At 38.5% G+C, this 72,089-nt stretch overlaps 1 protein-coding gene across 1 annotated transcript; it reads right to left on the bottom strand.

Moving 5' to 3' along the window:
- Positions 1-38,443: 38,443 nt before the first annotated feature.
- Positions 38,444-63,161, bottom strand: LOC5575097 (uncharacterized protein DDB_G0283357). Its single transcript, XM_021850893.1, has 3 exons — positions 63,156-63,161; positions 48,575-48,866; positions 38,444-39,346 (listed from the first exon to the last, which is right to left on the bottom strand). Exons 1-3 carry the CDS (start codon positions 63,159-63,161, stop codon positions 38,994-38,996), a joined length of 651 nt encoding a protein of 216 aa, XP_021706585.1. The 3' UTR covers positions 38,444-38,993.
- Positions 63,162-72,089: the final 8,928 nt, after the last annotated feature.

The raw sequence follows: 72,089 nt of genomic DNA, 5'->3' as shown, positions 1-72,089 counted from the left end.
TGTGACCTGTTTTTTTCCCAAGACGGTGGCCAAAGGGGTTGAGTGCAGTGTTACGTTTCTCATTTGCGTTCAATGACGTTTTATGCTTTGAATTATATTATTATCAAGGGATTGCTAAGAGGATCTTTTTCTGTTGCCTCTTACAAAACAATAGCGGAGCTCACCCATACGAATGTGCACATCAACAAAATAGTTGGTGCAAATGTGGGGAAATGAACCACGGCACACAAATTCAACGCATTACTTGCGTTTCATTCTGAAGAAATTGATTCACACTTCCCTTATTTTGTCTGTTATCTATGTTTCGATTATCCGAAGAAAAATTTGCTTTTCCGCAGCTCATTACCATCATCAGCTTCAGCGGATTTCGTTGTGCTTCATGCGTTTTGTACTGTTTTCTCTCGTAGGAAAAGGTAAACATCCGAAAAATATAGGTGTGTGAGTGGAATTTGATTATGGAGTATAAATTATGCTCCCGATAAGGAGGCACAGCTCAAGCTGTCAAATTCCATAGTGAAAAAATAGGACGTCATCCCTCTGATTATTATAGAAGCAAAATGCTGAGTTTTAGAACCATTCATCCTACGAGAATGAATGGCGTGAATTTTAAGATGGTTTCCACACTTGCATAAAATTACACTGCCAGTAAAATAATTTACGGTCCGATTGTACCAGGGGGGTGGCAAGAGCCAATAATAACCAACCCAACATCAATTCAACATGGCGTCCAGTGTTCTTGTTTTGATTATTTTGGGATGGACAAAACAAAGTTTTTATGGGTAGGAGACATCAGTTATACCTCGCAGATGTGTAAAACAATGAACAAAATGATGAACTAATAAAAAGCGTATTGAAATACGACGATTTTATGCGATATGTTTAATTGCCAGAATCTAGCACTAGCAGCGTATGAGCCGTATACTCGAAAATCAGGAGCAAGGTTAGGGGTAAACCAACCAGAAAGTGGGTACCAAAACGCGAAGTACCAAAACGATGTGAGGAAGAGCCGAAATGTATGCAGGATGACAGTCGTGTCAGTCCCTTGGATTGTACGAGCTCTGATGCCCAACACGAGAGCTGTTCCACAATTTGACAATTTTGAAGCAGCTTATGCACTTGTTTATTCTGGCTGTAAAGAAATGCAAGCATGTGAGCGGTGCGCGTGGGTGTAGAGTTACCTTTTGGCAGCCAGATTAACAAGCATCTAAAGAAGAGGAACACTGTTTGATTTTTTTTAAAGTACAGTGATACCTCCATGAGTTGATGTTCCATGACTCGATATCGACTCATGGAACCATACTAAAAACAAAATTCCGTGGTTACTATGATGGTCCCGAGAAGTACCTTTCCAAAGGATTGCTGTTCCATGACTCGATATTTCCATGAGTCGATGGTCCCTTCAATATCGACTCATGGAGGTTTCACTGTAGCTTATAAAATAGTTCTAAGTTAATAGCTTTGGAACTGCTCATTGAACACTAAGCTGAGAAGCATGCTCTGTCTGGATGTAATGGCAATAATTGGCACTAATCACTTCTAAACTCGGAAAACAGCAATATAAACTGTAATTTTCTATCATGTTTTTTTAGATTTGATGCACATATTTTTATTTTTCCAAGGAGATTTTCTAATACATTAGTACTTATTATCAGTTTTGGAAAATATTTATGTTTTTAATGCTGAATTTTATTTTTATTGTACTTTAAAGATTTTTTCAGCAAACATATTTGTTTTAAATGCCATATTGTATTTTTTATTGCTTATTTATACTCAAATTTCTTGTTTAGATCTATTTCATAGACTGTTGTTTGGATACAAAAGTGATTATTATTCTTTTCCTAGGGCATGATTATATTTTTCCCGTTACCTTTTTACTGCAGTTGCATCACCACAGTTTGATTCGAGTCCGGAGGAAAAGTGAGATTTCCCGAAGAATTCTCAAACAGATGATGAGTAACGTTGCGATGTGTCGTTTTGTTAACCAATGAAAAATCATTGTGAGAATTTTTACTTGGATGATTGTGTGTGCAAGAAGTGTTTTTCGGGTAGATCGTGTCTGATTTATGAATGCTGCTTTGGAGAGGTCGCGTCCGGAGTTTGCACGCAGCGGGGTGACGACTACGACGAAGACGATGTTTATTCTGTCATCTCTGCCGCGGGTAATCGGGCGCTATTTCGTTGATCAGTTGGAAGTTTAAGGTGGTGAGGGCGGATGATGAGACTCATTTTCCGCTTCGGTTTTTGAGTGGCGGCTATTTTTGGGGGGCTGACTACCTGGTGGCGATCATTGGAATATGAAACGGATGATGTTGATGCTATAAATAAACTGTGAAGAATCAAGAGGAGACGTTTTTTTTTGCAATCAATAATTTTTGCTTGTGTTAATAATCTTCTGAACAAGGTGCTAAATATAACCTTCTACGCACCTGCGAAATATTTTTGGAGTGGTAATTAAGCGTCATTAAAAAAAGATATATAAAGAGGTATATTCTATTTGCGTCACTTTGGATTCTGTTTATCACAATTTTTTTTTAATTCTTTTGAACTTTATAACTTACTATAAAGCTTTAGAAATTATGACCAATTAATTATACCCTGGCTAGTACGATTGATCTCGAAATTTATATATTCTTCTGTAAACTTCAGTTGTTGTGTGATTTTGTTAAATGTTCTCTTGGCAAATATACTTAAACCTCTTCAAGTAGGCAAAGCCGATCACCTCCCAGAATCGGGCATTGATAGAAAACGAAGACATCATGTGTCACCACCTAAAAACATACAAAAGTGTTTTGTTAATATCTCTATGATTACCCTTCAACTGATACTCTCTAAGGCGCATATACGTACATTGGAGATATTCTGATTTGTTTACTAAATATTTACTTGGAGTTATAACATCTTTCATAAATTTAAATCGCAATATTTTTTCAACTGTGAAAATACCTTTAATGTCGTTCTGTCAAGATTGCATGCCAGATATAATAGGGCGATATTCGAAGCTAAAATGGCAATAGATGGCTCTTTTTCATTAGTAGTAAAAACAAAATCCTGAAGCAAAGAAAACACCACGGAAAATGAACTGTCATGTATTCACATCACGCTTGATTTCTAATCACACTTTTTCGATCCATTTTCTTAATTGCAAGTAATTTGCGTTTTTCATTATTGTCCATGCGTTTTGACAGTTCTTGACTACCATTCTTCCATGCGCTTGTGTTGGAAGTTTGAGAAATTTGAGAATCCAGCGTAGCGTGATCAATGAGTGGAATACAAACATCAGTGTCGGCGCTTGGCGGCCAGTGAGAGAAACTGAATGTTTGGAAGGTTATTGTCTGTTCTTTTTGTCGCTGGCGCCAACTGTTGGCGTTCAAGAACGATGTAAACCGTCGTTACTCTATTAATCAACGCGCATTCATAAAAAAGTATCCATCCAGTGTGACCTTGAAATTTTAAAACTATGATCTTTCTTAACTCTCTAATACCCAAATTTTTATTTTCGATCTAAATATCATTTTTCGTTATCTAAAATCGTTCTAAACACGTTTTGGGCAATGATTTATTTTTATTTGCAAATTTGTGAATTTTGATTTTTGATTTTTATAATTATTATTTTTGAACATCCCTATCTTTTTTCTATTTTTCTTAAAGCCTCTTCTGGTTACTGATTTTTGACAATAATGAATTTTTTTTTAATACTTTTTAAAATATTGAATTTTAATTTTTTTTTTCTGGAGGTATTTTTATTTTCTGTGTAATTAACGGAAAAACAGGTTTGAAATTATTTTGATACCACCAAGCTCTTCTTCTGTGATAGATTGATCGTAGAAAAATATAAAAGGTTCGATTTTTTATATTACTCGTTAAATCAGGCCTGCCCAACCTTTTTGAATGGCGGGCCAAACCGCAGGAATAATTTTGTGTCGCGGGCCACATTTTTGAACGCACAAATATTATCGTACTCCGAATTCTGTCAGAATCTGACCTTGGAATGTGCTAAAATCTTGATTCCGCTTTTACGAAAATTTTGGACAGAATGTTCAAGATTTTACAATTTACGTGCCTAGGATTCCTTCTGAAATTATTTGCCACAAATTATTTCAAAAGAAATCTGCTCATAATATCATTATGAATTCGTTTAGTTTTCTGGAAAAATGCTACATTTCGTTATGTTGCAAGTTTCAAATACAGTCAACTCCCCCTAACTCGATATTGAAGGGACCATCGAGATAGGGAGGTATTGAGTTACAGAACATAAAACCAGTGCAACTGCGATCCAAGGGACCATCGAGTTAGCCATGAAAACCACTACACTTTTTTATATTAAACTTTGGGAGGGATTATTAGAGTATGTTTAAAACTACAAATGAACTTTAACACTTCACTTTTTGCAAAAAAAAAAAAATAAAATACTAAAATCACTAAGGTGAGCAAATACCTTTAAACTCTAATATGTGTTGCTTATCTTGACAGATAGGCCTATTTCGTCTGCGACTTACAGACTTCTTCAGTCGAGCACTCGACACTGAAGAAGTCTGTAAGTCGCAGACGAAATAGGCCTATCTGTCAAGATAAGCAACACATATTAGAGTTTAAAGGTATTTGCTCACCTTAGTGATTTTAGTATTTTATTTTTTTTTGCAAAAAGTGAAGTGTTAAAGTTCATTCATGAAAACCAATTTCTACTATGGTTCTCTAACTCGATATCGAGATACGGAATATCGAGTAAGGGAGAGTTAACTGTAAAAAAAAACAAGTGCTGGCACCCACCGCTCGTGACTATATACTGCATTTTGTTTTTTGAAAAATTTAATCATGATTAGAAAAATGTTTTAGGTGATAATTTGATACTGCTGATATGGGGTAGCATTAATAACACATGTAAACAACGTTCGGTAATATTGGAAATGTGATTACTTACTTAAATCATGGCCCCTAAAGCCGAACTTGAGGGCTATACTCTTACGAGTCATCTACTTTTTGAGTTATATTAAAAATAAGAACACTCTGAACCGCTGAATTCGCCTAAAGGTAGGCAAGTTCCTAGGAAAATTCTGCGATCATAATAGTAGTTCGTTAATGTTGTTTAATTGAAAAAAACTTATGAGAGATTTGACAACGGAATCGGATTTTTTAGTAACAACCGCATTTTTCTTGTTCATGCCATTTGCAGATCTCATGTTAGACATGAATCTTCGGTATGGTCATCCAGAATGAAAGAAATCATTGTTTTGAAAAGTTGAAAAATTTACGTATGAATTAAACACAATTTTCGCAAAAACCTTAATATTTTTAGCTTATAAATATTAGAGAGAGAAGCACCATTCATGCTTTAAAAACGTTCCATCAATGAATGTTGATTCGAATTTTTTACAAAATGAGTCATCCCGATCCATGTTACTCCGGATTACGATTGAAAACTCTGGCTATGGAATCCTGGTAAAAATTCTGTGTGAATGCATCCATGAAAGTCGTGTCCAGAATTTTTAAAAGTCAAGGATGAATTTCGAATGAATTAATGTCGAAGGAAGTCATGGAAGAAATATTGTTGTAACACCCAGAATTTGAGATTTAGAATATGAATCATTCATAAAATTCAGAATCTAAGAAGGTAAAAAAAAACAAAATTTGAAGAATTACTATGCTAAAATTTAAGGTTGAAACTTAATTGATAATTAAGTAGGCTTAGAATGTTCTAATTTTGGGTTGGTTGAATATTCAACGGGCCAAATATGAGAAGAATCCTTGAACCGCACAAAATGAGGTTGCGGGTCGGATGCGGCCGTACGTTGGGCAGCCCTGCGTTAAATGAACCCCAGGCATTTGTAGGTTATAAAGAAATACAATTTTTCAAACAATTTTCAAAAATTCAAAAGTCATAAAAAACTCTACTTATATGCATGTTATGAGCCAAGGTTAAAGCCAATAATAAAATCATTTTGATTTCCGAGCTACGAAAAAATACACAAAACTCCAAAGTGTACCCCGTCTAAAGGCAGGGTTGGATTTTAGAGGGTTAAGGTTCTTCTTCTTTCTGGCGTTACGTCCCCACTGGGAAAGAGCCTGCTTCTCAGCTTAGTGTTCTTATGAGCACTTCCACAGTTATTAACTGAGAGCTTACTATGCCAATGCCACTTTTTGCATGCGTATATCGTGTGGCAGGTACGATGATACTTTATGCCCTGGGAAGTAGAGAACCTTTCCAACCCGAAAAGATCTTCGACCGGGGCTGCTTGGGCACGTCAGGAGTTAATCATCAATATTAACCTCCTTTTCCCGAGCGAGTAGTGTTTGATCCTTCGACCTTGACGCTTGTTCCTGCGGGGGCGGGCGATGAGGGTAGGATCTAATTTGTCGCGCGTCGTTCGTTCAGAGAAATGAAAAAGCGTCGCAGATCGTTTGTAGTGTTTGATCTATTGATCGCGTCGCTTGCTCCTGCGTGGGCGAATGACGAGCACTTGTTCGGCGTACAATACGATTATCGGATTATTTTGCGAATCCGGTTAGGCGTGATTATATCATGGATCGCATCACCAAACACTGGTGACTCCCAGATCTCTACCCTAACCCAATATCCTTTCCATGACAACCGTGGAGATGCAGAGGTGATCTCGGTCTCTAGTAACAACGGTAGTCACACTAACATTCCTTCCCTTCCCCGATGACCGTAAGGACGTGGCCGGCGCCGTTATTGACTTTTAAATTTGAGCTCTCGATTTGTGCACATTGAAGAATGGTAAGCTAATCCCAAGCCCCATTCATTAATTCCCTGTGCAACTTCGATTGTTCTGGTTAATCACGGAGTAGCAACTACGAATTGTACGGTCATCTATGCTTATGCTTATGCTTATGCTTATGCTTATGCTTAATATTAACCTCCTTTTCCCGAGCAGCCTAGATAGCCGCGTAGTGTCGGTAGCGGTTGTTTCAACTGGCTAAGAATTAACACTACGGACTGCCTGTTCCGGTGGTAAAAGTCCACCTCACAGGTGACCCCTAATTTATGATGTGATGCGTACCGTGCCTAAGAATGAATGGTTAGGGGGGTCTAAATAAAACCTAACCGCAAACGGAGCCTGTGGGGTACCAGGGCGCCCTCCACAGTATTGAGTCCTTCCTGTGCTACCCGGAGCAATGGTGCAGGTGACCTTGTGTTTCTCCGAGATAATCGGCTGCCCTTCTTCAGTCTCTATCTTGAGGCTTAATAAGGGTGGGATTATGAATATGTTGACATTTAATTTAAATTATCACCTATATGGATTCGCATTATGCGTTTTACACAGTGTATTCTGTGCTCTTTCGCCTTTGGCGACTTTAAATAGATACCGATCTGGTTTTTTCGTTGCTGGTCTTTTTCGTGCTGAGATTGCAAAAAGCTCAATCCTGCCTAGTTTGGGTAGTGGCTACGGTTAGGTTAGCTCAGATCAATCTTCAGCATAAAAGAACAGCAACGATCAATCTTTGCAGACTCATGCAAAATGGTGCAGCCCAAGTGGCGCTAGTTCAAGAACCCTACACTCGTAGAGGGAACTTCTATCTAGGTAACCTTGTGGACCCAGTTTTTGCTACTTATAGCAAGCTTGAAATGACAAACTCGCGCTCCATGCCCCGCGCATGCGTGCTCGTTAATAAAGCAATCGTTGCTACACTCATTTCTGAGTTAACTACCAGAGATGTATGTGCTGTCACAATCGATGTTTCTGTTGGTGACCACAACAGGAAATACGTCTATTGTTCGGTATATTTACCACATGATGAACCATCCCCAACGGATGACTTCAAACGAGTTGTCGTACACTGCGTAACAAAAGGCCTTCCGCTGATTGTGGGCAGTGATGCCAATGCTCATCACATCATCTGGGGCAGCTCGGATATCAATTTGAGAGGCTCCAGTCTTTTTTTTTTTTTTTTTTTCTTTCTTCTAAGCAATGGGGGGATAATCTGCTCAACAGACTCCGGACCGAGGTCCGGGAGTGTGGGGTTGGGGACCATTTACTACGTACAAGCAGTAAACAGGACTACACCCCCGACCCACTAAACCATTTCCATTGCCGCCAAACCCTTCGTCTCTCCGGGACCACCAAGAAGGCATTGCTTCGGAGAGGGGCTATTGCACATCGCATCCTCCAGGTTAGCTGCGTAGCCATGCAGCAACGAACATCGATGACACGCTTATGGGGGTCCACCAAGGTAGCATGCTGGCGCATTGCCAGCTTCCCGGGTGGTCCTCACCTCCCGTTGTCCGCTGAAGGCGGGCAGGGTCGACCACTAAGCCCGCGCCCAGCTGCACCGCAGGTATCAAGAACTGATACTGCGGGCTTCGCAATTTGACCTACTGAAGGCTCAGGCCCTATCAGCTAGCACGAGCTGGGATTGCTGACGAAGGGGCCTCCACCTGCCCCGAACAACCAGAGGCTCGTACCCACCCAGTAGACCGGCGCCACGACAGCAGCGCTACCAGGATGTTCTCCCCGCGGCCACTTAATCGCTGTAAGGGTCGATTTCGACCGTAGGGCACCGGTATGACCTACGTAGCCGACTGCGAACCCTTGGACCACCTGTTGATTAGCGTCTGCACTAGTCACTCCTCGAGTCCACACGCCACCTCCTTTGGAGTTCCGAGACGATGTGGGTGATAGCCGATGAAACGGCATTCCAGCCAAACTCGTCTGCACACATCCTCTGGACCAAATTGTCCGGAGTCGTGTCCCGACCGCATGTGGCAAACATGCGGTCACGCATTGTGCGGAAACGCGGGCACACGAACAAAACGTGTTCCGCCGTTTCCTCTAAACCTGCACAAACTGGACATTCGGGAGAACCCGCATGACCGAAACGGTGTAGATATTGTCTAAAGCATCCATGACCCGAAAGGACCTGTGTTAGGTGGAATGTTAGTTCCCCATGGCGCCTATTGACCCAGATATCTAACCTCGGAATCAACCTGTGAGTCCACACTCCCTTGGTGGAACTGTCCCACGCACGCTGCCATTTGACCATGGAGGCCAGTCTGGCAGTCCTGCGTATGCCTCTTGTGCCGCGCATTTCGAAGCACTCTATGTCTTCCATGATAAGGATACCAATAGGCATCATACCGGTGATGACACAAAGTGCATCGTGTGACACGGTACGGTACGCGCTCGCAACCCTCAGGCACATTAGCCTATAAGTACTCTCTAGCTTGCTACGGTAGCTATCGGTACTCAAAGCCGTGCCCCAAGCCGGGCCACCATACCTCAGTATGGACGAGGCGACACTGGCCAGAAGCTTACGCTTGCTGGCGTACACCGCAGAGCTATTGGACATCATCCGGGACAGTGCCACAATAGCTGTGGAGGCTCTCTTGCAGGCATAATCGACATGGCTACCGAAGGTAAGCTTGTCGTCGATCATCACCCCCAAGTGTTTGACGGAGCGCTTCGAAGTGATTGTGCAGTCGCCTACACTGATCACCGCTTGCTGCGCCGACTTTCGGTTGTTGACAACAACAGCCTCCGTTTTGTGGTGAGCCAGTTCCAGTTTCCTGGAGCTCATCCACTCCTCCACAATTGCGATCGAGTGGGCTGCAGTCAATTCCACTTCTTCGATCGATTCACCGTAGACCTCCAGCGTAATATCGTCGGCAAAGCCAACGATGACCACACCCGCCGGGAATTTTAATCTCAACACCTCGTCGTACATGACATTCCATAACACCGGACCCAGGATGGAACCTTGCGGGACTCCTGAGGTTATGTGAAAGCACTTCCGACCCACCTCCGTGTCATAGACTAATACCCGATTCTGGAAGTAACTTCCGAGAATCTTGTACAGGTACTCGGGTATCCCCAGACGCAGGAGCGCATCAGCAATAGCCGCCCAACTGGCACTATTAAATGCATTCCTTACATCCAAAGTCACTACTGCGCAGTAGCGAATACCCCTCCTCTTACGCTGGAGTGCTATCTCAGCGGTTTTCTTAACCGCCAGAATAGCGTCTACAGTGGACCTCCCTTTCCGGAAGCCGAACTGGTTGCCTGAGAGACCATTTACACCCTCGGTGTACCTCGACAGTCTGTTGAGGATGATCTTCTCGAGCACTTTCCCCACCGTGTCAATCAAGCAAATTGGTCTATACGCCGACGGGTCACCGGGTGGTTTCCCCGCCTTTGGCAATAGTACCAGGCTCTGCCTCTTCCACGCATCTGGAAATACTCCCTCGTCCAGGCATATCTGCATAGCAGATCTGAACATACCGGGAGCCTCCAAGATTGCGACTTTGAGGGCAAGGTTTGGAACTCCGTCCGGACCTGGTGCCTTCCCCATGCTTAGGGATTTTGCAATCCCTACAAGTTCCTCATCAGTTACTCTATCCTCATCACCAGCCCCAATCCCCGGCTGTCCTACAAAAGGAGGCCATGGGCTAGGGTTGTGGCGCGGGAAGAGCCCCTCGATGATCCCCTCCAGCATCTGTGGAGACTGCTCCGTAGGAGCAATTGCACCTCTTGTCTTCGCCATTACGATCCTGTAGGCATCACCCCACGGGTTCGCGTTGGCATTCTGACAGAGTCCCTCGAAGCAGGCCTTTTTGCTTGCCCTTATCTCAGACTTCAGCGCGACTTTGGCAGCGGTGAACACCGCCCGTCGTTCTTCACGCTCCTGCTCGGTACGTGCTCGCTGCATCCGTCTCCTGGCCCGTAGGCAGGCACGGCGCAGGTTCGCAATAGCTTGAGTCCACCAGTATGTCGGTGGTCTCCCATTCCTAGGGTGGACTTTTCTAGGCATGGTCGCATCGCATGCACGCGTAAGCACCGCTACCAGTTCGTCCCCGCTTAGGCCGAGTAGGTTACGCTCACGGCGGAGCGCCTCCCTAAGTACTTCATCATTGAAGTACGATGTCTTCCACCTACGAGGGCTTGGCCTTGACCTAGCCGCTTCCTCAACCCGCTGCCTGCTGTTGTTGTAGTCGATACTGTAGCGAACCGCCAGGTGGTCGCTGTGAGTGTAGCCATCGTCTACCCTCCAGTTCGAACTACTCGTTAGGCCAGGACTACAAAAAGTAACGTCGATAATCGACTCCGCTCCGTTACGGCTGAAGGTACTTTTGGCACCAACATTAGCCAGATCGACATCTAGCACGGCCAGTGCCTCTAGCAGGATTTGACCTCGCTGGTTCGTGTTACGGCTTCCCCATTCCACGGCCCAGGCATTGAAGTCACCCGCTATTACAACTGGCCTTCGCCCTGTCAGCGCGGTCGTCATACAGTCCAGCATCTGCGTGAACCGCTCGGTCGACCAACTCGGAGGCGCATAGCAGCTACAGAAGAGGACCCCGTTTACTTTGGCGATCACGAAGCCCTCGTAGGTAGTAGACACCAACTGCTGGACAGGGTATTTACCCGTTGTCCATATCGCCGCCATTTTTCCGGATCCATCCACGACCCAGTTGCCGTTGCCGGCGGGTACTCGGTATGGGTCCGATATGATGGCGATGTCCGTCCCCCACTCAGCAACTGACTGGTACAGCAGTTGCTGAGCTGCGTCACAGTGGTTCAGGTTCAGCTGCGTTACCTGCACTGTGATTTTTCGTTGATGGCTCGTTTGAAGGTCGGGCACCTTGAGCCTCCCGTTGGGTGATTGTTGTTCACGGACTTGCCGGAACAAATCAAGCACTTGGGAGGGTTCTTGCAGCCTAGTGCCTTATGACCTTCCTCACCACAACGCCTGCACAACTTAGTCCTATCAGGGCCTTTACAGCCCCAGGACTTGTGTCCAGGTTCCCTGCACCTAAAGCAGATCACTGGTTGCTCATGTATGTTCAGTGAACATACTGACCAACCAACCTTGATCTTACCTACCTTAGCGGACTTATTTGCGTCTGCCACAGGTAGGTGTACTAAGGCCACCTGAGTACCTGCCGGACCTTTCCGTAGCTGAACGGCGGTGGTGGGCACCTGCACTTCGCACTGTTGCCGCAGTGCCGTGACGAGCTCTTCTGCGTTAGTGATCTCGTCAAGGTTCATCACCTTCAGAGTCACTGACTGCGTCAGAGCCCTCACTTCAACACCAGCGCCAAGGACCTCTTCCGCCAAACTTTTGTAGGCGGCGCCCTTGCGCTCCTTGTCGCGCTTAAGCTCGAGGATCATTTCACCTGTACGAGTGCGTCTGACACTGCGTACGTCGGCTCCTAGATCCGCAAGCTTCGCGTCACTGCGCATCGCCTTCAGGACTTCCGAGTACTTGGACTCTTCCGTCTTGATGATGATCGCATCACCCTTTTCGCGCTTGGCACCTACCCTCCTACCTTTCTTAGGTCTGGTATCCCTGCGCTCCTGTTTCTCCTGTTTCTTCTTCTTCTTCTTCCTCACTACGGTTGTCCAGGGGGCGTCCCCCCCCTGCTCCGCCCTGACCTGTGGTGATGGAGGACCTCTCAAAGGTCGCAACCCCCTGTTCCCATCACTCCGTGAGGGGCCAGCCTTTTCGGGCCCACCCTTCTCGGCTTTCCGGGACGCCTGGCTGGGGTCCGATTTTCCGGCACTTCTGCCGGTTTTCGGGGTCAGTATCCGCCTGGCCTTACGAGCGCCGCCGGGTAGCTCCTCCCCTGACGGCTGCCTCGCGCGCTTCTGCGATTGCTTGCTGTAAGCATTCGCTTCCACGCTTTTGGGGCTGGCCGCGAAAACGAAGGGTTCCGTCTGGGTAGACTTCGGCACCTTCAGTTCCACGGGTTCTGCCGCAGCCACAGTCACCATGGGTTCAGCATGGTTCTGCTTGGCCGCCAACATTGACTTACGAAGTCTAAGCAAGGCCTGCTTGAGGTCCTTGCTGATGTTAGACTTCGAGGACGCAAAGTCAATTATGGAGTCGAGCTGCTGTGCAGCCACTTCCATCGCAGAGAGCCCATCTCTACTTTTATTGATGGCCCTCATCAACCACGCTCCATCCATAACTTCACCCGATGCGTTAGCCGGGGATGAAATATAAGAGGCTCCAGTCTGATGGAATACTTAAGTAGTACAGACCTTGGATTACTTAACATAGGCAATCGCCCAACCTTCATGGTTTCTAATAGAGAAGAAGTGTTAGACATAACGCTCTGCTCGAATAGAATCAGTCACGAGTTGACGAATTGGCATGTATCAGATGAGGAATCATTATCTGATCATCGCTACATCTTCTTTGAACATTCAAATGTAACTGCGCAGACTTTGCGTTTTAGGAATCCCCGGTCAACAAACTGGGAACTCTACATTGAATTGGTTGCGACCAAATTTCATGGATATTCTCCGTCCATTGAAAATCCAAGTGATCTGGATGATGCCGTTGATACTACAACATCCTACATTATGGAAGCTTTTGAAGAAGCATGTCCTCTGCGGTCTGTAAAGACTACAAGAGGGACCCCATGGTGGAATTCCGATCTGACTAGACTCAGGAAACAATGTAGAAGGAGTTGGAACAGACGCCGTTCAGCTGGATCAGAGTCGTTCAAGTCGGCTCGCAAGGCTTACAAGAAGGCTCTTCGTTCTGCTGAACGATCTGGCTGGAAAAACCTTTGTTTCCAGTTTGAGTGAAGTCAGTCGGCTGAACAAAATCCTTGCAAAATCTAAGGATTTCCAAGTGAACGAAATTCGCTTACCTAATGGTGACTTTACTTCTTCCGATGAAGAAGTTTTAGAATGTCTATTCAATACACACTTCCCCTGATGTGTGGACATAGCATCTATGGATGAACCAAATGTCTTTTCATGTAGTTACGAGTCTCTGGCCTCGGCTCGCAGTATCGTAACTACTGAATCGATTCAATGGGCACTTAATAGTTTTGCTCCTTTCAAATCTCCAGGAGCGGATGGGATTTATCCTGTTCTGCTCCAAAAAGGATTTGAGTCTATCAAACATGTTTTGAAAAAGCTACTTGTAAGCAGTTTTGCTACCGGGTACATTCCCAAATCCTGGCGTGATATTACTGTAAAGTTTATCCCAAAAGGAGGACGTGCGTCGTATGAGGAAGCGAAGAGTTTTAGACCAATCAGTCTGTCCTCCTTTCTTCTGAAATGTCTGGAACGCATTATCGATCATCACATCCGTGATGTTTATTTGGCAAACATGCCTCTTCATGTGAATCAACATGCTTACCAATCTGGAAAGTCCACTGTGACTCTTTTACACAAAGTTGTATACGATATCGAGAAAGCATTCGCTCAGAAGCAATCGTGCTTGGGTGTTTTCTTGAATATTGAGGGTGCCTTTGATAACGTGTCTTTCGATGCCATATTGGAAGCCGCACGAAACCATGGGCTACCTACAATGATTACCAATTGGATTCATCAAATGCTCAAAAACCGACATCTCTTCTCGACATTGCGTCAAGCAGCGATTCGAAAATTGAGTGTTTGCGGATGCCCCCAAGGGGGAGTCTTGTCACCACTTTTGTGGAATCTCGTAGCAGATACGCTATTGAGGCAACTCAATAATTGCGGTTTTCCAACTTATGGATTTGCCGACGACTATCTAGCTCTGAAGGTAGAGCTGGTGCAGGAGTATATTCTCGTGAGCTAAGGCTGAATCAGTTTTACTCACTTGGTAGAAACTGCACCGTTTTTCAGGCGGAAATATTTGCTCTTATGTGTGGAGTGCAATCAGCACTTCAACAGCGCGTAATGGGTAAAGTCATATACTTCTGTTCAGATAGTCAGGCTGCTATAAAAGCTCTCGCTTCGGCCAACTCAAGGTCGAAGCTTGTTATCGCATGTCGAACTCAAATTGAGGAACTGAATTCAGTCAACTCTGTAAACCTTGTATGGGTACCTGGCCATTCTTCCATCGCTGGAAATGAATTGGCTGATGAGCTAGCTCGCGATGGAGCATCGCATGACTTCATTGGCCCTGAGCCGGCTATTCCAATTTCGAAGTGCTGGGTGAAGCTTCAGATAAACTCTTGGGCGGCAACTCAGCACAAGCAATATTGGAATAATTTGGAGTCGTGTCGTCAAACAAAATTGTACATTACTGAGCCATCTCCAAAGGTGGCGAAGTATTTAACAAATCTGTCAAAGCAGAATTGCAGTCTCTTGGTCAGAGCGTTGACAGGCCACTGCCGACTCAACTATCACATGGCAAATATTCAGCGTGCTGACTCATTTGTGTGTGATAGATGTGACTCCGATTATGGAACTTCGTATCACCTGATATGTAACTGTCCAGTTTTTGCGCAAATGCGTTTCCAATTACTTGGTAAACACTTATTAAGTGAAACTGAATTCAGAAGCCTGAATCTTCAGGACATTCTGTTATTCTTAAACCGCTGTGGTAATGAGCTATAGGCTCTCTTTACGCTCTTGCGTTTTGCAGTGCCCTTTTTAGGGCGCTGCTCGAACCCATTGTGGTATGGAGCTACATGCTCTCAATTCGCTTATGCGATCTTCCCTCTTCAAGGGACCCCACTCCTATTTCCTCCCATCTTTCCCTTCCCTTTCCTCTCCCATCGGGTAGATGATGAAATAGGCTCAAATATGGCGATGGCACAAATCTCCCAACTGGTGGGGAACGTGCCTTTGGAGCCGGCCTTCTGATACCTGATACCTGATACTGTTTTATTGCTTTAGGCAGTTTTTAAGGGGACACGGGAGACCGTGTTATTTTCCCTATCTTTCGTCTCACTCTAACAATAATCATCAAAACTTTGTGGAAGCAAATCTCGAGTTTTAGTGCACCGATGAAGCTGAAAATTTATCGGGTTGTGCATTACATATATAGAATCATAGTGATACATTTTTGCATCGATATATGAAGTGGTTCTTGGGATTTGCTTCTTGAAATGGATAGGGTTATTACGATGACGTCCCGTGCGGCCTTAAGCAAACTTCCAAGAGCAGAGAGAATTCGTGTACGCACAGCACGAGGGTGCGATGCGCACTGATTTCACCATGTTTTATTTTTATCGATATATGATGTAAAAAGAAAGCTCTCTGCAAAATTTCAGTGAAAAATCTCTGTTTTTCGATTTCTGACATTTTTTTAGCTGACTGATTTTTTCGGTAGTTCAAAAACTCAGTTATTTTTACCGAACAGATTGAGTGTGTAACCTTGTCGAGTTTACTTCGCTGTGCATTCGGTCAATGGATACAGGAAAGCAAGTGGATGTCATCTATACGGATTTCAAATCAGCATTTGATCGTGTGAATCATGCTATTCCTCTTCGAAAGCTTCAGAAGTTGGGAATGTCGCCAGGACTCGTTAGATGGTTCAAATCGTATCTTTCCGGCCGATCTATGAAAGAACGGATTGGGGTAGCTCATTCGGATTCTTTTGTTATTCCTTCAGGAGTGCCTCAAGGAAGCAATCTAGGACCTCTCTTGTTCTCTCTGTTTATCAACGATGTTGTCTTCATTGTACCTCGTGGAGAACGAGTCCTCTATGCAGATGACGTGAAGATTTTCATGGTGGTCAATAGTGCTGAAGATTGTTTGGCACCGACCTTAAATTCTTTCGAATGCTGGAAATGCTCTGCCCAAGGAAATGCAACTCAATCACTTTTAGCAAAAAACATAATCCAATCCTTTTCGATTATTCGTTGTCTGGTCAAATATTGGAACGTAAAAACGAAGTTATGGATCTTGGATAAGGAGCTGACATTCAGGCCGCACTATAAGGACGTTCGTTATAGAGCAAACAAGCAGCTTGGTTTTATGTTTATGATCGCAGAAGGTTTCTCTGATCCTTTGTGCTTCAAATCATTATACTGTGCCTTAGTTCGCTCAATTTTGGAAGCTGCTGTAGTAGTTTGATGCCCGTACAATAGAGTTTGGATCGATCGTTTCGAGACTGTGCAACGTAAGTTCGTGCGACTGGCTCTCAGGAATCTTCCGTGGCGAGAAAGAATTCATCTTCCTCCATATGAGCACCGATGTATGCTGCTTGGATTGGATACTTTGGAAAGTAGGAGAGTTTCAATGCAATCAAGTTTTATAGGCAAGATCTTCAAAGGCGAAATTGATGCTCCAGCTTTACTCCACGAGCTGCGTATATATGTCCTAGAACGCCTTTTGAGACGACGCAACTTTCTCAGTATGGATGCCAGTTCGCTCTGTGCCGTAGTACAGGACAGTCGATGTTCTACATCTAGAGACTGTGAGTTGGACTATTTTCGCTTTTCGTTCGTCGCCTAGATCTTGAAGGGCGAACCGACTTTGACAAAGTAGTGAAGTTTGAAGAGTTCTCGGATTAAACGACAAAAAAAGTGTTTTTTGACTGCAAATTGCATTAAAAGTGAATAATATACATCCTACCCACGTGTTCGACATCGCGTCAGAAAATATCCATTGTTCAGTCGAACAATAGTGAGCAATACGCGAGTTATTTTCATATTATCCCATCATCGTTTCTCGTCCGATACGTACAACCACATTCAACGCAACAACCGTTGTTAGCAGCTTGACGATGGCCTCAGGGTCGTCTCAGGCGATCGGCGGGGACCCGTTTCCCCTTGACATGGAAACGTGGTTTCAAACAGTGTTGTGAAAAACTCATTTTCTCACAACTCACGCTTGAGATTTTACATGTGTGAGTTGTCAATCATGCAACTCAGTAGTCAAAAAATCATGGATGAGTTGACTCACCTTTTTGAATCATTGTTCCGTATTTCCACAGTTTACTTACACATGGCAGTAATTTCTTGTTAGTCTGGTTAAATTATAGTAATCCTTTCTAACGTTAACAACAACATTCGGGTTTCACGAGTTTTTGCCGGGTTTTGCGACTGAATTATTTTTTACGGTTTGAGTTGATTGAGTTGATTTTGCATCAAAATCTCAAGCGTGAGATTTGCGAAGCAGATCTGTAATGAATTTGTTCTCACGGGAGAGCGTATTGATTGAGATTTGAGTGTGAGTCTATCAACACTGGTTTCAAACATAGTTGACGGCAGCTTTGCGGGTCGAAGACAACCGGAGTGGATGGATCCGATCAACGGGGAGCTGTCTATTCTCTTGATGAAACCGGCTACCGAGAAAGATGTGCTACCTGATGATCTGTTTGTGATTCAGAAGTCCATTGATGCAGCTGTTGGTGCGATCGAAGATGCCCGTCCAGAAGCGAGAGGAGCCCGATATGTGCTGAAAGTTCGTCAGAAGCGACAAATCGACAAACTGATGAGACTGCGTGAATTAATTGATGGTACCCCTATTAAAATCGATTTCCACGAGATTCTCAACGTGAGAAAATGCATCGTAAGATGTCAGTATGGACTGCAAATTGCAGACAACGAAATGGTTTCACAACTTAGCGCTCAGCGTGTCATCGAAGTACGGCGTTTTACCAGGAAAGACCCCAAAGACAGATCGAAGACTATACCAACGAACACGATGGTATTGACACTCCAAGGAACGACAGTTCCAGAGTTTCTCTACTTTGGGTATGTAAGGGTAAAACACGCCCCTACTACCCTTCCCCATTACAATGCACAAAATGTCACCGGTTCCGACATATAAGAAAGTATTGTACGCAGAACGAGTCATGTGCGGATTGCTCTTCAGAGCATGCTGTCTCTACACCTTGCGCAGCTGATCCTCTCTGCATCAATTGCAGCGGGCCTTACAGCTCTAGATCAAGGGATTGTCCGGTCAAAATTGACGAAGTCAACATAGTCAAAATCAAGATTGATCAGGATGTTTCATATGTTGAAGCGAGGAAGAGACATGAAGCTCAAAAACAACAAGAAATCACAGCTACACCGAGTACCAGCGACCTAAAGAAGACATTGGAAACCAAGGACCAGGAACTACGGTAGGAACTCCCCTCCCATCAAAAAGGCATCCGGAGGCTCAACGGATGTACAGCCACAAGCCGCATCGAAGAAGGATACAAGGAAAAAGAATACTGCTAACACCGAAGGACGAACCACTTTCAACAAATCCGAATTCTGCATTTCTCTTTCCCGTGATGCAAACGATTCCGAGTGGATTGAACCTACTCTATAATCCATATTCGAGTAAGTTTGCCTGATCCCAACCCAACCAACAAACATTCAATTCTAAACATAACTCTGAACGTACCAATAATCTTGAAACAATCCAACATTCTCATAGTACTAACACAGGCATCGAGCACAACAACAATAATTACAAAAAAACCCTTCAAAAAAGCTACCGCGATACAGTGGAACATACGTGGTTATCGTGCTAGACGATCGAAACTACAAATTTTAGCTAGAAATCATCAACCCGATGTAGTTTGTCTACAAGAAACTCTTTGCCAGCCTAACTGCCCATCTTTTTCAACTAACTACAATTTTTACTGCTTGCATCCAACCTCAATAACCGGTTGGGGTGGAGTTGCTATCGCAGTGAGTAAAAATGCACCGCATTCAAGAATCCCCGTTACTACAACTTTACAGGCGGTGGCCGTACAGGTTAATTTGCCCACCAAACGAACATACGTTTCACTGTATATCCCGCCTTTTCATGACAACAACATACTTAAAGATGAACTTAATGAGCCAATTCTTCAACTACCCAAACCTTTTTTAATAATGGGTGATTTAAACGCGCATTCTGAAATATGGGGTGGACATTCGACTGACCTGCGAGTAAAGATTTTGATAGAAATAATAGGAAATCATGAGCTGACGATCTGGAATGACGAATCTATGACATTCTTCAGCCCAGCTAACGGAAACCAATCAGCCGTTGGTCTGACATTGTCCTCGGAGTACATCAACAATCTCTCCTGGAGTGTCGATAATGATTTACACGGCAGTGATCATTTTCCAATCTTTCTGTCTCCTATTGGTAGAAATATTGATAATCCCGATAATCCTAAATGTATCTTTGAAAAAGCTGATTGGAGCGAATATCAAAGTAGAATCGACCTCATTTTAGATCAAAATATGACTTATACCCCAGAAGATCTCTCTAGCTTGATATTCAACACAGCTATATCTTGTATTCCTCGATCTTCCGGAGAAAATGGGCACAAACAGGTCCCGTGGTGGAATAATGAAGTGGCATTATCGATAAAAAGCCGCCGTAAAGCTTCTATATCTTTACGATGATTGCAGAAAACAGATTTAAATTACCAAGCAGCTCAGATAAAATTCCGTACGGAGAGAAATAATGCCCGTAAAAAAATTAAAGATGTTAAAGAAGAAAGCTGGAAGAACTTCGTAGAAGGGGTAAGCATACATTCATCGAGCGCAGAGTTATGGAAGTGGGTTAATACATTACAAGGACGATTGAAAAATACGAAACCGTTTATTAAAATTGATGAAGGTATTTCTGATGAACCAAGTGTTGTGGCTGAAGCTCTCGCCGATCATTATGCTAAGATTTCAAGCCGAGAATCGATGTCGGAGGACAATCAATCAAATTCTCTTTTACTATCTACTAATCAACCAGAAAATAGAAATTACAATCAAGATATTCCAATTCGAGAATTAGAGTGGGCCTTGAGAAAATGCACAAGCAAGAGCACTGCTTCAGATGGAATAGGTTATCCCCTATTGAAAAACTTACCAATTATCGGGAAATTAGCGTTAGTACGTACTTATAATCAAGTTTGGCATTCAGGATCAATTCCTGACAGTTGGAAAGAAGCTATCATTATTCCTATACCCAAGAAAAATAAGAATGAAGGGAATCCTGGTGACTACCGTCCAATATCCTTGATAAACTGCATGGCAAAAGTCCTTGAAAGAATCATCAACAGAAGATTGATAGGGTATATTGAAAATGAAAACATGATAGATCCACGACAATATGCTTTTAGGGCAGGATTAGGTACTGATGTTTACTTTTCTGAACTTGAAGAATTTTTGAATGAACCAATCAAACAGGACCAGCATTGTGAACTACTATCAGTAGACATATCAAAAGCCTATGATACGGTTAACAGAACAGCCGTTCTAAAATTTCTTGTTGAAATGAAAATTTCTGGGCGAATGCTCAGATATATCAAAGTTCATGTGGGATCCATATATTCAACTACACGATCAATGGACCGTGGAGTACCGCAAGGATCTACACTGTCTGTTACACTATTTCTAATAGCCATCCACTTTTCACTGTCATCCCTACGGACGTGCAAATACTCATATATGCTGACGACATCATTATTGTGACGTATGGCAAACAGAGGAAACGACGACAAATTCAACTGGCAGCCGAGAGAGCATTTAAATGACTTTCATCTACAGGCTTCAAAGTCGAGATTTCGAAGTGTCAACTGCTCCATGTCTGTTCAAATCGCAGACATCGGGGTTCATTACCGAATGTTCATTTTGATGAGATAACAGTTCCATGCGTGAAGCATAAAAAGATTTTAGGAGTGATAGTAGACAACAAACTCAGCTTCAAAGAACATGCAAAAGAAAGAAAAAAATCTGCAACGGGAGTTATAAACCTCCTCAACATATTATCAGGGAAAGCTAGATGTTCCCGCGAAACTTTGATAAGAATAGTTAAAGCATAGTTAATACCCAGGTTGTTTTATGGGTTGTCTGTCTGTAGCAGAAGGAAAGACATGGTTTTACCAGTACTGGAACCTACTTATAATAAAGCCCTTCGATTAGCTTTAGGAGCGTTTTGCACAAGTCGCATAGCAGCTATTTGCTGTGAATCAGGGCAGCTTCCTTTCAAGTATCTTGCTATACTGATAGAATCCCAAATAGCAGTTAGAATGATGGAACTAGGCCGCACAAACCGAGATCTGGTGTTGATTACAAGAGCAAATACTTCATACGAGACCATAACTGGAGATTAGGGCGGTTCAAATTTTAAAAATGTTTGAAAATCCTATCTCCCATATGCTCCTTACCATCCTTACCATAAAAATAGTGTTCTGTGAAATTTTCAGCTTTCTAGGTGGTGATTTAAAGGTGGCCCAAAGACAATGTAGGTTTATATGGAAATTATTATGGAGAAATTTTGAGAAATGTTCCAAACAAGCTAGTACTATAATGTAAGTACAAACTTATTATCCCATAGTAAAAACTCATTCTTCAAACCATAATAGAGAAGATAGCTGAAGATAGAAATTAAATACGATGGACAGCCGAAGAGATATTCATGAGTTTATTTGCTATTATTTAGCTTAATTTGGGATTATAGCCCAGCAAACATGTATAAAAATCCCAAACAAAATTAGCCCAAAAGGGATTTGTTTCTTCAGCAACATCCTTAATTGAGGTTTGAAGTATGAGTTTTCAATATGGGATGATAAGGTTCTACTTAAATTGCAGTACTAGCGAGTTTGGAACATTTCTCAAAATTTCACCATAGTAATTTCCATATAAACCTACATTGTCTTTGGGCCACCTTTAAATCACCACCTATAAAGCTGAAAATTTCACAGAACACCATTTTTATGGTAAGGATGGTAAGGAGCATATGGGAGATAAGATTTTCAAACATTTTTAAAATTGGAATCGCCCTACTGGAGATATTTTCCCAAACATTGTTCCATTATTTCGTTGGAGCCCACAAAAGTGGAATTTTAATTTTCCAAAAGTAGATTGGTCTGTTGCAAATGAAATTAGAGCTGGCAGTAATACAGCCAAGGCTCAGTCGTGCTTCAACGAAATATGTATCAAGAAATACAGATCACATCTGAAAATTTATACAGATGGTTCCAAAAGGGATGGAAAAACAGGATATGGCGTTTATTCTTCCTCATTCACAGAAAGCGGGAAAATACACGATGAATGTTCAGTTTTTTTCTGCGGAAATAATGGCAATCAAATCAGCCATGTCGAAAGTCCCATCAAACACAAAAAGTGTTATATTTACGGACAGCGCAAGCTGTATTAGAGCCTTAGAAGGTAGTTGCTCAAAACATCCATGGGTACAACAGTTTGAAGAAATCATCAAATCAAAAAATGTAAGTCTAGTTTTGGTTCCAGGACACGCAGGAATACTTGGTAATGAAAATGCGGACAAATTAGCGAAGGAAGGGTGGAACTTAAGTATAGTGAATAACGAAATTCCTGCCAAAGACGCAAAGAAATTAATTAAAAAGAAAATTTGGAAGGCTTGGCCTCAAGAGTGGAATTTAGCAAATCCTGGAACGCAGTTAAATGATATAAAACGCAAGGTTTCTGAATGGACAGATCGTAGAGATCAATACTGGCAAAAAATTTTAATAAGAGTCAGGATAGGTCATACACGTATAACACATGAATTTCTTTTAACTCCATACGCAAATTACCCTATGCGTATGCTCAAGGTGCAACTGCAGACTAACTATAAAACACTTAATGGTAGATTGTGTAAAATATGAAAGAATTAGGAATTCAATCGGTATTACTGGAACACTTTATGATATGTTACAAAACAGAGAAGAGAAAAAAGATAAAATTATACATTTTGTAAAAACAATAGAATTATACAAAAAACTTTAAAAATTGTAAAAAACTCTAAAAATTGTAAAATATTTATGAATTACCTAATAAAGAAAGACGTGAATGACCCTTGTGGTTAAAAAGTCTATAATAGAAAAAAAAGTATGGATGCGCGCAATAGCCGATACGGGCTACATGATCCTATTAGACACATGGTTGCTCGTTTCAATGAAGTTTTCGAACAGTTTGATTTTTTTTTATTTATTCATCTTGTAATATTAGGTTATTAACACCTTGTTTGTTAGTTTTAGATTATAAGTGTCCTTTCTTGTAATTTGTTGTGTTACTTGTTTCAAAATGATGCGGGTTATATGCATATTTCTGGCTTTCCAAACCATACTTCATTGGGACCTGGGTCAGATAAAGAAATACATATAAATAAATAAATAAATAAATAAATAAATAAATAAATAAGAAATGAATGTGATGTTAGAATTTAAAATGAAAATAAAATTATAAATACGTTTCAGCTTTGATCCTCTTAGGCTATAATCATTGTATTCTTGTGTTAAAATATGAACTTCCCAATAACACTTTTATTCTGTATGATTAATCCCACCTTCGACTCTTTAATTGATCGTTACACATTCTCACGCTTTTTGCACTTTCAGACAAATTCAGCACAGCCTCTTGAGATCACTCATATAAATGAAGCCATTATAGATTGTGAAATATTACCACCCAAATGGTTCAAAACCGAGTGCTGAATCATTCGCATCCGTTCCGTTCTGTACGGTGTTGCTTTCCCCACGAAGAAAAAACTGTTGCAAACCCAAGAAAAGGTACGTCACAAACGGGTCTCGGTGATTCCGCGATTTGTCCGTGCGGCAATAATGATGGAGATTCCCGAAATAGCACCGCTTTGTGGCGATCGCTCATGGATAAATTTAGCGAAAATCATGTTGCTGGGGTGGAATTGTGCGGAAGGCATAATTGGACTTGGTGTCGCTGTCATCGTAGGTGGGAGCAGCATAAAAACACATTCAGAGTTGACCATTTTACGAAAAATTTTATTCAATTTATGTCGGTATGTACATGCCCTAAACTCTTTACAACTTCCGAAGTAGCCATACTATTTACAGTTTACAATTATGATCAAGTTTTAATTCTTCTTTTTTTAACGGAATGTCCCTTAGCTATAGTGTTCTTTTATTTATGTTTATTTGATCAAGTTTTAAATATTTATTTAATTGCCTTCTGACTACATCTTTGACTAGAGCCATTTGATTGGATTTCTTCTCGCCGTACTGCTATTCTCTGTCGTCGTCGATCAGCACTTGTTGCTGATAATCGCTTCTTTTAAAATTTATGTATGGACAGTACTCGTTCCGTATACTGCAATGTATCTAAGGAAAATACAAATCAAGGACTGAATCACGATTTTCTTGCGTATTTTTTATGGTCGCAAATAGTCGGGGGTGTTTGCATGCAACTCTCTCGCGATTTATAATTAGCTTTTGCGGATTTCAGCACAATCATATAGACGGACTGGACGTTTCGGGGGGATCGAGAGTTTGGCGTTGAAATGATTGACGGTGGCTCGAATTAATTGGCTTGGCTGGCGGCTGACGTGACGGGAAAGTGACGAACGAATGCTCTTAAGTTCAGATTGGGTAAAGTATACCTACTCGTCGTGAACTTTTAATTGGTCATCATCCTGGCTTTTGGGGAAGAAAACGTGCCTAAGCAATGTGTTGATTGCTCGGGACGATGATGATTATAAATGCATTGGGGGTGGATCGTTAGTTGTACTATTTATACCATTTAACTGGCTGGCAGATTCTTGTGATTTACACGGTGGGTTGATTGAGTTTTGATGATTCCAACCTTTTTGCGTGTTATATCATATAATTGCTAAATTTTGAGTAATTAATTACTTTTTTCTATCTGCCTCTCTTTTACTCTGTACGGTATATTTATACTCAATTCGCCTGGGAACTCAGACTCAGACGAAATGATAGTACTCCACAGCGAGATGAAAGAGCGGCAGATATAAAATAGTCACAAATGTGTAAACTTTAGTGATTTCATACCTATTTTTGAGTGTTCATTTCATTTTGTGATGTTTAACAGTTCTCGAATGAATTGTTTATGGGTATCTAGGTCTTAACACGTTCTGAATCTACCCAAAATAGTTATTCTAGAACACAAGTTTTCAAAATTTTTGGTGCTCGAGTAAGAAGTTAAAATAGAAATTACTTCTGAATCATCTCCCGGCAAATTTTACTTCAAGGTGAGCTGTGATTTTTGAATCGAAATGTGATTGTTTCATTAAAAGATTTAAATCTTTTTTCATTGTTTGTTATATCAACATTAAAGTATTGAAGCGTAATAAAATTACAGCTATCTCTCCATAACTCGATGTTGAAGGGACTATCGTGTTGGGGAAGTACCGAGTTATAGAACACAAAACTAGTGCAAACACTATTCAAGAAACCATCGAAGTACAGTGACCGGCACAAAAAAAATCCACCCCAAGCATATATCGAAATTTGCACAAACTTGTGATTTTTTTTAAACTTATCATAATTTCATTTAATGTAAAAGTCACATATACCTCCAAACTTCATTTCGGAATAATAACATGATTGATTTTGTTTTCGAAAAATAAAAAATAATAAGTTTACTCTTTAGGGGCCGTCCATTAATTACGTAAGGGTTTATGGGGGGAGGGGAAGTTTGAGATTTCTTACGCGCCATACAATTTATTTTATATTTTCATACAAAAAGTCTTACCATGGTGGGAGGGGGGGTTGAAAAATCCCAAAAATTGTCTTACGTAATAAATGGACCGCCCCTTAATTAATTTTTTAGTATGACAGAAAAAAAGATTCACTACCGTAAAATTAATTTTTCGTGTAATTTACGTTGGTGAGCCCCCGGTTTTGAAACTTGTTTTTGTTTGTCGACAACATAAGAGCTCTTAAGTCAACTGCAAGGTTCAAAAGAATTGGTTTTGAAGCTGTGGAAGCTGTGGAAAAATGGGCGGAGGCAAAATTTCAATGCAGATCCGAAACCTTATTTTGCGTGATGCTAAGCGCAACCTATCACAACGAAAAATAGCGGAGAAGTTTGGAGTGAGCCGTGGCGCAGTGCAAAAGATAATACTGAAGCACCAAAAGTTCGGAAGTGTTGCTGATCGAACGGGAAGAGGATCAAAACGCAAGAGCAGTGCGCGAACCGACGACCTGATCATCCGGCAAATCAAGAAAGATCCACGCACAACCATGCGTGCGATTAAGGAAAGGCTAGATTTGACGATTTCCGAACGTACTATTCGACGACGCATGGCAGAACGGGAATTGAAGAGCTATTTTGCTAAAAAGCGACCAATGATCAGCAAGGTCAACAAACATAAACGACTCCTCTTCGCCAGAAACCACATCAACAAGCCCCTGGAGTTCTGGAAGCATGTCATCTGGTCAGACGAGTCAAAGTTTGAGCTCTTCAACAAGAAACGGCGACTAAGAGTTTGGCGGAAGAGCGATGAGGGGCTCCAGGATAGACATCTCCAACCAACAATGAAGCATGGCGGTGGAAACATTATGGTTTGGGGCTGTTTCTCGTGGTTTGGCGTGGGACACTTGGCCCAAATCAACGGCATTATGACGGCAGAAGGGTACATCGACATATTGTGTGAGAATCTGGAGGAATCGATGCTTAAAATGGGACTGGAGAATAATAACACCTTCCAGCAAGACAACGACCCCAAACACACGGCGAAAAAAACACGAGCATTCTTCCGGTCAACCCGCATCAAATCCATGGAATGGCCACCCCAGAGCCCCGATTTGAATCCCATTGATAATCTCTGGGCAATACTTGACAACAAGGTGGATAAAACTGGTGTTACAAATAAACAGGCGTATTTTGCAGCCCTGCAAAAGGCTTGGGACGATTTAGACCAACAGCACCTCCGAAACCTCGTCGAAAGCATGCCAAAGCGTCTTCAGTTGGTGATTGAGGCCAAAGGAGGTCATATTGAGTACTAATGATTTGTTTTGATTTTTTTTGTTATTGTTTTGTGAAAAAACATGAAGTGGATCTTTTTTTCTGTCATACTCAAAAACCTAAGTATAAAGCGATATGATTTTTTAAATTTTCTTTTTAATAAGAATCAATGATGTTTCTATGACAAAATGAAGTTTGGAAGTTTACTTTTCTGTTACATAAACTGAAATAAAAATAAGTTTAAAAAAAATCACAAGTTTGAAGCAATTTTCTTTTAAACTGAGAGTGGATCTTTTTTTGTGCCGGTCACTGTACCCATGAAAAACAATTTTTAAGGCTAAGTAGCCCGTCATTCGTTTTGGCAACAATGATGACTTTTCAGCTTGCATTTCAAAGTGATAAAACTCAGTCTTTATAGTTTATATTGACTTGAAAAAGTATCACTGTACGCGCTAACATGCATAAAGGATGCTGATACTTTTTCAGCTGAGTCAGTGCAAAACCAACTGATTTTCTTTGATTTTAAATCGTGAGATGGATTAGCAACAATAATCAACGACGCGAACAAATTTCAATGGCGGCCTACTTCGCCTTAATATGGTTCTCTAACTCGACAAATATCGAGTAAGGGAGAGTTAACTTCATGTTAAACTTAGAAAAAGAAGCTCCTTCAAGCTAGCTCCCCTTACCCGCTTTCAAGCAGCGTAGCTTTATATACAGGTTACATGTGAGTATTAGGCCGTTTGGCATAATTTAAAGAGTAAAGTTTAATTAATTAATTAAAGTTAATTTTAATTAAAATGATCACTTAAGATTAGTAAGATTTGATGACAAAGACGCAAAATGATCATGATTGTTTAGCTTGGGGTTGATCTTGATTCGAAACCCGTTGTTGCAGGTGCAGTATTGTTGTATTTACTTAAGGATCCAACCAGTTTTCTGCTTGGCGTTGGCAAGAATCCCCAGTGCATAAGTGCTGTTGAACTTCTAGGTAACAATGAAGCCTGCCACGGTTGGTCCCAGAGTAATAAAAAAAAAAGGAATTTGCTCTGCGTTTAGCTTGCCCACTGTAGAACGCATATACCGCTGCATCTATGCGAGTATATAGATATTGAAGCCTAGCTAATGTGATTTATGATAGATGTTTGCGTTAGTTAGCACCTTATCCTATATGCATCATCTATATTGATTTTCATTAGCTGTTCTTTTTTATTGATGCATAGAAAACAATGGTTCTGGGTCATTTGTCGGAATGCCGTTTGTGCTGTGAACTACAGTTAGCATGGATTTATAATGAATTTCGAAAGCTGAATTTCAAAGAACTTATTCAGCTTATTCATAAAGAAGGATAAACAATCATTGATATACAAATAAATAGCCTTTTAGCGTTAGTTCAAGAAACAGTCAGTGCTGAAAGAAGAACATCCTAAATGTAAGCAATTATTCTTTTCTCTGCTGGAGATAGTAGCCATCAGCAGAGGTTTTCACATCGCTTTTATAGTCAGTTTTGACAGTAACTAAAACGGTTTAAGGTGATAAATTAAATTTATAAAACGAACCCAAACTTCAAATTCAAGTGCACACGACTGGAAAATCTGACAACAGTTCGCGTTGAAAATCAATCAACTTACTTGCTTTAGGGGGGTCTGTAGCCTTGAGGTTACGCTTTCGCTTCATAAGCGGAAGGTCATGGGTTCGATTCCCAGCCCCTCCACAAAAAAACTCGTCCAGCCACCAGAAGACGCCTCACGGAGGACCGTGCTTTGGGGAGCACGTCCATCCTCCGTCAGTATCAGATGGTGACTGAGACAAACTGACCCTCTTCGCAGGCAGCTAGCCTCACTAACAGAGTTCTCTCCTACCTACTCAGTGTGAGAGTAAAAGAGTAGGAGAGAGTGAAAATAAGATGTAAATATAGATAAGTTAAAAATAGATCTGTATCGGTAAAGAAGAAGCTACAGATCAGCTGATTTCGGCACAGTAGTGGCCACGAGCACAGAGTGCCTTAAAAAAAAAAGGTGGTGACCAATGGGATGAATTTTCAACGCGGAGCGCTGTTTGGTTCTCAAGTCTTGTGCTCTTGAAAATTGAAGGTGTTGCTTCGTTCTATAATCACCGACTTGTTCGTCCTTTTGCTGGATCGGGTTGCTTTGATCCCTCGAATTGCACTAAGTAATATATGTTATAATTCTGGCTTCTTCTTTTCACAACGGACAAACAGTGTGCTTCTTTGACGAAATTGTTCACCGAGTCGTTCGGTTTATTGCTAAACGCAAGCAACGGCGCTGAGTTCAGTTCACATGTTTCAATCTTAATCTTGGAAGAGAATGTCATCTCACCTAAGTGACCCCTGAGCTAAAAAAATATGTTTTGAATAAGACGTATTATAAGCCTTAATTCTAATAACTATGAAAAAAACTTTTCTCTTGAAACAACAGCCTATGATCAAATGAAGGAAAAATCTTTCATGAAAATTTAAGCGAGTGCAATGCATATGCTTTGTCACAGTTGGCTGGACCTCCTCCCCCCTTGAAGCGTGACATAATATGTGCATGAACCCTAATAATTTTATCAGTACAATCAGGGCCGTGCATTTTCGAAAGCATTTTATGAAACACGAAGGCTTGGTTGTGTCGTCTCGAGGGTGACGAACGACTGCGTCGCTTCGTCCTTCGTTCCACAGTCATTCGTTTCATTGCCCGATTGAAGGCAACGAACAAGAAAGGTGAAACGAAATAGTAACAATTTTGTTTTATTTGATTTCATTGAAATTGATGTATTTCAATGAAATCAAATAAAACAAAATTGTTACTATTTTTTTTTTACTAATGCTTGAAATTCAATTTTACCTATTTTTGCAATAGTAATGTATGTAACTTGTTAAGTAACAAATAAGGATGGAGAAACTATGCGGGCCATCAAGTCGTTCATTTTAATTAATCAGCTCCTAAAGTTAAAGACTACCAATTGGAAGACCAACTCGCTGCGGTGAGACTCTGATTTATAACGCGCGATGCACAAGCAGCACGAAAGAAATGAGAGACTACGCTTGCTGCGATGAAAGGAAACGTTTGTCGGATCGAAAGGAAACAGTAGAGTATCAATTGAAAGGCAAGCTTGAGTCAGTCAGTTGGGGACTGAAAATGCTTTCAATGAAATGAAAATGTACGGCCCTAAGTACAACTACAAAGAACTGCCGATGATTTAGAGTAGGTAAAATTCTCAATTATAATATAAGCTAAATTATTGCCGATAGTAATGAAACCAGTAGAACTCGAAAGAATAGCCCATGTGTAAAAGAAGGAAACATTTCTGACGAAATAATTAGAACCACTTGAAGCCTTACCACACCATTAGTAATTCAGAGGCGAATTGACCAACATCTCAGAGTATTGACACGCTGTGTAGTTCGCAACTTCGTCTTGTGTTAACGGATCCATCTTATCATTGCACACTGGGCCAGGAGCAGAATTTAGCCAGACAAAACCTCTAGCGCTTTAGGAGTCCATTTTTTCGGGTTGGTGTCAAAGGAGACTTATCTTGAATTTGTTTGTTCTTCAATTTGATGATAAAAGTTAGTTGGAAATTTCGCCGCATAGGTGGCACTGCGATGCAAACTTTTTTGTTTTGCGTCCTAGAGCTTTCGCGTCTTCGGCAATGTTTAAGAACGTGTAAAAATACGACAAGTTGTCGAAGACACCAAAGTTCTAGGACTTCAAATAACGAAGTTATGGTAAAAAATGTGTATATCACTTAAATTTTACGTTTTTTTTACTTTTTACCTCAAAATCGTAAAATATTTTTTTTAACAACCGTGCGTCGTTTAATTTCGTTGACATGCATGTACTGTATGAAAAAAAAAATCTTATTATTATATAAATATTGGAATTTTTGAACAAATTATTGTAAAAACATCATAATTTTTAACATAACTTTACTCAAAAAGTTGCAAGTTTTTGCAAAAACTTATCAATGTACCGAAATACGCTATATTTCATCTACCAAATGTCAAAGTTTGCCAGATGTATATTTTGATATATTTGAGATATCTTAATTCAAAATAGCCATCTCTTCATATAAATAGATTGGTCTTATTATAAATTTTATCATTATTCTACAAGATTTTTGACACATTGCGTCGTTCAGATTTGTTAATCAAATACTTTTATTTTGATACTAGTGATTTGTAAATTGTGATTTATGTCAGAGAGAACTGTCTCGACGCGGTCATAACAGGATGTAAAAAATGAATTATAGTATGAATTCGCTATGGCCAAGTTCTAATTAGACAGTTGCTGGAGATGACATAAGAGCCACACAACAATATGAAAATATCTAGATACTGTAACACCTGACTAATAAAAAGTATTTGATTAATAAAACTTGACTGACGCAAACAATCTTGTAGTACAATGATAAAATTGATAATAAGTCTATTCTATTTATATGAAAACGGTGGTTATTTTGAATTCAGATATCTCAAATATACCAAAATATACATCCGGCAAACTTTGACATTTAGTAGATGAAATATAGCGTATTTGGGATCATTGATAAGTTTTTGCAAAAATTTGCAACTTTTTGAGTTAAGTTATGTTAAAAATTATCATATTTTTACAATAATTTGTTAAAAAATTCAAATATTTATATAAAAATAAGATTTTTTTTCGTAAAGTATATGCATGTTATCGAAATTAAGCGATGCATGGTTGTTAAAATGAAACATTTTACGATTTTGACGTAAAAAGTAGAAAAAACGTAAAATTTAAGTGATTTACACATTTTTTACCATAACTTTGTTATTTGAAGTCCTAGAACTTTGGTGTCTTCGACAACTTGTCGCATTTTTACACGTTCTAAAATATTGCCGAGGACGCGAAAGCTCTAGGACGCAAAACAAAAAAGTTTGCATCGCAGCGCCACCTATGCGGCGAAATTTCCAATTAACTTTTATCATCAAATTGAAGAACAAACAAATTCAAGATAAGTCTCCTTTGACACCAACCCGAAAAAATGCACTCCTAAAGCGCTAGAGGTTTTGTCTGGCTAAATTCTGCTCCTGGCCCAGTGTGCATTGTCTTGGAGCTCTTATTCTGTGACCATCCCATCACATCAAAATAAAATCCCCAAATTAATTGACTTATCATTTAGTGGACCACACTTATGAATCCTACATATCAGCGTTGTAGCAAATTGATTTTTTGTTTTGATTCGGCAAAATGACCAATTCGACCAGATGACATTCGGCCATATGGTCGGACACCGAAAATCATAATGTGCGTACTAAGGCAATCCTGAATAGATTTTATTCCAAAGAACAGCTCATGTTTGAAAAAGGGAGGCATTCCTTATTGAGGAGTGTCTATGATTCGTCAAGCACATTGAAAAGAATAGTTCATGCTCGAAGAAAAGAGAAATTTCTCTTTTTAAATTATTTACTGTGAATTAATAGATTTTTTGTAACATGGAATCCCAACCATATGTCTTGAAAACTTCCTTTTCAAACATGAGAAGTTCTTTATACTAAGGGGCCTATTTTTTAAATCGAGCGGATTCATGTGACTCGTCTGTATTCATTGTCGATTGATGCAAGCATGCATATTTCAGATGTCACCCGTCGACTCCCATAGTAATCCAGTCACATAGAGTGACAACTGTAGAAAAACTCGAATGACAGAGCTGAGTCGAGCGATTTTTTCGGTCGACAGTGACTCCAGTCGAGTCATTTTGATCGATTCGACTTATAAAATAGACCCCTAAAATAAATAATTATTAAGATAAATAACTTCGATTAGAAAATACAGAGCAAATCATATCAATTTTGAATTGGTCTTCAAATATATTTGGTAACAATCTTGTATGACTCAAGAGTCAAGACCAAGATTTATTACCCAAAGCAAATATTAATTAGCAAAACATTGAATTTTCTGGTAGCAGAACCAAGGGCCTACTACTTGCATACTCCCTCATGATGTGATGCACGAACAAATAACCAAAATAACAAATGTGGCTGCAAAGCGCCGATCGGAAATTATTCAATTCTATTTATTTCATAAAAATGTACTTTGTGCTCTACGTAATGCTTTGAGATATTGAACAATGTATACGCGCCACATAAATATTTAAACATTTGTAACCTATATGAAGAAAAAAGAAGTCTGAGATTACATTGGTTCAAGTAGATCATGAACAGTTTTAAAATATTATAAAAAGCAGTGTGTTCAATTTGATTTTTATAAATTTTGCCAAATGACCAATATCGACAATTGTCGACTCGCTCCCATTTGATTAACACTAGTCGTCTCACGTCACTCGCGGTGAGAGCGACTCGTCTAAACAATTTGTACACGTACGTTTTTTTTCCGGTTCGACTTCATCGGATTACTATTTTAAAACATTTTATCTTACTGTAAAATGAGTGAAAAATAGATAGTATAACTATAATTTGGAGACGCAAAAATTTATTTGGGGATATTTGCGTTTTTATGGTTGATTAACTTAAGCGCCTATTCCTCATATTGTGATTTTCACAATTCTCGAATACTTTTTCAAATCAACGTAAGTAACTTTCATACGGTTTTGAGAAAGTTAATTAAAAGAATCACAACCTTTCTTCTAAAACTGTTTTAAAATGAATCCCCTTTTCAACATTTTTTTACCGTGTACATCGCTTAAATTTTGCATGCAACTCAAGGTAGTTCCTATCACTCCCCACCAAAATTGTACGACAAAATGATAAGCAGTTTCAATCAGTTACTTACGACGTTTTTGCACCAGTGTAAAATCGACTCAAGTAGTGTTTTGTTTTGATTCGTGATTAAGTCACTTTGTCTCCCATACAACGTAGCGGTGAAAGTAGCGGTTAGGTTGCGAAAGTAAGATTCTCCACTTTCGCAACCTAACCGCTACTTTCACCGCTTTCGTCGTTTTGTAAATCCGGAAATTAAACGTTCTAGAAGTGAAAAATCGATTTGGTTTAGAGCGGAACGTGTAGAATTTCGTAAGTCTTGAAATTGAGTAAGTCTTCGAATTTGAACAAGTCTTCGAGAATGACTGTTAGGGTTGGTTTATTGTTTATGTTGGATTATTCCACCTGGGATATCGCTATGGATTATTTACAAAGATTTCCTCGGACGTAATTTCAATTGTTTTCGAGAGATTACCTATTTTCATTTTTTTCTTCGAATATCTACAGTAATTTCTTGAATATTTTACTTTTTGATTTTTTTTGTGCCTACTCCATGAAATCCTCCAAGAATTAAAATAAGCCCCCAAAGAATACCTTGTTCTACGGATTATAGAATTTCGCTAAGGAATCTTATGATCATCTCTCAAGAAGTATTCTTGGATTACCTTCTGCAGCTCTGACTGGCATTCCGGTTTTTACTGTTTCAGTGCGGTTTTCGAGACGACCGGTGAATATGTAGGCACGAGTCAAAATGTTGAAAGTTACCTAATAATTCGGCATTTAATTACTCATGACCGGAAAAGCACACCAGATTTTGTACCAGAAATTATTTCCTGTATTTTTGAGCGATTTTTATAGAAATCATATCAGCGGTTTTGAAAGAAATTGCACTAACAATTTTTACTTAAGTTTCTTCTAAGAAGATTCTATTAACTCCTTATGCGATTTTCAAAAATCATCTTCAGAATCAGAAGTAGCTTCAGGGGTTTCTCCAAAGTTTTTTCTTCAAATTGCACCTAAAATATTTGCCGAATATCTCCATGGTCAACCAGAAACCTCATTATACAAATCTGCAAGTACTGTTGAATTCTGCAGATATTTCGCATAGTAATCCATACACTTGCTACACTTCTTATCGCAAAATTCAAAACGTTATATTTCGGAGCTTAGTAGATCTTTATCAAATATTTTTTCATGCAAATCTTTATTACAGTCAACTCTCCATAACTCGATATGGATATTGATCCAAGGGATCATCGAGTACTAACTTTTACTATGGTTCTCTAACTCGATATCGAGGTACGGAATATAGTGTAAAGAAGAGTTAACTGTATTTTTCCATGTTTTGACTGAACCAAAACATATTGGAAAATATGCAGTCTATATATAAATAGATACAATAAGATTTATCCAGCATTATTAACAAAATCTTTCACATGTTTATATCAATCGGAAATAGAAGAAAATGACGCCACAAAGCTCATCATTTGGAATAAGGTATGATTTAAAAAGTTATTTTATCTGATCAATATAGTTATGGAGGTTCTGTTGGTTATGGTCTGCTGACATATTTGCAAAATAAATGCTTCATGCTCATTGGCGTCACCTGGTGGCAAAATTTAAAATCAAAAAGCTCGATCAATGATTGCCTTGGTTTCCTAAACACCTTTGCCGAAGACGCCACTTTTATAAGTGTTCAGGATTATGGAAAACAAAAGTTTCATGCACACTTGCGCCGCCTGCTCGAAGAATATCTAATCTTTTGGATTGAATAATGATAGCCCTTGGCTTATTTAACAACTTTGCCAAAGACGCCATTTTTTTAAGTAGTCAGGCTCCTGAACCACAAAAGTTTCATGCTAACTAGCGCTGCCTGGTGGCAAAATTTTGAATCAACTACCTCTAATAATGATAGTTTTTGAGCTACTGAACAAATTTGCAGAAGACGCCATGTTACTATGTGGTCAGCCTTTACAAAACAAAAGAAAACTTTCAAAACACTAGCGCCGCCTGGTGGCAAAATTACTAAACTGAGTAGTCACCGCATGTCTGCCCTTGATCTCCAACTTTGTCCAAGATGGGTTTTCTATACTTAATATAGATCGCGAGGTATTACATGTTAAACATGATTAATCAAGGATGTTGTCAAAGTACAACGCGAAAATTGAATTCACTGTGAAAATTGTGTCATAGTATTAGCACAGATATGTGAAAATTTTTCTTTAAATTTTACACATTGTTAGCAATTCAATTTATTAGAGATGTGCACTGCACTTGTGGTTCTGCTCAATATTTCTGAGATTGTTATAAATGTTCACGACTTCTTTTCGGTACACTCCTTGATTGTGAGTATTTGCATTCACTAATCAAACAAATCTCCTTGTATTCTATTGAATGTCTTTTTCTTGACATAACGTCCCCACTGGGACAAAGCTTGCTTCTCAGCACAGTCAATAGGCTTTCCTTCTTAAAGTGTCCTTGCAATTTTTTAGCAGGTACGATAAATAAATCCTATAATAATCTCTGGAAGATCTGCTGCAGAAGTCTCTTGATAGCTAGTGTAGAACCTCTGAACAAAATCTATTTGAAAAGCTCTGTGAAAACTCCTGTGGTGATTTCCGGAGCAATCTTTGTGACAATCATGGAAATCAACGCTTCAGGAGGAATACCTGAAAACATGACTTTCTTATTTTCAATGTTTATGGCACGGTAGACACAACAAGGTAGGCTATTCCCACGTGTAAACAACGATTTTCCATCAAAACATGTGTCGTCATTCCTATCGTCATGCACGAGGCCTTGAGGATAGTAAAGAGGGGGCCTTGCTTTCTTTTGCACTCGTTCGAGTTTGCGATAGGAATGACGTCACTGTCAAGTGTCATTTTTCAGAGTATAATACCTTGCTTCTTCTTACCGTGGTTTATGGGAAGTATGCACTTCAACAGAAAAGTAATCGCTTATCTCGATGCGTGAGGAATTTCTTGTAAGAAATCCTCAAGAAAAGCATTTTTATTTGACCGCAGTACGCAGTTGAAAAGAAATGTCAATTTAAATGGAGTCTACTAAACATCCACTAAGCTTCAGACACGTGTTTCTTTGTGTGTTTTTCCTAGAACTACTTCAGAAATGCTTTTTAAAATTTATCCAGGAACTATGCCGGGGACTCATTTACGAGATCTTCCATTTTTTTCATGAAACATAGAGTATCTCGTCACAATTTCATCTCATCTCAACTATATTTGGTTTTGTAAAATCATTTTGAAAAGTTTTTCTTTGAGGATTCCTGCACGTATGATATATTTGTACAAACCACTTTATGAACGCATCATACTATATAGTGGTTATCACGCCCAATGGTATGAGTGCCCTAGTGTAGATGTAGTTGTGAACCTTAGAGGAAAACAATATGCACTCTGTCTCAAAAAACACCCAAAATCCGGGTGTAAATTTTTCTAATTGGGTAATACTTCCATATGCATTTTGATGAGTCTGGAAAGCGTGTGCAAGTTTCTTTGAGGAAAACTAAAACAAACTGTGTATGACGAGCGTATGCTAGTCTACGTGTGTTCAAATGTCACTAAGCTCTATATAAAATTGGGTTTTGTGGTTTTGGCCGCTAACTGGCGTCAGTCGTTTAGGCGTATTGAATCCCGCTCCAATCAGTGGAAACTTTTCGTCAAATGAAAAAATCATCATTGGGCCACTGGGTGTTTCGTGTTGTCCGTTGCCTAATGTTAGTGATCGTTCAGTCTGTGCAGCATATTACTGAAAACGGTGTCAATTGTCTTTTCAAAATTTGATTTATCAACAATGTACTTCTCTGATTCATTATGGCATGATGTTTTTTTTTGTTCTGCGGCCGAATTGTCTGAATCTTTGCTATACGAAACAATTGGGTCCAAAATTTTTTAATGAAATCTTGTTTTTATTTAATGACACGAAAGAGCATGTTACTGCAACTATTTTAGCAATTTTTTCCTCTCAAATGACAGCTACATCATATTTAAACTTTAATTTAAAATTTGGGTCCATAAATGAACCTTGACACTTTTGACCATGTTTGACGTTCGCTTAATCGACAAAAATACCACAGGGCTTTTATTTTTAACACTGGGGTTGTTCCTATCTGACATTTCGGAAGGGACACGGAAAGCAAAGTACACCCAATATTTGAGTTTAATCCAAGGAGTGTGACAAAATCCCAAAAAATATTTTTTTGGCTTAATCAAAAGAAAAACATTGAAAAATTGAGTAAACATGTGTTTTTGGCCTAAACTTAAGCGTTTGGCATTAAAATTGGGACAGGCCTTTAGGACCCTATTCAATGGGCTGCGTATTGTGGCCAAATATGAGCTCAGTAACTTTCAAAAACCCCCACTGCCGAAGTGAATCAAAAGTGCCAAAAAATTGATCCGGCTCCTTACATGGGTTTGTTCGAGATACATAATGTAAAGTTGTGGAGAGTTGACTGTGATTATTCAATTATTTAAATTATTTAACCCACCGTGAAATGAACATGAACTGCCAAAAGGACCGTCAGAATCAACGAACCCTTCAAGTTTTAAGACAGACGCTTTCGCCATGATCCGAGAGCATAATGGTTAATATGTACTTCTCTGCTAATTAACGTCACTCAATCCCGTCGTCGAACGGACATATTTGTCACCGTAGTCGTAAAAACGTACCTTTCCCTGCCTACTATGCTTGTGATTAAACTCTGCTGCTCATAGTTGGCTCGGCTTCTGTTATTCTGTATCTGAGCAGTATGAATGCTGCAGAAAAAGCGATTTTCTAACGATGACTACATTCGTTCTTTTGCTTCCTTCGATTACAATCTCAAGATATCTACGAGCCTGGTACGAAAAAAATACGTCCGTATCTACAGAAGTGAAATTCCTTCACCGGATCTTAATGCTAGATTTTCGTAATCTTAAGCCTACGACTAGTGTGGAATGCCCGAAACTACTTGGCCACCTTCCCTTCGCGCACTTAGAACAAATGATTGGCCGCGGTAGTTTTGTTCAGTCCCCCTAGCGGATCCAACAAGTACCCGGCGGCTCCACCGCCAGCTCCCAGTAGCGAGGAAAATGGAGACGACAGCGCCGCCACCGCATGGTGGTGATGATTCTGCAGATTGTGATTCATGCCCAAGTGGTTCACCGCCGACGATGCTTTCTGACTTTGCAGCAGCGGATTGCACGAGGAGCTCCATTTGCTGGCACTGCTGCTGCTGTTGTTATTGTTGTGGTGGTGGTGGTGGAGTGATCCGAGCCCTGCTCCTCCACCGGGCCCTCCGTGGTGGGGCACCGACAGCCCGTTCAGATCCGAATCGGAGAGTTTTCCTACAAGAAAGTAAGCAGAAGTGAGGGGAGATCAGTAAGGAATAATAGTTGTGACAGATATAGATGGCCTTCTTGCCATGAAATGACGATGTGTGTTTTATTTTAGTTTGTTCTATCATAATTCATAATTCATTGACTGGATTTTATGGAGTTCATATGAGGAGAATATACGGATTATTATTGAATGATGTAATCCATATGCAATGAGGCTAAAATCTTCTTCTTCTCCTATCTGCAGTTACGTCCCAAGTGGGACAGAGCCTACTTCTCATCTTAGTGTTTTTATGAGGACTTTCACAGTTACGAGCTTTCAGAGCTTCCGATGCCAGTTGACCATTTTTGCATGTGAATATCGTATGGCAGGTACGAAGATACTATGTGCCCTGGGAAGTTGAGAAATTTTCCAAACCGAAAAGATCCTCGACTGGTGGGAATCTAACCCACGAAAACTTGCTGAATAACTGCATGTTAACCGCTACGGGTATATGGGCCCCTATGGAACTATATGGGCTGACACAATTAATTTAAATATTTTTTTCATACAAAGGTATTGTCCGTGACTCTGACAGGCTGTCTTGGTAGTGTCATTCTAAAACACGCCAAGCCGTTCCCATAGGACGTTAGCCACAAGGAAGGACGTTTCAAGTAATACTTTTTCATATGATATGCCCTCTTCAATATCTAATTCAATTTCTCTCGCCGTTTCTTTACGGTACCTATCCATCTAGTATTCATTGTATTTTTCTCCATGCTCCCTTTTACTTCGAGCAAAATAGACCGATATGCCGGTAAACAAATTCAAAATTTGTTTCAAATTGTTCGCATTTGAGCCTTAGTTCATATTTGTCTTATGAACTTTGAGGTTCACTTCACTATTTATTGTTAATGGTGAAATGGTGAGTCGATGACCAGGAAGAAGCGTCCAACATAGCTTTGGCACTTACTAGTCCCTACCTCACGCTTTCACAGGTCATGAGCATGAGCATAAGCATAATTGACCGCCCGTAGTTGCAAATCCGTTATTGCAAGAACAGCTGTGCTTACACAGGGAATCAACAGACGCTACTCAGGATCAGTAGCATCCTCAATGTGTAAATACTGGTGCTCTCATTATTATAACAAACAAGACCGGCGCCGGCTGCGTCCGAATGCAGGTCAATTTGGGGATGGGTGGGAAATGTTGACGTGTTACTTGCTTTATACAAGCCGAGGAGTCCTCTGCACTTCCACAAGAAATCACTGGGAGTTTGGATATGGGAAAGGATTCGTTTTGGTAATCGATAAGTATGTAATTTGAAATGAATATGTGATCATACATACAAACGAGCGAAACCAGTGCGGTTTTTAAACGAACAAGACACGATCCAGATTCTGACGCTCGCCCACAAAAAAGCATGCAACAGATTCAACGGACCAAACACTACTGTCAATTTTCGTTTTTATTTCACGGATCCTCACGCTTTCACAGGTCAAACGATGACAAAGACCGCCAGCTAAGAGTTGCGTACTTAGCTGGTAGTGCAACCTGTAAACTGTTGTCCTTCTGACATCAGCTAGAGTGGAAGAGTGCGTCCCGAGCGCTTGTACATCAGGAGGTGCAACGAGAACGATATTTTCGGCAACCGACCTGGCAACTAAATAAGGACTATGAATGGTAACTTGGTACCTGGCATATCAGGACGTTAAATGAACCCGGACGAGCGGGCCTTTTGGCTCGTTAGCTGCAGATGGTGGAGGATACGGGTCAAATTCTTCAACTAAGCCTGATCAATATATATGCACCGACGAATGACAAACCCGATGACGTGAAAAACGCGAAGAAGGCCTTGATAAGGCCTACGGAGAGCGCACAAAACACGACGTGAAAATTGTCATCGGAGATGCAAACGCGCTGGTAGGAAGAGAGGATTTTTTTCCGTCCAATCATCGATTAGGAAAGTCTTCATTCCGTTAGATTTCAATTTACATAATAACAGCTCGTCCCGTAGTAAAATTTACCGACAGTGATTCAAAAGTGATTTTCATACTAACTTCAAACGTGTTTAAAAAATAGTTCCAGGACACGGAAAATTATAGAATTTTAGTCGATACTTGATGGGTAACAATTCCTTGCTTTATACGCTTAACAATATACATTTCTCTATGCAAGTATTACTGAAATCTGAGAACCATTCGCGTGAAAAACCAATCAAATTGCTTGCTTGCTGGTGGTGACTAATGGGATAAATTTTCAACGTGGAGCGCTGTTTGGTTCTCAAGTCTTGTGCTTTTGAAAATTTGAGGTGTGGCTCCGTTCTTTAATCACCTTAAAATATCAAAATAAGGATTGAAGTGCAATAAAATTATGTAATGGTTAGAAAAATGTGTTCTTTCGATCAAGCTACGAAAAACCGTAAATGTTTCATCGCTAAACAACCCAATTTTAACGAATAAATGAGTGTTTTTAGTACCCTATAAATTTATTGCTTTCAACCTGTACTGATAATTAGTAAACATTGAAATTTATTGGAACCTATTAATACCGTATCGGAAACCATACTTATGAATAATTTGATAATTTCTAGTGCTGAAAATATCCTTAACGAACAAAGTATTTGAAAACTTTTTGAAATTATGTGTACTTAAAGGCTTTAATCACATAACATAAGTGGAACTCGAGCTCAAAAAGTGGCACCCTCTTTAATATTTGAATGCTGGTATAAGGACATCGAAATGTCAAAAGTGTTATACCACCAATACATCAATCGACATTGCACATTGGGCCAGACCGCAAAATTAGGAGAAAAAAAAAATTGATTATGAAGCTGATGTTTTAGAACAAAATTGCCTTCGGCAAAAATGTTACATATGATGAGGACTACATTTTGACATTCAGTGGCATTGGGGTGGTCCAACAAAACACGGAAATATTTTTCCCAACTTTTATGCTTTTCAAGCTAGCGATTTGAACTGTTCTATAAAGTTGTACTCTAATAAATTTTTAACAACTTTGCCCAAGACACCAACCTTGTAAGTCTACTTTAGCCCTTGCTACGGCGTTTTCAATGTTGCAGAGTAGGGTAATCCATGAAAAATTGACATTTTGCCCATAACTTTTTTACTTTAAATTCTATCAAAATTACGTCTTCTACAAAGTTTAAGAAATAGTTAGAAAGAAACGCGCATTTTAGTGAAAGAGTTAAGTGATTCTATTCATTCGTTTATGAAATATGACCAGTTTTATACAAAAAAATCATATTTTTCAATCGTCAATATCAACAACAACGGGGATCCAATTTGCACAGGATCTGAAAGGTATAACTTAGAGGTTCAAATGGGATATTGTATCACTGGAGAATATTGGAGGATTTACCGTATAATTTTGATGAGACAATGAACATTTTGAGCATGAGCATGAGCATAGATAACCGTACAATTCGTAGTTGCTACTCCTTGATTGACCAGAGCAATCGAAGTTGCACCAAGAGTTAATGAATGGGGCTACCATTCTTCAATGTGCACAAATCGAGAACTCAAATTTAAAAAGTTAATAACGGCGCCGGGTATATCCATACGATCATCGGGGAAGGGAAGGTATGTAAGTTAGACAACCGTTGTTACTAGAGACCGAGTATACCTCTACATCTCCACAGCTGTCATGGAAAGGATATTGGGTTAGTGGGATAAGGTAAAGATCTGGGAGTCACAATTGTTGGTAATGCGATCCATGATAATCGGATTCGCGATATAATTCGATAAACGCATTGTACGCCGACCAAGTGTTCATCACTCGCCCACGCAAGAGCAAGCGACACGATCAATAGATCAAACACTCTTAACAATCCACAACGCTTTATCATTTCAAGACTCGACTGACGCGCGATATGTTTGATCCTGCCCTCATCGCCCGCCCCGAGCAGGGACAAGCGCCAAGGACGAAGGATCAAACAGAACTCAATTTTGATGAAAAAACGAACATATTTTACAGAAAGTTCATGATTTTAGCTGAAATATTGTTGAGTGCTGACAAAAAAAAGTCAAAACCATCAGAAATCTTCTCAATCGAATATATATGTTGAACTTTTTCTTTTATAAATACACCTTTTGTAATAGAGATCGAATGCACCTTTGTATTAACGACAAAAGGGTCCTAAAGCCCTGTTCCAATTTTGGTGCCAAACGCTTAAGTTTAGGCCAAAAACACATGTTTACTCAATTCGTTTGTTTAAATCCAAAAAACATTTTTTTATGTTTTTTATTAGATTTTGTCACACCCCTTGGCTTAAACTCAAATTTTGGGTATATTTTGATTTCCGTGTTCCTTTCGAAATGTCAGATAGGAACAACCCCAGTGTTAAAAATAGAAGCTCTGTGGTGTTTTTGTCGACTAAGCGAACGTCAAACATGATTTCAAGTGTCAAAGTTCAATTTTTGAATTAAAGTTCAAATATGATATAGCCGTTATTTAAGCGGGAAAAATTGCTAAAGTAGTTACAATAACATGCTCTTTCGTGTTATTAAAAAAAACAAGATTTCATTGAACATTTTAGGACCCTATTGTTTTAATGGATCAGTAATAATATGTATGAAATGTATTAAATGGAATAAGCGAAATAATCAGAGTACATATCTATGACATAATGACATACTATGAAATGGCTTTTTCAAGCATTTACACATGTTGTTCAATGAAGCTGAACGTTTGTTCTTTGTAATGTAAACTGATCCAAGCTCAAGCACATGCTTATCAATTGCAAAGAATTTTTTTATACAAAACCAAAAAGCATTGCAATTTCACAGTATATTTTTTTTTTTGAATTAAACTTGATCACTTTAAACCATTCACAGCCTATTCATTGGAAACTTACAACGAATCAAAACATTGATGATTAAAACAAGGGATCTTATTCCGAACACGCGGATTTTGTATGGCGTGTTGGTTGAAATATTTCACTGATATATGTCATCCAATTCCCAGGAATTGGACTTCAATTGCAACTCAAATTTATTGTGTTTGAGCCTATTTTATACCCTGGGAGTAGTAATGACTTTCTAGCTCGATGTCAGATAAACCAACTTAGATTAATTTGTATGCTGAATTATTTATATGAATAGGATTTATTCGTACTGTTCGGAATATGCGGCAGCAAATCACAGTGATTGACAATGGAAACAAAATATTATTCAATACTTTTAAGAAAAAAATACAATAAAAGGAGGTATATCAATATTTTTATCGCCAATTCAGGCTGATTTTTGCCTATTAGTTGCATTTTAAGCCAGCCTAAGCCGCAAGTGTTCGGAATATGAATCTAAACATTATATAAATTAGTATAATATGCTAAAAAAATTTCAGTTTAAAAGTTTTCAACCAAATTATCTTTAAAACTTCGCAGTAAAGTTCAACACGCGGAGAATTGACAGCTATTCATAATAATAGATATTTTTGTTGTTTTCAATCAGTGTTTTCGATTTGTTGTAATAAAAAAATGTGGAAATAACAATAAATTTTATCAGAACAATCCAGCTTTTTACGCTAGCTATAAAACAACGGGGGGTGATTTGACTTTGACATTTCTTGGCTATCAATTTTTTTGTTTAGTCTAAGTAGGCAACAATTGAATATTGTTGACTGAAATGTCGATAGTTTTCACTGGATTTGTTTTGTTGCTGCGGTTTTTTTTTGTGCATATTGCAATGTCTACTCCAGTTCACACAAAACTCTATTGAATAAAAATGGTCATATCTCATAAACTGAATATAATCACTTAATTATTTAACCAAAATACGCGTTTTAACTAGTTCTAGATCTTTGTTGAGGACGTAATTTTGATAGAATTTAAAATAAAAAAAGTTATGGGTAAAATATCATTTTTTCATGGACCACCCTACCCTGCATCATTGAAAACTCCATAGCAACGGCTACAGTAGACTTACAAGATTAGCGTCTTCGGCGAAGTTGTTCAAAATTAAACAAAGATCAACTTTATAGAAGCGTTAAATTGCAAAGCATAAAAGTTGCAAAAATATTTCCGTGTTTTGTCGGACCACCCTAATGTCACTTAATGTCAAAATGTAGTCCTCATCATATGTAACATTTTTGCCTAAGTGTTCTAAAATATCATCTTCATAATCAAAACATTTTTTTTTTCATCTAATTTTGCGGTCTGGCCCAATGTGGCATTGTATTGAAATGAACCAAAGATAATGTATATCCAGAGTGGCAACCAAAAGAATGAAAATAACTATTCATGGCACAACTTTGGAATGAGATTTACACTACTCGTATTCGAGATAATTTAGTCAAAGTATTAGATATCTATGTTGTTATGCTAGAATTATATTCTTTAGGTGAACGAATGGAACGATTTTCGAAAGCAAAAGCTTTTTGACGTTATGAAACAGGAAATTTTTTGATAGGAAATAATATTTTCGAAACGATCACATTCTGTGGTTATGAAACATGAATATTAAATAGTATAGCAGGAAAAAATTACATTTTATGAAAAAAATAAATATATTTTATCTTCAGAAATTGCTTTCCAACGTTATCGACCGTCCCCCGATCTTAATGTCTGAAATCTTCGCAACAACTGGTCTACTCATCGAATCATATGTTTTTTGTTTACTCTTGGTAATGACAGTTTGATGTCTTCTATACTAGATATACCACTTACCAGCAGCTGGAAGTGGGTACCACTTTTCAACTCGCTTTCATTTCGGAGTTCCACATATGTTATGTGCTTTAATTCAACTTATGCTCTCATTTCCATAAACATGTTGGTGGTATTAATTTATCAAAAACTATTTTAGCTGTGCTTTATTACAATAACAATAGTTTAAAGGATAGTCTTACCATAGCTAAACTTCGTCAAATCGAATGGCTATTGCAAAAACAAAATAAAAATATTTATAAAAAAAAATTTAATACCCCACTGTCATGTCCAAGTTACCCGACTTGAGGTACATAACAAAAATATAATGAAAATTTATCAGAATATGATATGCATATCATATTGTGTTATATTTATAATATATTTCTTTTTGTTCATTTTTAACAATTTTGTAATAAAATTACATACAGATTTGTGCATTTTAATCAACTTGAGTTTTTGAATCAAGCAAAATATATATTTTTTTATTTGAGAAGAATGAACGAAAAATCTCTTGGGTTTGTAAAATCAGCCAAGCGGTAACAAAATGTTATGATCTCAATTTAATTATTGACCAATTGCAAGTGATTAAAAAGTGGCTTGTTGCGACTTTAAATTGCTTGTTTTATATCAAAACATAATTTGTTGTGTCTATTGCACCGAAAATGAAGTTTTATTAGAATTTTTATACACTGTAAATTTGCACCCTTTTGGATGCGACGATTTGTAATCGTCGCCGGTGAAACCATCGCCAAAATCTTCGCCAGCCAAGCAACCGCTGTGAATTTGACGTTTCACTAGTCTTACCAACATAATGACAAATCATCTTCTTTGATTTATTTTCTGGAATTTGACGTTACACCAGTCTTGCCAACACAAAATCAAATCACCTCGTATAAATGGTTGGCTGGCGACGATTAAAATGGTTATAACCATATGTATTTCTGTCTATTGCACGGAATATCATGTTTTGTTAGAATTTTCATATAATTAATCAAAAAGTTCGTAACTTAATTTGTTACCCCGTATATTGCACAGGATTATAATTTTGATACTTTGTATCAAAAATTATAACCTGATATAATTTTGTTATGTACCCATAGTCGGGTAGCTTTCGAAAACAATGAAGTTTAGAAAAAAAAAAAACAATTTTGACCAATCTTGTGCCGGTTCCAAGGAGATTTAACAAATTATCGAAAACATACCCAAGACTTAAGCTGGTCTCAGTGTTTGTTCTCACAAAACATTTCAATATTTATACTAATTAGTTAGGTAAAAAAAATAATAAAACAGCAAATTCGGATTATTTTTACACAATCTGATATACCGGAATAACTTCAAACCGGTGGACATTTCCAATACTTCCAATGAATCTCGGATAAATAGACATCCATACTATTTCATTCAACTTAAAAAGAAGGCAATCCGTCAAGAATTGTCGGAATAGCATCAATTTGAACTCTTTTTTTTCATTTGCTGGGCGTGTTTAGGTTTATCGTAAAAGCTGTTTATGACAGGGCTTCAAAGATCGATCAATTTATTGTGCATCCGAGTAATCGCTGCAACGTCGCTCAATTGTCGCATCGCTAGACTGTTGAGCGGTTTACGATTTAGTGCACCAGCGACGAATTGAAATACCCCCCCCCCTTTTGGTCGCGCGAAATTGCCAATTGCACGGTGACGTAATCAGAAAATCGTTCTCTCTCCTTCCTTCGGGAAATCTGAAAACAACGGTGCCAGGACCTGTGAAAGTTGACAATATTTTGTGTCGTCCTAATCAGCACTTTTTCAAATAATGAAATTTCTGGAATCCCCTATTGGAATTATAAAATCTCTTTTCAGTGGTATATAGACCATATTGCCATATTTTTAATATAAAAAGACCTGTTTGCTATAAAAAATATTGAAACGCTATTAAATATTACAGCTGCGCTTTTGACAAATTTAATTTTTCAAGGATATGTACATCTTGATTTATTCGAACAGAAATAAAACTTTTGGTTCTATCTTAAAATTTATATTATTGCAAAGATTGACAAGCACAAACATTCCCATTCCCCCAAATTTACTTCAAAAAGGTAAATGATAAGCCATTTTTCAATTTCACTGTTTCCCGTTCTTGTTTTTCCATAGAATCCATTTCGTTTTCATTTTCCTCCGAAAAACAGATGAATTTCTCCGAACGATGGTATCCCATCACATCCTAGCACTATTATAGTAGGCTGCGGGCAACAGAGGGCGCCTACTGCTAGGAAACCCCTCTTCTTGTTGAAACGAAACGCATGTGTGTGGGTATGTGTTTGTGCGAAGACGACCTCCTTAGATGGTGACGCTTTATGGCGCGACATTTTCCGAAATTATCTGACATTAATTCGTATAAATGAACGGTGTAACAAGCAATTTCCTTGATTAAACAATTCCATCCATTATTCAACCCAGTGGCGAGAAAGCGGGACGGCGGATGTTGAGACATCCACAATGTCGTTGTTTCAACTTCGACAGATCAATGTCGTTTACTCGAATGTCACTTTAAATCATACGAATGGTTCAGGTTATCATCCAAACAGTATGGGAAACACTTCGATCGATTACTTACCATTGATCGGTTTGATATCGCCATTGGACTGGTGGGAGGAAGCGCTCGAGTTCGGAGTGGTGGACACGTTGGACAGCGGCGAGCCCGGTTTGATGTCCTTCGGGGTCGTACTTCCGGCGGCGCTGGACGATTTCTGCTCGCTCTTGACCGACGACGAATCCGCGCTGCTGTTGTTGTTATTGTTGTTGCTCGTGTTGCTGTTGTTGTTGTTGTTGTTGTTATTGCTCGAGACCTTCTGCTGGGCGATCCGCTCCTGCTTCCGGAACTTGGCCCGCCGGTTCTGGAACCAAACCTGAGAAAAATGGGAGAAGAGAGTTCAACATTATAACCTCAATCCGAACTAATTATAAACGGCGGAACAGATGCTTGTGTTTGATGTTCGCAGTAAAGGTGGATGTTTATGCGAGAGGCAGAGATGTCAAGGTAGGGTTGTATTGCAAGGGGTGTGAAGCGAAGGGATTATGTCGTGGCGTTTATTAGCGCACATTCAGATGAACAGTTTTGCTTATTATTTGTTGGCTTGTTCCCTCCCTTTGGTGTGACAACGAAGATGGTTTTCGATGTTACTTGCAATCTTGAGCGAGGACTATGACATTGATTATCAGCAGAGTCGCGGCAGAAGGGGTTCTAAGTTGAGACAGCGAATGTATTCAAATTAATTAACTTGTATTTGCGAGTAGATTAATGAAATGGAAATTAGTTGTACTACGAAAAGGGGTCATCCATAAACTGCGTATAATTTTGGTTGAGCTTACCAAGTCTACTCCCCATAAAAATTTGCAATTCTGTGCGGTTATGAATTTATTTCTCAAGAATTTCGACATGCATCATTAGTGAGTAGGGTTATGTAGAAAGATGCACAAGATATTTTAAGAATTGTGCACAGGATTAGGCTGTAATCCTGTCAAAAAAATTTGTAATAATATTTCCCGATATCTTATTTATGAGAAAATATTGCCCAGAATTTTTTGTAAATCAGTCACAGGATTATGTTAAATGTAGGACCTGGATTGAAGCGAAATTCGCGTGTAGAATTGTTCTAACGATTGTTACAACTTAAAATGCTCATAAGTAATTAGCTGAAAGGAGCTTCTCAAAAGCTGCGAAGAGCTTCTCAGAAGCTGAGAAGAACTTATCAGAAATAAGAAGAGTTTCTCAGAAGCTGAGAAGAGCCTCTCAGAAGCTGAAAGAGGCTTCTCGGACGCTGATATGAGCATCTCAGATCTTGATAAGAGCTCCTTAGATGCTGAGAACAGCTCATCAGACACTGAAAAGAGCTTCTCAGAAGCTGAGAAGAGCTTTTCAGAAGTTTATAAGACCTTCTCAGAAGCTGCGAAGAGCTTCTCAGAAGCTGAGAAGAACTTCTCAGAACCTGAAGAAGAAGAGCTCCTCAGACACTGGAAAGAGCTTCTCAGAACTGAAAAGAACTTCTCAGAAGCTGAAAAGAGTTTCTCAGAAGCTGTGAAGAGCTTCTCAGAAGCTGCGAAGAGCTTCTCAGAAGCTGAGAGGAGCTTCTCAGATCTTGAGAAGAGCTCCTCAGACGCTAAGAAGAGCTCCTCAGACACTGGAAAGAGCTTCTCAGAACAGAAAAGAACTTCTCAGAAGCTGAAAAGAGTTTCTAAGAAGCTGCGAAGAGCTTCTCAGAAACTGAGAAGAGCCTCTCAGAAGCTGAGAGGAGCTTCTCAGATCTTGAGAAGAGCTCCTCAGACGCTAAGAAGAGCTCCTCAGACACTGGAAAGAGCTTCTCAGAACAGAAAAGAACTTCTCAGAAGCTGAAAAGAGTTTCTCAGACACTCGAAAGAGCTTCTCAGAACTGAAAAGAACTTCTCAGAAGCTGAAAAGAGTTTCTCAGAAGCTGCGAAGAGCTTCTCAGAAGCTGCGAAGAGCTTCTCAGAAGCTGAGAGGAGCTTCTCAGATCTTGAGAAGAGCTCCTCAGACACTGGAAAGAGCTTCTCAGAACTGAAAAGAACTTCTCAGAAGCTGAAAAGAGTTTCTCAGAAGCTGCGAAGAGCTTCTCAGAAGCTGAGAGGAGCTTCTCAGATCTTGAGAAGAGCTCCTCAGACGCTAAGAAGAGCTCCTCAGACACTGGAAAGAGCTTCTCAGAACAGAAAAGAACTTCTCAGAAGCTGAAAAGAGTTTCTCAGAAGTTACGAAGAGCTTCTCAGAAACTGAGAAAAGCCTCTCAGAAGCTGAAAAGGGCATCTCGGACGCTGAGATGAGCATCTCAGATCTTGAGAAGAACTCCTCAGACGCTAAGAAGAGCTCCTCAGACCAGTGCTGGGAATGGTAATAGTAGTAGGCTTGAATTTCGCGAAAATCACGTGACTCTTCCCAGTACAGTAGTTCAAAAACGTGAATCTCATCAAGTAGCCTATGAAGGGTGCATGAATTTTCTAAATCGTTTATGTCATTGAAGGCTCTAAATGCGGGAAATGCAACGGGAAATAGAACATTTTTCTACAGTAACTTTGGGTTGCCCTTAGCAACGGTTGTTTTGCAATTTTCAAGGCTCTTTGCCTGCAGCAGCGATAGGCGTGAGTTTCACTGGCTTCGCTGACTGCGATTGGCTTTGTTTGGCTACTGTAGAATGAATTTCAGATTTTTTCCCAACCCTGCCTCAGACACTGGAAAGAGCTTCTCAGAAGCTGAAAAGAGCTTCTTAGAAGCTGAAAAGAGTTTCTCAGAAGCTGCGAAGAGCTTTTCAGAAGCTGCGAAGAGCTTTTCAGAAGCTTAGAGGAGCTTCTCAAAAACAGAGAAGAGCTTCTCAGAAGCTGAATAGAGCTTCTCAGACATTGAAAAGAGCTTATCAGAACTGAAAAGAGTTTCTCAGAAGGTGAGAAGAGCTTCTCAGAATTGGAGAAGAGCTTCTCAGAAACTAAGAAGAGCCTATCAGAAGCTGAAAAGGGCTTCTCGGATGCTAAGATGAGCATCTCAGATCTTGAGAAGAACTCCTCAGACGCTGAGAAGAGCTCCTCAGACATTGGAAAAAGCTTCTCAGAACTGAAAACGAGAAGAGCTTCTCAGAAGCTAAGAAGAGCTTCTCAGTAGCTGAGATGAGCTTCTCAGACGTTGAATAGAGCTTCTCAGACGCTGAGAAGAGCTTCTCAGAACTGAAAAGTGTTTCTCAGAAGGTGAAAAGAGCTTTTCAGAAGCTGAGAAGACCTTCTCAGAAACTGAGAAGAGCCTCTCAGGAGCTGAAAAGGGCTTCTCGGAAGCTGAGATGAGCATCTCAGATCTTGAGAAGAGCTCCTCAGACGCTGAGAAAAACTTCTCAGAATCTGATAAGAACTTCTTAAAAACTGAGAAGAGCTTCTCAGATGCTGTTCAGATCTTCTCAGAAACTGAGAAGAGCTTTTCAGAAGCTGAGAAGAACTTCGCAGAAGTTGAGAAGAGCTCCTCAGAAGCTGAGAAGAGCTTCTCAAAAGCTGTGAAGAGCTTCTCAGAAGCTGTGAAGAGCTTCTCAGAAGCTGTGAAGAGCTTATCAGAAGCTGAGAAAAGCTTATCTGATGATGAGAAAAGCTTCTCAGAAGATGAGAAAAGCTTTTAAGAAGATAAGAAGAGCTTCTCAGAAGCTGAGAAGGGCTTTTGAGAAGCTGAGTTTCCAAGAAGTTGACAAGAACATTCCAGACGCTGAATAGAGTTTCCCAGTCGCTGACTAGAGCTTCTTAGTAGCTAACAAAACGCTTCTCAAGAACTGACAAGAACTCCTCAGAATTTGATAAATGCTTCCCAGAAGCTGGAAAAGCTTATCAGAAGCTGAAAGAACTCCCAAGAAGCTTAAACAGTTTCTTAGAAGCTGACAAGTAAATCTTGAAAGTCGATAAGAGATTCTAGTAAACTGACAAGTGATTCCTAGATGTAGAAAAGAGCTTTTCAAAAGTCCCTCAAATGTATCAGTAAATCTTCCACAAAGTTTCTCAACAGCGATCTCTAGAAGAATCTTCGATAAGGTCTTCACAAGTTAGTAAGTCCAGAATCCTTGAAGTTCCACATAGGTTTTCGAAGAGGTTTCGATAGATATCTTCTGAACAGTCTCCACAGAAGTTTTCAGATAAGTCTTCACAGATATCTATACTAAGAATTTTGTACACAGGTCTCCTCGAGAGGCTTTTGCAGCAGCCCAAATGTCACCATCGAAGGACTAAAAAAAGTATGACATTTCTTCGCTGAAGTAGACAAGCTCCACAGTTAGACATTAAACCGAATAGCACAAATCGCAATGAATTACCAGTTGTAAGTCATTGGAGCACTAGAGAAGCGGAAGTCATTCTCCAACGGGAATCGCCGCAGAGTCATCACACGAGCGACCGACCAATAGAAGTTGTGCAGTGCTCTAGCGTTGTCACCTCGGCGAGTTGCCTCATGAGCAAAGCCTTCCACCTCTACATCGGTAAAGCAGTAGAGAAAGTTTTTAGAAGATTAATCACGCTTCTCGTAGGTTTCAAATCGAGCCAAGTCATAACTGGCCATGATTCTGAAGCTTGCTCTATATCCCAATAAAGAAAAACGTGTCTCCACAGTGGATTATAGAAGTCTTTACTTTACAGTAGCCGGCGCAGATGTTTCCAAAGAAAATTCTGCAGAAGTGTACATATAAGAATCCTGGGAAGTCTCCACATTGAACTTGACAGAGGTATCTCCGCAGAGATCTTGCAAGAAGCTTCTATAGAATCATCTAAACTAGTTCGCGAAAGTCTTTACACTAGCCTCCCCAAAAGTTGTTTTAGAAATCTCCGCAGAGGTCTCCACAGCACCTTTCAAAGAAGTTTTCATAGGAAAATCTGCAGAGGCTTTCAAAAAAGTATACACTAAAGTTTGACAAAAAGCATCCACAGAAGTCTCCAAAGTAACCTTCACATGAGAATCCATAGTTAATTATACGAGAACATCACAGGAGTATCTATAGTGATCGTCATAAGGGTTTTCGTAAAAATCTTACCAAAAATTTCCACAGAAGTCTGCACGAAATGACCCACAAAACTCTAAACAGAGTCCTATATAGTTAGACCTACTAAAGTCTCCACAGAGATCTCAACGAAGGTCTCCACAGAAGTCTCTATAGAAGTCTTCACAGAAGTGTTTACAGAAGTCTCTATAGAAATCTCCACAGTTGTCTACACAAAGGACTCCATAGAGTTCTACACTCCATAAAGGTCTCTAAAAAAAATCTCCACAGAAATCTTCTCGAAACTTTTCACAGAGGTCCTCATTGAAGTCTAAACTGTTGCTTACGCAGAGGCCTGCAAGTTTTAATTTTGAAAAAAAGCAAGCAATTCATTGAATCGGTAATAGTGTTTGCCCATGTGCTCTTGAGAATTAGAGCTATGTTGATAATGTAAGATACATTAATCAGCTACAACTTTTGCCGAAGACCGTTTTCAAATCGGACGTCTCAGTAATTTGTTATTGATTTACATCCAATCACAAATTCTTCAACAGTGCTCAATTAACTTCTGAACAGGCAACATTGCTGCATCTGGCGCGAAAGATAGCACACGTAAATCATGGTTACTATGATCTACTACATATATCCAGTGATGCCTGCAGACAGGGCTGCATTTATGGGGGGCCGAGGGGGGCATGCCCCCGGACCCTCACATTTTAGGGGCCCCCAAAAATTTATCTTTATCATTAAAAATATTAGTAATAACTCTTTTGAAAGATAACTTAGAACCACCTTATTTTTAATCAGATCAAACGTTGTGGGAAATTCTAAGAGTTTCCATAAATTGTTGATGTACCAATGAGTTTTGGCTGTGGGATTTCCCCTTACTACACCTGTTCAGAAGACTTTTTGAAGACAATTCATTACGCATGCTTCAATTGCATCTGATTTTATATAGGGTAAATGATGGCTTCGGCACCCTGAGGGTATTTTCGGCAGCACTTGTTTAAATATATCTACGGAACAAAAGTTAACTTCAATGTACTCAACATATTCCTTGAACTATAATCTTCCATGTAAACCTCATCTTTCACAAAAATATTATATAACATGGGTTTTATCATTGAATGAAATAAATGCTTATGAAATTATCGTCATTCATGAGCTGCCGAATAAAACAAAACAAGAACAGCTTAAGAAAAACTCATCACTTTGAAAGGTCCAATTCTCCGCTCCAATACCAATTTGTCACAAAAGCTACGCACCGATCACTCATGCACTATTAAACTTTTGATTTGTCTATAAAGCACTCGAAAATACTGATTTTTTATGCTTTAAATCACAAATTAAAATTAATGCACTTTGCTTTCCTCGGCAATCACTTTTTATTACGGGAACAGGTTGCCAGAAAACCATATTCAATTGCGGTGTATTTTTTATTCACAATTCATATTTATTGAAAAAATCGAACACAACTAATTAATTCATTGGAATTAGGCAACAAAGCATGCATTGGTAATGATTGAGCCTTTCAATACTTTCCTTATCTAAAGATTGTAGCGCATAAACGCATAAACTGAGAAACATATAAAACATGCGTCTTACAATAGATTAACTATTTTGGCAACACTCCTGTTGTTCTACAGGCAATCAGAGGATGATGTATTTGTGTCAAATCATAATTAGATTGATTTGCAAAGGGCCTATTCTGATTTTCTCATACACTGAGAATAATATGAACGTAAAAAAATGTAAAAAACCCTGTAGCATTTTCAATTTAGCGTTACCTTTTAGCGAATTTTTGCGCATAGACACTAGGGTGCGCCTTTTTTTTCAAAAGTTCTCAAAACCAAAAATTCGTGTGCTTTTATAAATTAAAACCGTATTAGAAGAGAAACCTCAAAGTTGGCTTAAACAATATTAAGATTTAGAGGTGGCGCAACCATCTTAAGGTTCATTTTCTAGTTATAAAAAAGGCCTTCATTGAAGTCACCATAACTTCGGTTATTTCTAACCAATTTTGAAACTTTTAGCATCATTATTTTCAATATTAAATTTATGAAAACTTTGTAGAACATCAAATATGTCTTAAATCAAAACAAGTCTTTGTTAAAAGTAGTTTTCTCGAAAAATTTTCTTCATTTAACTGAAAAATTCATATTTGTTTGACCATAACTTCATAAATACTCAACCGATTTCAAATATTTGTATGTCCATGTTCTTGAAGCAAAAAATAGTTGTTTCCATACTGTTCATACAACACATTTTTCTAAAAAATGGGTTTGGCTTAGTTTTGTAACAAAAACAATGATTTTTTTAAAAGAAAAAATCTAATTTCTTTGGATTATTTAAGTTTTTTCGTCAAAAATTACATTTTTCCTATAAAACTTGTGTTCATAATGCATTTTATTTTAATTACGAGTTGAATAGTGCATATATTTTTTAACTTGAGCAAATATATTATTGTTTCAAAATTATTTAAAAAAGTCCTTTTCAAAGGTTTAACAAATGAGGAAAGTCAGTTTCAGCTTTACACATATTGTTTACCTGGCGTTTTTCGTTAAAAAAATCATGTTTTTGTGCAGTTTTTGTTGAATAACTTGGTCAAAACATTTTTTTAGCAAAATGTGGCATGTGAAAAGTTTGAAAACAATTAGGTAAGCTTCTAAACCATGCAAAAAGATTTGGAATCGGTTGAGTATTCATGAGTTTATGGTCAAACGAAGATATTTTTTTGTAAAATGAGGAAACATTTGGAGTAAACTACTTCTTATTGAAACTAGTTTTGATTTTACACAAATTTGATATTCTACAAAGTTTTCAGAAATTTAATTTTTAAGAGAATGGTGCTAAATGGTGCTGAAATTGTTACAGCTCATACAAAATTTATAGAACATCAATAGAAAAAGCGTTACGAGGGGGTGGATGGGTATCAAAAATGGTAATTTTCAGCGTTATGATATTTATGAATGAACCCATAACGTTAAAATGTACAATTTTCGACCATTCCCCCCTCCACAACGGTCTATGCATGAAAAAAAAATAAATTTTGTGTTTGAGCCGCAACGTTTGAGCCTACTCCCCCTCCCCCTAGAGCGTTACGTAATTTGTGGACGGCGCCTTAGTATGCATAAATTTAGTTGTGTATTCAATTTGACTCTCTGCTTTTTTATTTATAACTGCAATTCTGTTCTCAGTGTAGTCTGTATTTTTCTGCATTGGCCCTTTCAACGAGTCGAAAATAATGAGTGACGTTTAATTTCAGGATTTGTCAACAAATACGAAATGTCACCAATACATGAACAGGTTTTTGCGCAGTTTTGGATTACCGAAGTGAACATTTTTATTGCCGACAATAGTAATTGCATTGCCGATAAAAGAACAAGTGCCTCGTGACTTTGGTGAGGAAAAATAGAAGATTAAGAGAATAAAATAGTGTTTTGTGTGTAATAACTAATAGATGAAGAGTGCTCAAGTGTAGTTCAGGTATCTCCTGCTAATTGTTGTGTTCTATTGTTGCGTAAAATTGCTTTCTTAAAAGTTCAGCTGCTTAAGCTGCCGACAATACGTAAGTTCCCCTATCTGCAGATTGGTAACATATCAGAGTTTAAAAAAATTGTACGCCTTACTGAGCAAATACCTTTAAACTTTGATATGTGGCTTATCTTGACAGATAGGCCTATTTATTTTATTTTTTTTTCTTTTGCAAAAATGAAGTGAAGTGTTAAAGTTCAATTAGTACTTTTCTTCTCTCATTTGGCGAAAAACAGTATAAATGTATATTGGAATTGATTTACTGAAAAACGTTTTTATTCTAATCAATATGTCTTATAAAATTTCACAATTTTACAGAAGGGCAAAGTACTCTAAGTATTTCCATTTATGAATTATGCGTTATTAAAAATTTTATTGGATGTGTCGAAATTTCAGATTTGCGATTTCGAACTTGTTTGTGAAAAACTCTGAATTGAAGATTAGCAAAATTGAAAATACTTTCAGGTTGCGGTGAAAAATTCAGGCCATTAGAAATACTAGAAGCCAAAATTCAAGCCAACAAACTTGACCATTTTGTATGGAAAACAGCCGACGCGCACTTTATTTTCTCCAGTTTTGTGAAATCTTCTACAATTTAAAAAGTATGCACGACCTAGACAGGGGCCCAAATAGCCGTAGCGGTAAACGCGCAGCTATTCAGCATGACCAAGCTGAGGGTCGTGGGTTCGAATCCCACCGGTCGAGGATCTTTTCGGGTTGAAAATTTTCTCGACTTCCCAGGGCATAGAGTATCTTCGTACCTGCCACACGATATACACATGCAAAAATGGTCATCGGCATAGTAAGCTCTCAGGTTATAACTGTGGAAGTGCTCATAAGAACACTAAGCTGAGAAGCAGGCTCTGTCCCAGTGGGGACGTAACGCCAGAAAGAAGAAGAAGAAGCACGACCTAGACCTTTTCTTAAAATCAAACTCCGATGCTTTTTTAGTTTTGAAATTTTGTTACTCAATAATATCTTAAAAATTGGTTTTACTTCTAATCCTAAGTAACATTATTTAAGGTCTTAAAGCTAATTTGTGGTTAATACAACACCTTGACCAGATTTTTTTTTTCAAATTCCTCATTTAGGCTATTGACCTTGACCAGAAAAGTTTCTAAGGGAATTTTCTGTCAGTCAGTTCTGTAGCATAAAAGATTTCGAAAAAAGGCCTCCACATTTATTTTGGTCCTGGGCCCCAACATTTGAAAACCGGCCCTGGCTGTAGATCAGCCCAATTGGTATAGCTAAGGTTTTACGACGCATGTAAAAATCTTTAACTAATTACTGAGGCGTCTTATTTGAAAACGGTCGTAGCTGATGAATGTATCTTACAATGATTCCCAAGAGCACATGGGCAAACACTATGACCGATTGAATGATTTGCTTGCTTATCCCATAATAATTCCCATATAAACTTTAAAGGGCTTGTGCAGTCTCAATTTTCATCCGAATAAGCTCAAAACTTGGGAGGACACTCAGATTTTGACAGTGGCGTAGCTAGAGTTTTGGGGGCCCGGTGCGGAGGTAGATTTGGGGGCCCCTCGTAAAGAGGTTTGCAAAATATGTCTTTTATTAGCGAGTTCACATGTACCTTCAGTATTTGTTAAGAAAAACCGTGATTAAAAGCTCAACAAATAATTTCCGCCTAGAAATACTTTTTGTTGCTACGTCTTGTGGAACCTAAAAAATATATATTTTTACCGAGATCTCGTAAATGTTTACCGAATATCGGTAGCGATTGCCGAAATCTCGATAAAAAATTTGGATTGCGGAAATATAAGTAAACTAATAACGAGATTCTGTATTGAAAATTACCAAATCCTCAGCTGTTGGATTCTCGGCTATTCATTTTGCTGAGGTTGACGAAATAATTTAAGTGTATATAAAGCGATTGTTTCAGAAGCTTCTATATGCTTCTATTTAAAAAGATCTTTAAAGATATTCTTGGATACCTTCCTGTATGTTGTACGGTTTTTAGTACAGGGTGGCCACCAAATATTAATTTTGAAATTCCCGCTTTTTTCCCGGTTTTTCCGGTATAAATTTCAATATTTTCCCGGTTTTTTATTGAAGGGCCCAAACGTAGACGGGTCGGTTTTTCAGGTGAATGTACTGAAAAAAATCTACTTCAAGCTTGTCAATGGCATTTTAAGGAGATTTTTACGACCAATCGGAAAAATAATATTATTCGTAGAAGATTGACTTGTTTTTGGCTTTTACACAATTAGTATAGAATGAGAAATTACTGAAAAAACTTAAGAGTCTATTTTCTCAAAACTAGGTTTCTGTCACTTATACCTTCATCAAGCTCAATTGTGCTATTCTGTTTTTGGCACTTTTAATTCACTTTGATAGGGATTTGTTTTAAAAGCTACCAAGTCCATGTTTACCAACAACCAGTGAATCAATTGTCACCCAACACGCAGCAACAAAGACATTGTCATCTCCTGTTCTTGTTGCAACAATTTCATTCCGTAACATCAGTTTTTCACCACTTGAACAGAATATGACAATGATCGATCATCACCTGCGCAGTGATTTTCTGGGCTTCGCATTGCAATTTTCGAGAACTTTCTCCGTGTCAGTAAACATTGACACATTATCTAATAGTATACAATAGCATAAAATAGGTGATTAATCGCGAATTGAAAAAGTTGCAACAATGTTGCGCCCTGTGATTGTCATGACAATATTGCTTCTGATTGTATCATTATCCGCAAAAGTTGGGACAAACGGTTGTGAACGAGCCAGCTTTGTTGCTTGTTTTTCGTCTGTTTTGATGACAATTTGATTCACTGCCAACAACTACCGTGATGAATCAAAATCCGGACGGTACCAATATCCGGACACTCTAAACACTTCAATTAATTAAAATGTGAATTTGAATAATAATGTGGCTTTAATGATTCCCATCTGAGCTTTGTAACATTACTCATGATTTTACCACAAATTTTCATTTAGTAGCCATTGTTGGATAATTAATAAAAATAAAAACAAAATTGCAACCCCAGTTTGACACCATTCGTTTGCAGTGCAGTTTTCGTGATTCAAATCCACCAGCAAAACAAAAGTGATCAAATTGAAGATAATTGATTTCAATAACGTTGTATGTAAATTGTGGTGAACTTTAGTTTGTATTTGAACATGTTAAATGAATTGGAACATTTCAAAGCTGTAAAAACCAGAGTAAAAGATTTTTTTTACTTAAGATATTTGTGAACCATGGATTTGAAATCCGGACGCTACCCATTCAACTTATAGTTTGTATCAGTGAAAGCCTATTTTTTAATAAAAATGTGACAAAACCTGGAAGAAATGCTAGAAAAGTGAATGGTCGTGCGCTAAATTAAATTGTTGTGGTAAAATTGATTTTTTGATAATGATTGTTTCAGATTATAGGCGTGTGACTACAACCAAAAGATGTAAGTAACCGAACCACAAAATATTCTTGATAATTCATTAATAAAAGCATTATTATAAGCTTCCCAGTATATAAAATCAACCTTTATAATATGATAACCAATTTTAAATGTAATTTTCTTAATTTAACTTGAATACAGCTTGCTAAAGCGCGGGTGTCCGGAAATTGATTCAAAAATGTCCGGCATTTTGATTCACGTGTCCGGATTTAAAACCAAGACATGTGTAATTGAAATCGATATTTTTATATTTAATTCGTTATTATAACAAGACAACTAGTTATTTTCATCAAGATAAAAGTCAAAACGATTCGTGCTACGGTAGTACATTAACCAAATTTGACGCAAATATATAGATATTAGTATTAGAACATATTGAACTGCTTGAGCGTCCGGGTATTGATGCATCACGGTAATTGTCCCGGCAAACGTTTTATTGTTCAGTAGGCCGTACAGCAGGCGTTAAAAAAACCCTAGATTTGTGTCAAATTTATATTAATTGTTTTTTCAACTTTCTCGGAGGATTTTGAGAAATATTATTCCACACAAACGCGTCGGAGCTATTGAGGCAAATAAAAGTGAAATAATTGTTCAAATCGATCGTCTTGTTCTCAAGCCAACTCGTGACATAAAACACCATTCCATTTTCATTTATATAGATATGCCCATTTTGTGCATCTTACTACAATATTTAAAAGTATTTCAATTCATAATCTTTATTTTTTTATCTTCATAGAAATGAAAAGTTTACTAAAGCAAATAAGTTCAAAGTAAGGATGAAATACAGTAATGACCCGATTTTGTCTGCCCCCGATTTTAGCACCCTTTTTACTCGTTTTTTTTCTACCCCCGATTTAAGCATAATTTTTTGCCCGATTTTGTCATCCTTAAATTTATATTTATTTTAATTAGACTACACGTCTATACTGGCAATATTGGGCGCATAAAGTGAATTATGGGCTCATTCACAAATTTCATAACGCTGAAGGGGGTGAGTGGGTGTCCTTGCGATGTTACGGCTCATACAAAAATTGTAAAATATTCATACAAAAAGCGTTACGAGGGGGTGGGTGGGTGTCCAAAATGTCCATTTTCGGCGTTATGAAATTTGTGAATGAACCCTATGACACTGGTCACGTCTATACAATCATCTAATAATCGAAATTTATAATAATTATCCACGAAATTGATCAATGTTACCTTGAATTACGGTACATAGAAAAAAGAAGAAAAAAATGTTTTTTATTAACAAAATCATAAAACTAAGTCTTTAAGTAAAAATAAAACTTAAAACCAGTCGAAAAATGTTTTCCCGATTTTAGCTCATTCCCGATTTTGCCAACCCTAATTGCAGCATGGGGCTGACAAAATCGAGACAGTATTACCAACGGTGTTAAATCATGTATCTCAACTTACTTACACAACTTTATATATCAATTAGATAACAAATAACACATTAGAAGCTCTTATGAATGATTTAAGAACATTTGGATTAATTGATTTAATTAGAGAAACTAAAGAAAATTTTAAGTGCTTAAACTGTCTGCAAGAAGTTTTGAAACTCTGATTCAAAACTTCGAGTCAGATAAGTTAGAGAAAAATCAAGTCAAGAGTAAGAGGAAAAAAATCGTAAAATATTTCGAAACATTGCTAATCAATGAGTAAAGTGAAACAGTTCTAAGAAGTATAGTGTAGCAAAGTAGATTATTTCTACAATAAATTGAATCATTATTGTTTAAAAGTTATTTGTGCATTATTACACATGCTTAATGCTTAACAGTTGATGATAGAACCGTAACAACTTTCTACGACTAATTTTGGTGATTTTTAGATTTAGAGCTTAAAGATCTTCATTCGAAATTATTTTCCCGGTGATCATCTAAAATTCCCGGTTTTTCCCGTCTTTTTCCCGATGGATTCAAATTGCCGTCTTTATCCCGCTTTTCCCGTTTTTGCCGGTTCGGTGGTCATCCCGTTAGTAGTATGATTACGGTTATTCCTATTTGATTTCTTTGAAAACTCGTGAAAAAATTGGAACAATTCATAGGTAAATACATGGTGCAATCACTGGACAAATTCCTTGTAAAATAAGTCTTAGAAGACATTTTGCAGGAATATTTGAAAAAAATCTAGATAAAAAAAAATGGTAGAAGTTACTGGGGAAAAGTTTTGATTTTATAACTTGAAGAACTTCTCGTACAGGGTATCCGCATATTATCCGTACTAAATTTGAAGACATGCCTCTATGCAACCGAAATAGATACATTGAGCATTCCTACATGGTTTAATATTATATTCTCAAGCAACAAATTTGACCCATTTTTGATGTCAAATATTTGTGAAATCCATCCCAATGGCGTTGGACTGTCTTAACGAACGCCGTTTTTCGAGCTTTATGATGGAAGAGAAATGCCCTTCGAACTCAATGGATTTGAACTGAATAATTTTCTGTTTCCAGCCAATCGTAAAGCCAATATTCTGTAGATAATTTCAAAAATAAATAGAATATTTGAATTCATCTTATAGTAATTATATCTAATATGGCTAGCGCCCCTCAGAAGAAAACGTCTCCAATAAATTTAAATTGAGTTATCTCAGTAAGAACCATTGATTTTGAAATTATCAATCATTGTATCTTTCGCTATTTCATAGATATATAAAAACCCATGCATCTACATAGATTTTTTATTGTTTTAAATGAGAGATAATCTTTCACATATTTTGTTGTTTTGTAATTTACGGACATCCTGTGGTAATGAACAAATTCAAGAAGGGCTCCCAGTGAAAAATTAAGGACGATCCCAAAAAGATTTCCAATTATCTGAGAAATTCTCGCAAACTTCTAAAATGAATACCAGAAAAAAGTCCTCAGATAAATCTCAAGGGGTATATTTGAAAAGGTATAATTCGTTGAAGAAACCCTGGAGTCATTGCATTGGTAAAGGAGTTCTTGGGAAAATGTCGGACTTGACCAAGGGTACGCCAAGAAATCCCTTCAGTGGTTTTCAGGGGCAAATGTTGAGAAGTCCCCTCAATGAAATTCTTGCTTGAAACCTTGATAAATTCCTAGAACGATTCTTGTATGCAATCTTCAAGCATCGTTGAAACAAATCAGGGTAATCATTGTCGGAATCTCTGTGGCATTTTTTTTAAAACCCGTCCATATCGGAATGTCAAATCGAGTATTACTAGCTATTTTATAGCGGTCGTACGCCCGAAGCAATTCTTTCAGAAATTTATTGAAACATTTCAGGTAGCATTGCACATAAGGTTCTTTACATGAAAGCACTGGAAAAAGATCCCTGAATTTGCTAATGTTTATTCTAAAGACATCAAATTAAAATTTCTGCAAAAGATCCTGAAATTTTTAAACGAATTCTTGAAAGAATCTTCCCTTTTTTTAAACGAAACCTTGGAGGAATCTCAAAATAAGATTAACAAAAAAGGTGGTAAAGTTCATGGCATAATTTCATTTAAATTACCAGGCGAATTTTTTAAAGAAATGTCCTGAATTATTATTTAAGGCCACCCGAGAATAAATTCAGATGATTTTTGGATGATAACAAAATAAGGAATTTTGATAACCTCAAGCTCAAAGCTCATCAACGCTCCAGATTTTTGAAGGCCAACAAATAAAGGTTTATTTAATTGGAAATCAAAATTCATGAAGTATTTTTTTATAAATCCAAAGCCGTGATTAGACTCGACATTTAAAAAAAGTATCTGAGCCTACTTAAGTTTCCATATGAGGTTTAGGTGAACGTGGCCCTTTTCGAAGGCTCAGTTCTTTCATGTGCAGAATTGATTGAACAACAACAAGGAAAATAACTTAATAAACACATATTTGTGGAGGCCCCTAAAATGTGGGGGCCCGAAGTGACGATCTCCCTGGGCCCCTCTGCTGGTTCTAAATCTAGCCCTAAAGTATTGAAAATAAGGGATAATCAAGGGGCCCCTATACATAGCTAATCCAAATCTCCTCCAAAACCTATGCTTATTATACAAATTTTTAGTTTGGGATCATACAAATTGTCAATTTCCTATAAGCTAGGTCGAACTTTCAATACTATGAGAAATCCGCACTGCAATTTTGGGGCCCCTATGAGCTCGGGGCCCGGTGCGGACCGCACCCACCGCACCCTCCTAGCTACGCTACTGGATTTTGATCTTAAATCGAATGAGTGGTGTGGAGCAAAAACGATTTTTTGAACCGCTCTACTATATAAGTTAAGATCGAACCCTTACCGATCCTCAACAATCATCCATACACCAATCGCTTTATTGGTGTATCATCATTTTCATCATTCCCGGCAACAACAACAACAATGACGACGTCCACCACACCGACGACGATAGCCCAGCTAGTAGAACGGAAACAGTAGTCTAGCATCAGCATTTCATCACCCGACAACATAGGTAGCATTTACGTGAACAACCACCGAACGAGACCACTAAACGAAGCCACAGCCCTTTGGACCCGCGGCATCAGCAGTTCTTCCACAGCAACAGCATAACCATTGCAATAGGTAGTGAGGTTTGATCGTAATCAATAATTGAATAAAGGTTCAGTTCGTTTTAGGCAGTAGATCGAGTAAGTTCTTTTTTTAAAACTTAGTCTGGGTGACACCCTTCTTCACTGGCGCAGTCGGCAGTTCTAGCGTGGAGTAGTTAAAGTGTAGTGAAAAGTGTTCTTATCCGAAATCATCGGCGGCTTACCGAAGAGCAAAGGAGGAAACACCTAAACTACAGATTCTAGTGCACCGGCGGTTTACCGAGACACCAAAATCATCTTTAACGAAGCTTCACACCTGCTAGAAGACATCGAACCATCCGAGGGAATATCGGACATCGAACCATCCGAGGGAATATCGGACAATCGAACCATCCGAGGGAATATCGGACAATTTAACCATCCGAGGGAACATCGGATAAAACCGTAAGTAGAATTAAGCTTTTTTATATAAGTGATTATCAGAGTGATTTAAGTGAATGATCAAAATAACAAAATATAAGAAAAAAATATCTATTACAGTGATAGAAAAATAATTAATTTAGCTTTTTTTATTTAAAACAAAAATCTTAGAAAACATAAATTCTCTTCACCTGTATTTTTTTTTTTATCATTTTTTGAAAGGATTTTTTTTGAAATCCTAGAAAACATAAATTCTCTTCACCTGTATTTTTTCTTTTTTACCATTTTTTGAAAGGATTTTTTTTTATCAATTTTAACTTCAAGTGTGAAAAATGGCAAAGTTTGACGAGAACCGCGACTTGATCACTATCCAAGTCGGGGAGTTAGAAACCCAGATCAGAGAATTAATAGGCATAATGCAACAACGCGACTCTAGAATAGCAGAGTTGGAAGCGTTCGCTACGCACCAACAATCAATTGCAAAAGAAGCCGCTGTTGTTCAGCAACAAAATTCGGTGGAAGGCGCCTTGCGAGCCCTTCAGACCCCCCAAATTATCAGGATGTTGCCACCATTTGATGGTAACCCCATTAAGTTACACTCATTCATAAGATCTATTGATGATCTTATGCCTGAAATTTCAAAGGTCAAGAACACTCCAGCTTACACTGTATGGCTTCTTGCCATCAGATCCAAAATTATAGGAGACGCTGACAATGTTCTAGAATTTTATGGCACTAGCACAGACTGGGACGAAATTAAAAACAGTCTGATTACACACTACAGCGACAAAAGAGATGAAGTATCTCTCACAAAGGACCTGTTTAAAATTACACAAGCGGATAAGGAGATTGAAGATTTCTATAAGGAAATAACTTTTATGTTGTCCCTTATGGTAAATCAATTAAATTTAAACGAACACAACAGTGACGTAAGAGCCGCGAAAAATCTATTTTACCAGGAAATAGGCCTGAAAGTGTTTCTTGCAGGGCTCAATGAACCGGTAGGCACTGTCATCCGTGCTCAATGTCCCACATCGTTGAAAGACGCTTTAAGACGATGTATTGAAGAAAGAAACTTTTATTATCACAAACAAAAATCTTATACCCCACCTGTCCCTACTAGGAACAAATTTCAAAACAAATTTTCAAACCCATTTTCAAGATTTCAGCAAACTCCGGTAACACAAAATTCGTTTCCAAGTTACCCAATCCAAACTAATCCATTCCAACGCGTTGCACCAATCCAACGTCCACAACAACTACAGCACACCCCTCAACAGTTCTCTCCATTCCAACCTCAAGTACCATTTCAACGTACATTTTCTCCCAGCCAACCAAATCATTCTCAAAAACCACAACAACCTGGCCCATCCAATCCATTCAACCGAAATCCTAACCAATTTAGTAAACCTCCTTCCGGAACCTATCGTCCTCCAAAACCCACTCCAATGGAAATCGACCAGTCATTGAGAAGTTTAAAAGTAAATTATATGAATAGACCAAATTTTCATGAAGTAAATTGGACAGAACCAATCGATTACTACGGTCAATATAGTGAGCCATCTAACTGTTACCAATATGATGCAACTAATTATGAGCAAGTTAATATCAATAATAATTCCGAAGAACAACCCGTTACTGAACCAGAGGGTGATACCTTAAATTTTCAGATGGAATTTCCCGAAACACCAGAAACATGAACAGTAATAATTTTCTACCCTATATAAAAATGAAAACTAAATTTGGCGAACTAAAGTTTTTAGTTGACACTGGTGCCAACAAGAACTACGTGGATCCTGACAAAATTAGTACATGTTTTCTGAAAAACTGTACACCTATAGGAGTCAAAAATATCAATGGGAAACACAACATTAACAAATGTGTTGAAATCGAAATGTTTAACCAACCACTAACCTTTTACGCTTTGAAATTCCATCCATACTTCGACGGACTGATTGGATACGAATCACTCAGAAATCTAAAAGCAGAAATTTTAACCTCATCTAATACTCTCAAACTTCCTACTACATCAGTTAACATGCTTCGAAAATACCCCGATTCATTTAGTCGCAATCTAAATGCATATGAAGAAATTCCATTACCTCTAAAAACGAATGTCCCGAATGGCGACTTTTTCGTCGAACATCCACTTCCTCTAACAGACGAAGTAATGATTCTACCAGGACTCTACACAGCAAAAGACAACAAAGCTACAGTTCTTTTGAAAAATTGCTGTGAAGTTCCAGTGAAAATCAGCCCTAATCGACTCATTTTCTCTGAATTGAATAATTTTGAAGTAGTGCAAAAAGTTGAAAATTATGAACCTGGATACGTATTTGATAACACATCAATAGATCCTAGATTGAAAAATCAGCTTCGAATCGACCATTTAAACATAGAAGAGAAGCGAAAATTGATCAATTTGATTTCGAAATTTCCAAGTGTTTTCTATTTGGAAGGTGACAATCTAAGCTTTACGAACGTCATTAAACATAGAATAGAAACCAAAGACGATCTACCCGTTCATGCAAAAAGCTACAGGTACCCCTATTGTCATAAAGAGGAGGTACAAAAACAAGTTTCTAAGATGCTGTCTCAAGGCATCATACGTCCCAGCACGTCTCCTTGGTGCTCTCCAATTTGGATCGTACCAAAGAAATTAGATGCATCTGGACAACAGAAGTGGAGATTAGTAGTCGACTATAGAAAACTTAATGAAAAGACTATAGATGACAAATACCCACTACCCAACATAACCGAAATATTAGACAAACTAGGAAAATGCCAATATTTCACAACATTGGACCTAGCATCTGGCTTTCACCAGATCGAAGTTCACCCAGATGATATCCAGAAAACAGCCTTTTCCGTAGAACATGGATTATACGAATACTTAAGAATGCCATTTGGACTGAAAAATGCTCCAGCAACTTTTCAGCGTGTCATGGATCACGTACTCCGTGACCTAATTGGAAAATGTTGTCTTGTTTATATGGATGACATTATTATTTTTTCTGTTTCTCTTCAAGAACATATTGAAAATTTGACAAAAATATTTATGGCATTGGAAAAAGTAAACCTCAAAATACAGCTAGATAAAAGTGAATTCCTTAAGAAAGAAGTGGCATTTCTAGGCCATATTGTGACAGATAATGGCGTTAAACCAAATCCAAGCAAAATCGAAGCAATTCAAAATTGGCCTATCCCCAAAAACCAGAAAGAACTAAGAGGCTTTCTAGGAATTTTAGGATATTATCGCAGATTCGTTCGCGATTTCGCCAGAATAACAAAACCTCTCACTGCTCAACTGAGGAAAGGCGAACACGTAGAGCACACAGATATTTTTTTAAAAACATTCGTTGCATGCAAAAAACTTTTAACTCAAAGCGATATCCTTCAATATCCAGATTTCGAAAAACCATTCGTGCTAACCACAGATGCTAGTAATTTTGCTCTAGGTGCCGTTCTATCTCAAGGTGCTATTGGACAAGACAGACCCGTAGCATATGCGTCTAGAACATTGACGAAAACTGAAGAAAGATATTCAGCAATAGAAAAAGAATTATTAGCGATCGTATGGGCAACTCAATATTTTAGACCCTACCTTTTTGGTAGAAAATTTACATTATACACGGATCACCAACCTTTAACATACGCACTAAACCTCAAAACACCCAATACAAAACTAGTTAAATGGCGTCTACAGTTATTAGAATATGATTTTGAAATAAAACACCGACCCGGTAAGCAAAACGTTGTCGCTGATGCTCTATCGAGGATAACACATGATATCAACGTGAACGAAGATGATTCCGACTCAGACGACTGTTCAGTGCATTCTGCTGATACAGATGACTCTGAATTCATCAAATGTACAGAAAAACCAATAAATTTTTTTCACAATCAAATTATTTTAAAAATTGACCCTAACGAATCTGAGACATACGAAGAAATTTTCCCTCGTGTGTACCGAAGAACTATTACGAAAACAACATTTGGTGTACCACTTTTAATTCGAATTTTGAAAGAATACATGGATCCCAGACGATCAAACTGCATTATGTGTCCTGAAAACGTGATACAATCCTTACAAATTGTATACAAAAACTATTTTAGTAGATGCAAAACTTTCAAACTCTGCATATCACAAAAAATTCTCATTGATCTACCAAACTTAGAAGATCAAAACTCAATTATCGAGGATACCCACGAAACAGCTCACAGAGGTATTCGTGAAAATCTGGAGGAGATAAAAAGGAGATTCTTTTTTCCTAATATGAAAAGGAAAGTTAGGAAGTACATCATCCTATGTGATACTTGTAATAAAGCAAAATACGAGAGAAAACCTTACAAAATTAAACTTGGTGAAACCCCTATACCGAAACAACCCATTGAAATTATTCACATAGATATCTACATCGCTCAACCAAATTTGTTTTTATCTGTAGTAGACAAGTTCACAAGGTATGAAACATTAATCCCAATAAAATCAAGATCAATTGCGGATATACGAAAGGCGATAATAAAATACATAACACTGTACGGCACTCCAAGCTTGATTGTCTCGGATAACGAACCAGCAATTAAGTCCATCGAAATTCGAGGACTACTCTCAGATCTCAATATACAACAATATTTTACTCCTTCGAACCACAGTCAAACAAACGGAATAGTCGAAAGATTTCATTCGACAATAACCGAAATTTTTAACGCTAATAAACACAAATACGGTGAAGTGTCAAACAAAGACAAATTTTTAATCGCATGTTCTTTATACAATAACAGCATCCATACAGCTACCAACATGAAACCACGTGAAATTTTATATGCAGCCAAAAATGGACAGGAGAGACCGATAGAAATGGAACGCCTTGTTGAACTTCGTGACAAGTTGTACGACGAAGTTCAAGTACAACTAACCAAGACACAAAACTCACAGAATCTGTACCACAACAGGAAGCGAGAGGATCCGCCAAAACTAAAACAAAACGAATTGGCATACAACCGCATCCAAGGAGTGAAGTCGAAAATTAAGGACCGCTACCAACAAGTGCGAGTACGATCTAACCGGAAACACACGTACAAAGATATCCTAAGTCGAAAATTGCATAAAGAAAAACTGCGACGAATCCGAAAGTAACACCACAGAATCTCTAATGTGTTTTTTCATTTGTTTTCTCTTTTTAGATGACGTTTATTTGGAATATCCTGATAACAACCACATTCCTTACTCAGCTATCCCAACCACAATCCATCCACGTCATTAATCTCAAACAAAACCCCGGTCTTTTAACCATAGAAACTGGCAACAGTTTTATAAAAATAGGCAATCACAGATTGTTTCATATCCTAGAACTGGATAATTACGAACCTATTTTTAGAAAATTGCTTGCTAATATCCAAGGAATACGGACATTCTCAAATTTTACTGATATGTTTGAAATCTTAGAATCGAAATATGGAACCGTTCACAGTTTATTCAATAATCTTCGGCCAAAGCAAAGAAATAAAAGAGGATTATTTAATTTTCTCGGAACTGGAATAAAAAGAATTACAGGAAATATGGACCATAACGACTATGAACAAATTTCGAAAAATATTTTTGAACTGCAGATCAAGAACAAAAGACTTATTAACGAAAACAACGAACAGCTTAAAATTAATCTACAACTCCAAAATAGAATCAATTCCATTATCAACCGTTTAAATCAACAACAGAGTGAAATAACTAAAAACATTATATCAGCTAGATTTGAAAACGAAACCAACAAAAACTTTAAATTATTTAGAGAAATTTTGAAAATCAATTACAACTTAGACAACCTTAAATCACATTTAGAAGACATTTTTGAATCAATTCAGTTAGCAAGAACTAACATTATTCCCAAACAAATACTTTCAATTGAAGAGTTAGGATTTGTTTCAGATATATTAGAAGAACAAAACATTAGGACGAACAGTTTAGATCAAATTTATGAATATTTAGAATTGTCAGCATTTTATAACCATTCAAAACTAATATTTGTTGTGTCAATTCCAAAAATAGAAAAAGCTATGTACACACATTTTTTCCTAGAACCTCTTCCAGTAGTAGATAAAATTTTAAAACTTCCTGCTAATGCTGCTTTGCAAAGCGACAACAGAACATATTTCATCAAGAAGGATTGCCTGCGAATCGAAAGGACAAGGCTGTGCAATCTAAGCAGCCTAGAGGACATAACCGGCGACCTATGCTACTCAAACCTACTGAGAGGACTATCAGGAAACTGTACTTTCGTAAAATGCTATCAATCAACGGAGATCAAAGCGATCATGGACAATTACCTTGTCGCTAAAAACATCAATAACACAGAAATCGAATCGAATTGTGGTCTTTCAAAACGAAACTTATCTGGAACGTATTTGATAGAGTTCCACAATTGCTCTGTCATAATAAATGGCACCAAGTTCTCAAATGTCGAAGCAAACAAATCAGAACCGACATTTGTTATGCCATTAGATGGTTTACATATCAATGAACAGACCCTGGAAATCCAGAATAATATGGAAGAAATTCACATCCATAATAGACATCGGATTGAAGCATTAACTAAGGAACACAAAATTCAGACATACACATCTCTAAGTATGTCGACCGTATGTCTTCTTCTAAGTATCGTTGCAGGTCTTTCATGGATTTCGAGAAAACGCAGACAGATATCTCTTCATATTGGAGCATCCATGGAGTCTAAAAGCAAACCAGAGATTATACCTGAGACCAGT

The sequence above is a fragment of the Aedes aegypti genome, chromosome 3 (assembly GCF_002204515.2).
Source record: "Aedes aegypti strain LVP_AGWG chromosome 3, AaegL5.0 Primary Assembly, whole genome shotgun sequence".
Lineage (NCBI taxonomy): Eukaryota > Metazoa > Arthropoda > Insecta > Diptera > Culicidae > Aedes > Aedes aegypti.
The sequence above is the reverse complement of the archived record's forward strand: the minus strand, read 5'-3'. Positions and strand labels throughout refer to the sequence as shown.

Excerpts from the sequence above, each read along its gene's own strand:
- LOC5575097 (XM_021850893.1), bottom strand. Across the intron at positions 39,347-48,574 it reads CGATATCAAACCGATCAATG|GAAAACTCTCCGATTCGGAT; the intron begins GTAAGTAATCGA and ends ACTTTCTTGTAG.